Source organism: Rana temporaria, chromosome 4 (assembly GCF_905171775.1).
Source record: "Rana temporaria chromosome 4, aRanTem1.1, whole genome shotgun sequence".
NCBI lineage: Eukaryota > Metazoa > Chordata > Amphibia > Anura > Ranidae > Rana > Rana temporaria.
In genome coordinates this window covers 255,646,451-255,718,539 of record NC_053492.1, presented here as the reverse complement: position 1 = coordinate 255,718,539, position 72,089 = coordinate 255,646,451, and the positions used below count along the sequence as shown (strand labels likewise).

The 72,089-nt window shown below is 47.2% G+C and overlaps 2 long non-coding RNA genes across 2 annotated transcripts; both read right to left on the bottom strand.

Annotated features, from left to right (window-relative positions):
- Window positions 1-21,644: 21,644 nt before the first annotated feature.
- LOC120937156 lies at window positions 21,645-41,705 on the bottom strand. Its single transcript, XR_005748681.1, has 3 exons — window positions 41,690-41,705; window positions 25,841-25,904; window positions 21,645-21,666 (listed from the first exon to the last, which is right to left on the bottom strand). It is a non-coding gene; the product is annotated as an uncharacterized LOC120937156 (long non-coding RNA).
- Window positions 41,706-63,406: 21,701 nt separating this feature from the next.
- LOC120935378 lies at window positions 63,407-65,094 on the bottom strand. The gene is made up of 3 exons (XR_005748444.1): window positions 64,832-65,094; window positions 64,579-64,581; window positions 63,407-63,677 (listed from the first exon to the last, which is right to left on the bottom strand). It is a non-coding gene; the product is annotated as an uncharacterized LOC120935378 (long non-coding RNA).
- Between the last annotated feature and the right edge of the window lie 6,995 nt (window positions 65,095-72,089).

Here is a 72,089-nt window from a genome sequence, read left to right as displayed (position 1 = left end):
CTAGTGCTGGTGACATTATGGGTGCATGCAGGGGAAGGCTGGCACTATTGGTTATAGAGAGCTGAGCCCCCAGCTGGTCACCTAGCAGCAGTAATGATGTATAACCTAATCTGTTGACATGCTGATCGGGATGTGATCCAGGTAATGCTCCCAGTCAGATCTAATAAATACAGTATTTATTAGCATCAAGAGTACAACCACAATGAAATATATATATATATATATATATATATATATATATATATATATATATATATATATATATATATATATATAATCAAACGTATGATCCGCATCCTCAGGCGGGTAATTAAGATGATAAAGAGAGGAGGGTAGTTTTCCTATTTTGATCCCCAAGTATGTAATGTGTGATTTCGCAACAGTGAATATGGACGATTGGGTCCAGGAAGGGACAGAGAGGGAGCCTATGGGGAGAATTTCACTTTTGCTGTAGTTTATGCGAAGCCCCGAACACCGTCTGAATTTGTCAAAAGTTTCTTTTATTGTAGTCATGTCATGGGAGGGGTTAGCTGTAAAGATAAGGACATCGTCAGCAAAGAGGGATGTACGTAATTCGTGGTCCCCTATTCTAATACCATGGAGAGGGGCTACTTGGGTAAGATATCTAGACAAAGGTTCTAGGGCAATGTTAAAAAGGAGAGGGGATAGGGGGCAGCCCTGTCTCGTTCCTTTGTGGAGGCGGAATTCACCAATCTTGCGGCCGGAGCGTTGTACATGGACTTTATGAGATGGGCGAAGGGGCCGGAAAAGCCCATTTTAGTCATGACAATGGAAAGCCATTCGAAACTCACGTTATCGAAGGCTTTTTCTGCATCCAAAGTAATGATGGCATGATCTCCCTTCGGATTGCATTTTGCATGTTCCAGAGCCATCATCACCTTCCTGATATTCATGGTGGCCGTCCTGCCTTTCACGAACCCTGATTGGGCAGGGTGTATCAGGGAGGGTATGATGACAGCCAACCTAGTGGCAACAATTTTAGAGAGAATCTTGACATCAATATTCAAGAGTGAGATGGGCCTGTAAGAGCCGGGCTCTAGAGGGTCTTTCCCTTTTTTTTCCAAAAGTTTAATAATAGCTTGGTTGCCTGTGGGCAGGTAGGGGCCACCAGACCAAATGTGCTGGTAAACGTCATGGAGGGTGGGAGTCAGCGGCGAATGGAATGATTTATAAAATTCACCCGTAAAACCGTCTGGGCCAGGGGCTTTAGATGGGGCAAGATTCTTAACAACGGTGTGCATCTCCAGGGTGGATATAGGAGCATTTAGAGCTTCGAGTTGGGAGGGAGAGATGTGGTCTAGGGCCATTTTCTGGAGGAAGTCGAGAGCAGTCGGAACATCTATGGGATCAGGGGCGTAAAGGGAAGTATAGAAACTAAGCATTGCCTCATTTATGCCTTTGAGTGTTGTGTACAGTTCCCGTCGAGTCCCTAAGGGAGGTAATATGAGTTGGGCGATTTGGGCCCTTGCACAGTCTGGAGAGGAGCTTGCCTGCTTTGTTGCCAAATTTATGAAGGGAGGCATCCATATGTGCCTTTTTGGTCCGTTCGAGGGTAGCCGCCCACGTGTTGAAAGACTGCTTGGCCGTAAGCCAGGCCGTCCTGTTGGCCGGGGAGTCAGTGTATAGGGAGCGTTGGGCGCAATGTGGTCGCGTGCTGGCCAATTTATAATGCCTGAGGGTGTTTATTTTAAAAGAGGTGGAGTATGCCATTATAAAGCCTCTAAGGAAAGCTGTGCCCGCTTCCCAGAAAAGGTTGGGATTTTCGGAGTGTATCGCGTTGGTCGAGGTGTAGTCAGACCATGTCTTTTCCATATGTTGCTGGAAGTCAAAGTTGTCGTGGAGGTAGGACGGGAAGCGCCATATTTTGGGATATCACAATGTCATGGATGTCAGCGTCAGATAACAGTGGGAGGAGGGCGTCAGAGCAAAACAGATAATCCAGTCTTGTAAAGACATTATGGGGGTTAGAGTAAAAAGTGAAGTCCATGTCCGCCGGATGATGAAGTCGCCATTTATCGTGGAGGGAGTCTATCGTTGATGCCAATAATGTCTGGCCATTGGCGACTGAGGAGGGTCCCACAAAATCCAAGTTGTTAGATAACCATAAAACTGACTTGTGGGGGTATTGGGTGCATAAATGGTTTGTGAGCATCAAGACCCTAGACCCTAGTTGGACCCGGGCAGACACAAAGCGGCCCTCAGAGTCTGAGTCCGTAGATAGGACCGTGCAGGGGAGGTTTTTATTAATAAGTATCATAAACACCCGCTCTGCGTCCGTTAGAGTCAGAGCCGAGAACCGCGCCCACCCAGAGTTTTCTCATGCGTGGAAAGTCAGGGGCGGATAGGTGGGTTTCCTGGAGAAGGGCAATATCAGTTTTAAGTCACTTAAGATGGCGCAGGATTTTCATTCTCTTATTGGGGGAGCGAAGCCCTTTAACGTTCCAAGAGATTACTTTCATGTTGGTGGAGCTGCTAAGGGGATGTGTGCCGGCATTACACCGGTAGTGTGTGATAGTGGCAGATGGTGTACGGACAGCAAGCGCAAATGGAGTGTTGAGCTAGAGCTATCTAAGTAGGAGAGTTGAGGAGAAGCTGGTGCACGTGTGGTAGGGAGCATAGACAAATGCAAGGGAGGAGGAGAAAAAAAGGGGGGAGTTGAGAACAAACTGAAAAACACAATCAAGGAACTTCTTTTTTCCGCATGGAGTCGCTGAGTAGGCCAACTCCCAACACAGGACTCGTTACGCCGTTATTTACCCACGATGCTGGTGAGAGGTAAAGGCAGCGGGAGTAATGTGCGGGGAGTGAGGACCAGACAGGGACACCAGAGGGAAATAAACCAAATAAATGTTGCAACCGTTAACAGTGAACAGTGTGGGACCCAACATAAAACAGTGGCGTATAAAGTAAAAAAACGTTCAGCCTACCGGGAGCCATGACGAGCGATGGGGAAGAGGAGGCAAGGCCGGGGTAGGGGAACGTCCTGGGGATAACCAGATGGGTTTAGTTGAGGTGGCATAGGGGCCACGTAGAGCCGATGCTTACTTGAGAGATAAAAAAAACTGAAAGAAAAATAAAAGTTAATAAGGAGAAAGACGTTGTTGGTCCGGTCCAGAGGCTCTGAATCTTTTTGGAGAATCTTTACGCGGGCTTCTGTGTTCCAGGGCACGATTGGTGGGGGTTGATCTGGGTGATGGATTAGGATGAGAGCCCGATTGTTGCGATCTCAGGAAGGCCTCCGCAGCAGACGGTTCGTGGAAAGAGTTGTTCGCCGTTGGGAGCTTTAAGCCGAAGAATGGCAGGGAATGCCAGGGTGAACTTGACTTGTAGTCGGTGAAGTTCTGAGCAGATCTGTTGGAAAGCTTTCCTTTTCTTGGATACTTCAATGGAGTAGTCCGCAAAAATCAGGATTTTTTTTATGCCGTCAATCTGGAGACATCTGGACTGCCTGAATTTTTGCAGGATGAGAGCTTTGTCCGAGTAGTTGAGGTACTTGGCAATGATGGGACGAGGTGATTTGCAATCAGAACTGAAGAGTCCCATACGGTGGGCACGTTCGACTGTGCAGGGGCCTGAGAGGCCTAAGACTTCAGGGATGCGATTCAAGCATAGATCTGATAGTGCCGAGGGTTGTAGCGATTCAGGGATGCCCACGAAGCGCAAGTTGCTCCTCCTGGACCGATTCTCTAAATCGTCCAGCTTGTCGAGGATGTACCTGTTCGTCTTGTCTTGGGCCTGCTCTGTCGACTGGGCCTGGTACAATTCTTCCTCTATATTGGAGATGCAGTGCTCAGCCTCATTTAATCTGGATGCATGTTCCCCCAGCTGGGCCTGAAGCTTCTGCATGCCTGTGTGTATGGCTTTCTCCACAGAGGCTGTAATCATGGGGGATAAGAGAGCTGCCACTGCCTGGGCAATAAGCTTGGTGCTGGAGTCCCCAGTATGTGGACGGGCCGGGGCAGCATGTGGAGGGTCGGGGCAGCCTGTATAGAGGAGGGGGGGCCGAATCGCCGCTCACCTCCATCGCGGGAGCCATTTCCGCGGGTACGTCCGTGTAGGCCGAAGCCGGGGCCTCAATTTGCATACGCGGGCCTGTTTTTTCGACAAATTTGTCCATCTCCTGCCGGGGTGATGGGCGATGATGCCGCCGGTGGTCTGTGGTGGGTCCGCTGGCTTTATAGGCCGGTTTTAGGAGTCTGGCTGCGGGAGCTGAGGTGAGGGGCAGCTACTCCATGCGGTGCCGTAACCGGAAGTCAGCATACTGGTGTTTTTAAAGTGGATGTAAAACTAAATTTTTTTTTAAGTCACAATGTACAGTATATGATTCCCTATAATCTGTGCCCAGGCTTTCCACACAGAGTTAATCCAGCTCTGAGCAATCCTTTTTTATTGTTCAGTGCAATAAAACGAACTTACAAAGAAAACCCTTAGTCAGTTCCGCCCCCTTGCTGTGAGTGACAGGTTATTTACATAGCTCAGGCACTAGCCTGGAGACAGGCAATATTTTTTAATTCCCACACTCCTTTTCTGAAGTCATGTGGTTACTCTTCTGGATTTTGACTGGATGTTAGTGATCATAGCAGAATTTAGTGTAAGGAATACACAAGAGAAAATGCATGTTGGCAAGGAGAGTGTAGAGGAGAGCGGGGAGCCTACTGACATCACGACTCCACCCACCAAGCTCCAGACAACAGACCCACCCACAGAATCTGCAGTTTTTTGGGTCTCGTAACAGACAGAGGGGAGACATGCAGGAGACATGTATATTCTTATAGATCAGTACTATGGCAGTAGTTTAGAAAGGATGAGAGTGGGTTTACATCCACTTTAAGGAGTACGGAATGCTGAACATCCAGGTGTGTGTGCTGACTGCATGTGAAATCACCTGGTACCATTTTTGGTTGATGACTGTGCTTGCATCCTAAGGCATTATTTTCACTTTTGCTTATTTCAACTTTAGCGCATGTGTGATTTTTTGTATGTTGGTTGCACCTGTGTTCTTTTTTTGTACAGTTTTGGTTCTCCTCTGTCTTGTGTATCCCTATCTTGATGAACTTTCCTTTGATTTTATTCACAGTTTGTCTAGTACATATTCTGCCTGGCATTTTGCACCCTTATGCAGTCTTTGTATTTGGATAAAGTCACAGAGAATGTCATCAGACAGAGGAGTAAACCCACAAAGAACATCATTAGTTACAGGTTAAAGTCACAGAATGCCACAGTCACAGGGATAAAAGTCACAGAGAATGTCATCAATTACAGGGGTAAAGTAACACAGAATGTCATTATTTGCAGGCATAAATCCCCATTGAAAGCAATAAGTCACTTAATTGCTCATTTATTTATTTAATTGGGTTTCTACAAGAGATATCCATCAGATTTTCTTCAGCGATAGGAGGTGTTGCAGAAGCATTTAAAAGGCTAATGCTATGTACACACAACCGTTTTTCGAGTTGAAAAAAATTACGTTTTTAATGGTCTAGAAAAAACAAAGTTTTTTTCAACCCGATCGTTAAAACGGCCTTGCCTACACACGATCGTGAAACAAAAAAATGCTCTAGCAAAGCGCGGTGTCGTACAACACGTACGACGGCACTATAAAGGGGAAGTTCCATTCGGATGGCGCCACCCTTGGGGCTGCTTTTGCTGATTTTGTGTTAGTAAAAGACGGTTCACGCTTTTCAGTCTGTTACAGCGTGATGAGTGTGCTTACTCCATTACGAACGCTAGTTTTACCAGAAAGAGAGCTGCCGCCTTATAACTTGCTTCTGAGCATGCACGTTTTTTCACGTCGTTTAAGCCCACACACGACCATTTTTTACGACGTTAAAAACGTCGTTTTTTTACAACCTGAAAAACGGGTATGACACCCAAGGCAACAGGAAGAAGATGTAATGCACATGTCCCTAGGGTCCAGGCCTAGTGAAATCCCCTGTCCAGAACATTGTACTAATTAGAGTGAGGTAAACTAAATATTAGTCTGATAAATAAGTGTCAGTTATTGGTTAAGATAGTGGTTTAGGTGACAGTTTGGTTTTTGGAGTTAAACGTTAAATTGTAGTTTGGCTTAGGGGATGTAGGTTAGTTCTAAGGGTTAGGCTGAATTTAAGGCTAAGGGAAAAATTGTGTTATGCAGTGTACACACGGCCGTTTTTTGTCTTGTAAAAAAAAACTCTCTTTTTCTTTCTCATGAAAAAAAACAGTTTTTCAAACTTCATTTTAAAAAACTACGTTGCCTACACACCAGCGTTTTTTCAAAATGCTCTAGCAAAGCGCGGTTACGTTCAGCACGTACGACCGCACTCTGTTCCATTCAAGCTTGCGTCACAACTTGCTTCTGAGCATGCGCGGGTTTAAAAACGTTGTTTTAAACGTCGTTTTACCCACACACTATCATTTTAAATGACACCAAAAAAACAACGTTTTGAAAAACGACATAAAAAATTGAAGCATGTTAGAAAAAAAATTTGGGCGTTTTTCAGAAGACATAAAACAACGTTTTGCCCACACACGATCATTATAAATGAAGTTTTTAAAAACGTCATTTTATTTCATCCCAAAATAGACCGTATGTACGCGGCATTAGAGATTGGTAATGCCAGGAAAATATATTTGCTCTGCTTGCTGTGTCCACCTGTTGCCATTTCTGCTGTTCCTTCTGTCCTCCTTGGATCCTGCGGTTTGCCTGTTTCTGCTTCTGAATTTATTCACTTTCCTGCAATCCTGTCTGTCTGGCTTTCACGGTTTATATATAGAGACAGAGGGTTTTTGGGTTTCATTTAAAGGGCTAGAAGTTTGTTTTATTCACCAGGTAAATCAATCAAGCAATAAGTTATATTGATTGGCTGTTTTCAGCTTTCCAGGTTCTTGCTGAAGTAGCCATCCTCGCATTTGAGGCTCACATATGGAAGCAGACAAGGCGGCTAAGGATGCTGCATTACAGCCCCGGACACTTGATGGGTCTGTGCAACTCACAGATTCCACCTAGTTCTGGCCCAGTATAGCTGAAAAAAATAAAGGGATTTTTAATACAGCTTACCTGTAAAATCCTTTTCTTGGAGTACATCACGGGACACAGAGCAGCATATTCATTACTATGTGTGTGGGTTATATGGAGTACCTTCAGGTGATGGACACTGGCAATCTCAAACAGGAAATGCCCCTCCCTATATAACCCCCTCCCATAGGAGTACCTCAGTTTTGTAGCAAGCAGTATGCCTCCCAAAATGGTCCGCAAAAGAGGGGTGGGAGCCCTGTGTCCCGTGATGTACTCCAAGAAAAGGATTTTACAGGTAAGCTGTATTAAAAATCCCTTTTTCTTTATCGTACATCACGGGACACAGAGCAGCATATTCATTACTATGTGGGATGTCCCAAAGCAATGCTTACAATGAGGGGAGGGAGAACATCTCCAAGACAAAAGGATTTAATTTAGAGGTATACTCAAATCATAATAAATCCAACTTAGTTGAGAAAAATAATTTTAAATATTAAATTTAACTCAAAAGGGAGCCCCCGGAATCCGAGGGTCTCAAACTGCAGCCTGCAGTACTGCCTGCCCAAAGGCTGTATCAGTATTCCTTCTTACGTCCAACTGGTAGAATTTTGTAAACGTGTGGACAGAAGACCAGGTTGCCGCCTTGCAAACTTGAGCCATAGGGATCTGGTGGTGTGCTGCCCAGGAGGCGCCCATGGCCCTAGTAGAATGAGCCTTTAATGATAACGGAGGAGGCAACCCTTTCAAGCAGTAAGCCTGAGTGATTAACTGCTTAATCCATCTAGAGATGGTGGACTTTGCAGCTGCCTGCCCCTTCTTGGGCCCATCCGGTAAAATGAACAACACATCTGTTTTCCGGATCTTCTCTGTAGCTTTAAGATAGGCCTTCATGGCCCTGACAATATCCAAGGTATGCAGCAACCCTTCCTTTCTGGAAGTAGGTTTAGGAAAGAAGGATGGTAATACCAAATCCTGGTTTAGATGAAAACTGGATATAACCTTTGGTAGGAAGGAAGGATGAGGGCGGAGAACGACCTTGTCCTTATGAAAAATAAGATATGGTTCCTTACAGGATAAGGCGGCCAGTTCCGACACTCTTCTGGCGGAAACCATGGCGACCAAAAATACTAACTTCCTTGTCAGTAAAACCAAAGGAATTTCAGCCAACGGCTCAAAAGGTTGTTTCTGTAAACTTGACAGAACAAGATTTAAATCCCACGGACAAAGCAGGGATTTAACTGGAGGATTAATACGTAAGACCCCCAGCATGAAGGTCTTAACTAGCGAGTGGGTGGCCAGCGGCCGCTGAAACCACACTGACAAAGCCGAAATCTGTCCTTTGATTGTGCTTAATGCCAGTCCTTTATCCACTCCTAGCTGGAGAAAACTTAATACTCTATCGATGGTAAATTTGCGAGAAAGCCATCGCTTGGACTCACACCAGACTACATAGGCCTTCCAGACCCTGTAATAAATCACCCTAGAGACCGGTTTCCTGGCTCTGATTAGGGTAGAGATTACTTTCTGAGACAGACCTCTACCCCTGAGAATCAGGGATTCAGCTTCCAGGCCGTCAAATTTAGATGCCGTAAGGCAGGGTGGAGGATCGGACCTTGCGATAGCAGGTCTGGCCGTAGAGGAAGAGTCCAAGGGTCTCCCACTACCATCTTTAGGATTAGTGAATACCATGCCCTTCTGGGCCATGCTGGAGCTACCAGGATGACTGGTATGTGCTCCACCCTGATCCTGCGCAGCAGGCGAGGTAGTAACTGGATCGGGGGAAAAGCATAAAGAAGTTTGAACTGATGCCAAGGGCAAACCAGCGCATCGGTTCCGCAGGCCATCGGATCCCTTGAGCGGGATATGAACCTGTCTAGCTTCTTGTTGAGTCTCGATGCCATGACATCCACGTCCGGCACTCCCCATCTTTGGCAGAGTGCTTGAAAGATCTGTGGATGTAGAGACCATTCCCCCGGCAACAGAGTCTGGCGACTTAAGAAGTCCGCCTGAAGATTGTCCACTCCTGGAATGAATATTGCCGATATGCAGGGCACATGAGCCTCTGCCCATAGGAGAATCAAGCTCACCTCTCTCTGATCGGCTTGACTCTTGGTTCCCCCTTGGTGATTTATGTATGCCACGGCCGTGGCATTGTCTGATTGAATTCTCACCGGGAACCCCTGCAATTTGGACGTCCAAGCCCTGAGGGCTAGTCGAGCAGCTCTGAGCTCCAAGATGTTGATGGGCAACTGCCTCTCTGGCTTTGCCCAAGTACCTTGGCGAGTGCAACCATCCAAAATTGCTCCCCAGCCCGTCAGGCTGGCGTCTGTGGTTACTATCTTCCAAGCCACTGGGCTGAAAGACTTCCCCTTCACTAGATTCTGAGGGTCTAACCACCAACACAGACTTTGTCGGACTCTTGATGAGAGCGGCAAAGGGATATCCAAGGCCTGTGGCCTCCTGCTCCATGCTGACAGGATGGCTGCCTGCAGGATGCGAGTGTGGCTCTGGGCGTACGGTACCGCCTCGAATGTGGCCACCATCTTGCCTAGTAACCGCATACATAGGCGAATAGTTGGTTCCCTTTTGCTTAGAACCAGTAGGATTAATTCCTTGATGGCTTTGACCTTCATCAGAGGTAGAAACACTCTTTGTTGTTCTGTGTCTAACCTCATGCCGCGATATTCCAACTGCCTTGTGGGCTGGAATGCTGACTTGTCTCGATTTAGGACCCAGCCGAACCTCTCGAGGTATTGGACCGTGAGGGCCACTGCTCGTTCCAAGCCAGGAGACGAGTGATCTATGACTAGGAGGTCGTCCAGGTACGCTAGGATCGTGACCCCTTGGATCCTTAGCTTGGCTAGGACCTTCGTGAACACCCGGGGGGCCGTAGCCAACCCGAAGGGAAGCGCCACGAACTGGAAATGACGCAAAGCCACCATAAAGCGTAGATATCTTTGATGTGGCTGATAAATTGGGACATGAAGGTAGGCATCCTTTATGTCTATGGAAGCCATGAAGTCGTCCTTTTGGAGTGTGGCAGCTGCTGCCCGCACGGATTCCATCCGAAATGAGCGGACCTTTAGGTATGCATTTACCATCTTTAGGTCCAAAATTGGCCTGACATCTCCATTGGACTTTGGGACGATGAATAGGTTGGAGTAGAAACCCAGCCCTTGTGGGCTGGAATGCTCTAGGACTGGTACCTCTATTATTACTTCCTGGGAGAGTAGGTGATTTAATGCCGTCATTAATGCGGCTCCCTTCTCCGGATCGTTTGGAATCCTTGACTCCTGGAAATGAGGAGGAGGAAACCTTAGGAAGTCTAATTTGTAGCCCGTGGCCACGGAAGACCGTACCCACTTGTCAGGAATGCTGGCTTCCCAAATCTCTGAAAAGAGACGCAGCCTTCCCCCCACCTTCGTGGGTGGGGGCGCCCCTTCATAAGGTCGGCTTGGGGGCTGGCTTTTCTGGTTTGCGAAACCACTGCCTCTTGCCTCTAGCAGCCTGGCCCTGCGATCTGCTATTGAAGTTAAAGTTTGATCTTGCAGGAGGCCGTCGATACTGTTTGGCATTAGAGGGCCCCTGCCCAGGGGAGTGCTGTCGTTTAAACGCAGGCCCCTGAAACTTCTTCTTGGTTGGCAAAAGAGTACTTTTGCCGCTTGAAATAGTCTGAATGTATTTATCCAGGTCTTCTCCGAAGAGTCGTCCTCCATGGAAGGGAAACCCTACCAGGAGCTTCTTGCATGGGGGCTCTGCCTCCCAGCTCTTCTCATATGGATAAGGGATAACGATAAACGTGACGCTTGCTGGATAGAATCCTTAATCGCATCTACCGTAAAGCGTATGGCCCTAGGGACATCCGAAAATTCTTCTGCCTGCTGGGCAGGAATAAGTTTAAGCATCTGCTTAGCTTGATCCGATAATGCTTGTGCAACCCCAATCGCAGCCACAGCTGGCTGCACTACTGCCCCTGCAGTAGTGAAGGAGTTTTTAAGTAGTGCTTCCAAACGTTTATCAACCGGATCCTTGAACACCTGTATGTTTTCTACAGGGCATGTTAAAGACTTGTTAACACATGAGATGGCTGCGTCCACCGAAGGGGTTGCCCATTTCTTGGAAAATTTATCTTCCATAGGATACAAGGCAGAGAATCTTTTAGGTGGTAAAAAGACTCTGTCTGGTTTGATCCAATCTTGGAACAAAACTTCCTCTAGCAGAGGATGGATCGGAAAAACTGCGTTGTTTTGAGGCGCCCTTAGTGAGCCCAAAGCTGAAACAGTAGATACCTGGAGATCTGGTGTTGGCAGTTGAAAGCACTATGGACCAAGTCCGTTAAGGCTTGAACCCAACAGCTCTCCTTTTGGGAGACTGCCCCAGACTCCTCTGTATGAATGAATGAAAAAAACTTATATAGCGCGGCACATGCGAACTGAATCGCCTCTGGGCGCTTGATGTTTCGTGTCTCATGACATCAAAAGAGCAGAGTTTTAATCTGTCTTCTGAAAGTCAGGTGGTTTTCCTCCAATCGAATGCTGGTTGGTAAAGCGTTCCATAGTCTCGGACCTTGAAAAGCAAACCTTCTTTCTCCTTTGGACTTGTATTTGGTTTTTGGCACCTTGACCAGATTTTGGTCAGTGGATCGCAGAACGCGATTAGAATTGTGAGGTTCTATCTTGTCGCAAAGATATTGCGGCGCCTTCCCATGGATGCACTTATGTGTCAGGCAGAGTGCTTTAAATACAATTCTGTCTTTTACTGGCAACCAGTGAAGGGTTCTCAGCGAAGGTGAGATTGATTTCCATGTTTTTTTCCCAGTCACCAGTCTGGCGGCCGTATTCTGTACGACTTGCAGACGAGCGATTTGGTACTTTGGGAGCCCGAGGTACAGGGCGTTAGCATAGTCCAGTCTGGAATTCACGATTGTTCCCACCACGACTGCTACGTCTTCTTTGGGGATAAATGGAATAAGTCTGCGTAGTAGGCGCAACAAATGGTGCGATCCGCTGACTACTGACCCTATTTGTGCGTCCATTGTCATGTAGGTGTCAAAAATGACTCCTAGACTTTTGACTTTGGAGCTAGGGGTGATGCTTTGGCCCAGAATGGGCGGCGGTGTCCAGGTTGTTGCCAGTTGACTCTTTCGGCTGGCGTGAAACATAAGAAGTTCTGTTTTGGAACTGTTGAGTTTAAGATAACTCTTTGTCATCCAGTTTTCTATCAAAGAGAGACATTTCTCTAAACTGAGATGATGATCCTTTTTGTTGCAGATGCGAAAATACAATTGCGTATCGTCTGCATAAGAGTGATAAAGTAGTTCTTGGCTACTGATAATATCAAAGAGAGGGCGAAGATAGATGTTGAACAGTACCGGTGACAGGGGGGATCCTTGGGGGACTCCACATGGCACCGTGCGTTTTTCCGACGTGAAAGATCCCAGTTTCACTGTTTGCGATCGGTTTTCAAGAAAGGAGGAAAACCATGGTAAATCACCTTCTGCGATTCTGGCTACCTCGGCCAGTCGCATCAGTAACAGTTTGTGGTCTACCGTGTCAAAGGCTGCGCTTAGGTCCAGCAGAACCAGGAGACAGGATTCTCCCTCGTCTGCGGCCTCGAGGGCATCGTCCCATATTTTGAGTAAGGCCGTTTCTGTCCCGTGTCCAGGACGGAAACCTGATTGAAATGGATCGAGTAGATTGTGGGTATCCAGATGCTGTTGCAGCTGTTGTACCACTATTTTCTCCATTATCTTGGAGAGAATATTTAGGCCTGTTATGGGGCGGCGGTGAGTTGGGTCCTTGGGATCCAAGTTAGGTTTTTTCAAGATGGGCTGGATTGTGCCCTCTTTCAGCAGGGATGGCACTATGCCTTCCTTAAATGACTGATTTATAAGCTGTGTGATGGGAGGCGCCAGAATGTCGGCGCATTCCTTCAGCAGCTTGGTGGGAATGATGTCATTGGGTGCTGTGCTGTTCCGCAACGCACCAATGATATTTTTGGTGGTATCGATGGAGATGGGTTCCAGAGTGAACTTAGTTGATTGTAGAAGGTTTCTGTTGGTGTTTTGTAGTTGATTGAAGAGGGGGCTGAGGGGGGTATTATTTTGCAGAATACTTACCCGGATTCTTTCGATTTTGTCGATGAAGAAATCCGATAGTTCATTACAGAACTCTTGGGTGTCTGAATTGGGGACTTCAAGACATCCCGGATTCATGGTCTGGGTGACCATCTTGAAGAGTTCTCGGGGGCGGTTCATGGCGCTGTTAATCGTCATAGAAAAATGATGTTTCTTGGCTTTGAAGATTTCTTTATGATATTGTGTTGTTATTGCCTTGTAGATGATGAGGCGATCTTCTGAAGGGCTTCTTTTCCAGGCGGCTTCCGCCCTTCTGCACTCTTGCTTCAGTAGGGACAGCTGGTTGTTGAACCAGCCGGACTTTTTTTTCCGGATGCGGACTTTGCGTTTCGGTGCTACTAAGTCGGCTGATTGTAGCAGAGCTGCATTTATGGCATCCAGTGTATCTGAGGCTGTTAACTGAGGATGAATAGTTTCGATTTGGTTTCCCAAGGTAGATTTGAAGAGTTCCGAATGGAGCTTCTTCTGAGATCTAGCCCAGTGTATTGTCACCGGCTTGGGTGCTTTTATCACTGGTGAAATTTTGGAAATTATGAAACTAATTGCGTGGTGGTCTGTCCATGGCAAGGGTTCATTTCCCAAAATGTTTATTTTCAGATTTTGTCTGAAAATTAGGTCGAGTGTGTGACCTGAAGCATGCGTGGGTCCGCATATAAGTTGCTGTAGTCCTAATCCTTCCAGGTGATCGATGCAGGCATCCGCAATGGGATCCTGTGCGGAGTTGGCCCACAGATTGAAGTCCCCGAGCAGCAAAAGATGTTTGCTGTTAAGGGTATAAGTGGATATGAACTCCGTTAATGATGGTAGAAGCTGCGATTTTGGCCCAGGTGGCCTATAGCAGAGGAGAATGTGAACAGTCTCCTGGGGGGAAGTTTGAAGTTGAAGAGTAAGGGTTTCCATAAATGGAAGAGGATTTTGAAGGACCGGCTTAGTGATTGTAATGGGATTCTTGTGGATCACCGCCAGGCCTCCTCCTCTTTGCCCTATTCTGTTTTCCGTTATAATTCGATAATTTTCTGGCACCAATTCTCCAAGAATGGTGTTGCAGTCGTCTGAAAGCCAGCTTTCTGTGATAAAGAGGCAGTCTAGATCGTTTTGTAGTAAGAAATCGTGGATTTCTGATCGGTGTTTTACTGCCGATCTTGTGTTGATCAAAGCACATGATATGTGCTTGAGCTGGGTTAAATGCTTGAAATTTTTGATGGTCGATCGAATCTCAAAAGTTGGTCTATTTTTAAAGGCCTTTTTGGTGACGGCTGGTAATACTGTTGCGAATTGTCTCAGACCCCAAATCGTTTCTGCAGAGTATCGCAGTTTAACCATTGTTGCCAGTCACCGGGGGGGATTAATTGCAATAGAGGGAAGATTCGCTGAATCCTCTCGCTTGGCCTTGGTCCAGAGGAAGGCAAAAAAACCCTGGCAGTGCTAAGCCAATTTGCTGCCGCAGGGAAAAAAATTCCTTCCTGATCCCTGAAAGGCGATCGGACGAAACCCTGGATCAAGTACTGTTTGGAATGTGGGGGGGGAAGGGGGGGAAGAAGGGTGTCACTGTAGCTGAGGAGTACCAAGCTGGCCGCCGACCGGGCCACAGGCCTCAGGTTTGGGGGCCGTTTGGCTTGGTGGGTATGAGCTGGTTGTTAATCCAGGGGAGGATTGGATCCTCCAGGGATAGGGGGATGATCCCTGACAATTCCAGGAAAATTTCCAGGCTGTCAGTGCTCCTTTTTGCGGCGCGCCGCTAGGCCGCGGCTGAAGCCGCGGTCTTTCCTAATTGCGGCGGCCGCGAATAAGGCCTGGTCTGGCGCGGATGCGGGTAAGAGCCGCAGATCGCCAGAAAAAAGCGCTGCTATGCGCGGCGGGTGGCCGGGGTGATTATGGGTGACTGATTTGGGTGCATGCGGCTCTAAGATTAGGTAAACAGCCGCAATTTGGATCGCTGGAGTGGCTGTCCTGAAAAGGACGGTCACTAGCGATTCCTGGGGGTGGAAAGATGGCCCTGAAAGACAGGGTCTTACCTGAAGAGAGGGGCCCACGAAGGGAAGGAAGGAGCCGGTCCTATGGGCTGCAAGTTGATTCATGCAGCAAAGATTGTTGGAGCCTGCCTGCCTGTCTGTGGTGTCTAGCTGGCTATCTGTCTGGTCCCTGGAGAGAGCAGACTCGTCGGGAAGCGTCCTACTCCCTCACTGAACTGACACTGACTGATTATCCAGCTAAGCCTTGTCAGCTGTGATGAGCTCGGGTGTGTTCAGGGTGTGTGGCGGCAACTGTATCCGAATCCTCGATCCCCGAACCTGCTTGGTCCTTGTCCAAGAGGTTTTCCAATTCTCCTGCGGAAAGGACCTCCTCCTCAGAGGGTCCATGCTCGGGCGACGGAGATCTATTCCGTTTCTTGCCCCGCAGAGCCATGGTTATCTTTTCCATTCTTTTTTCCATCTCCTTTAATGAGGTGGACAATACCTCGTCCGTGAACATCCTAGGGTTGGACTGACCCGAGCCAGCTCCAGCCCCAGATCCCGATGGCCCCAAGGCTCCCTCTCGGGAAAGCAGCGGCATAATTTTTTCCGAGACCTCAGACTCTCTGGGGGAATCCCCACCTCTTGTACCCTCTGACCCGGATGCCATGGTACAATACCGAGGTACGCCCGTTAACTTGTCGGTGTTTGGAACTATAACAATTATTGTCCAAAAACCAGTTTGGGGGAAAAAATGCCTTCTCTCCCTTTGATGGATTTTCTCTTTTTCTTTCTTTTTTTTTTTTTTAAACCCAAGAAAGAAAAAACATTCTGTCCCCCTTAGTAGTATTGCCAAAAAACTGCTGAGATAGAAAAGAACAGCCTATTTCTAGGCTAGACAGTCTTATGAAGACTGTAATATCTTTTTTGGCCACTGTGTGTCCTCGGCGCCCCGTGCTGCCGCTCTGGTCTCTTCCTCCTCAGTTCCAGCAGAAACTGAGCTGATGGAACGAAAGGAAGGGCCGCCCCTTCCTTAAACCAACTGACCCGCCCTTCCCCCCTCAGCTAACGGCGCCCGCCGACGGGGGGGGGGGGGGGCAAAGGGAGCCCAAGAGGAGGCCAGCGTTTGCCTGTCATCCAGGCTAGGAGGAAGAAACCCATGCAGCATCGCCTGGAGGCTTGCAGGTAAGCACAGCTCTCTTAACACACACACACACAGCCACTCAATGCTTCAATACTACTAGGGAGGTCACCTCTTATGGGGAAATAACACATAAAGCCATCCTATCATTAAGATATGTGACTTGCTTTGCCAGATGCAGCGCATAACTTTAGGCATGTCCCCTGTGACCCCCCAGAAAAACCTGCTAAGAACCAAGTTCCGCAAGTTTCCCCTCACTTACCTGCTCCATGCCGCAGGACTTTGCCAAGCAAGAGGCCCAATCTTCCCCCATCTCCGTGGGGCTGTCTAGACCTTCAGGCCCTGGGTTCCTATGAAGGATCCACTGTCCTGGGCCCATATAGCACTCTGGCAACAGAAACATTAGGCCCCCAAAGGTTTCTAAGTTCTGGGCCCAGGGTCCAGCTCTCTAAAAAGAGAAGCATTATGGGCTATACCCCAAGGGTTTGGGGTCCGGTTACTGACCACTTTAGCGCTGAGGCCTTTGGTTCAGGTGATTGCCAGTGTCCATCACCTGAAGGTACTCCATATAACCCACACACATAGTAATGAATATGCTGCTCTGTGTCCCGTGATGTACGATAAAGAAAATTCAACTTTAAGGACCCCAGAACGAGAAGAACAAGTGGTCCACAGGGGGCAACTTTGGCATCAATGTGATCTTTTATGTCTGCCAGCCATTCTGACCCCTCCACAGCCCTGCATCCTGACACATGGAACATGTCTTCAGTCACAAGCAGTTATGGCTGCCCTAGTAAATGAACATGGGATAGAGACAGGGTTCACCACAGTTGGTTTTTTAATATACCACTTCTTGTTTTACCTGTTACCAAAGGTGTTACACCAAGGGCTGAACCTCCCTTTCCAGAAATATAAAAGATGTATCCGGGTGCCCAAGTAAAGGTATCTGAAAAGTGCTGTGGTTGTAGCACCCAGACTTGGCCTCCTCGCTATGTTTGTATGCAGTGGGCAATTGTAAGATTATGACAGGTGTCCTCGCAAAAAAAAAAAAAAAAAAACATGGTGGAGAGCTTTGCCCTGTATTTTTTATCCCAAAGGTGGTCCCAGTTCAGGTTCAGGGTATGCCTCCTAAGCAATGGTGGTAGGGCATGGCAAAATCATTTACCCTGGGCAGCACAACTACAATGTAACTTAAAATATTCACACCCAACACATGTCTGCTCAAAGATTGGGGAGTTATTCCAAAAGCTAGGATTTTAATGCCTTTTTGGGATTAAATAGGAGAACGGCGTGAGGTAGTGCCACAGCATGACTGTATAACCATTGCTCAACGGGACACTTCTCCCAGGTCATTTATGACTTCCACTGTTTTATCTGATGTACACAAGGGTTTTGTAGATTCTGCTGTTATTAGAGTGCATTTGCAGAGTTAGCTACTAGAGCAGCCAGCACATACCAAAATGCCAGTACTAACACCTGAAATAGCACTGCTAGATCATTTATTATTAGATCTCCAGACACATGCAACAGAGAAAGATTTGAAGGTTTGGCCGAGGGATGACTCGGAAAAGACCATAAATGGACTTTCCTCAAAGAGGGTAAGACAGGACATGATGCATCCCCGCAGCTAGTGCATCTTTGTTTATGGCCCAATACCATGGGGTAAGGTCATAGAGGTTGGCAGAACACATTTTACTGAAGGATTTCTTTATCGCAAATCTACCCAAGCTTGTTAAAGCATATGTGTCACGGTGCATCACATGTATCAGGAATAATCCAAACATACCACACAAGGTGAAACATGAACACCTCCCGTATCCTACTACACCTTTCACTCATCTGCAAATAGATTTCACCCACATGCCATAGAAAGGAACAGAGCAAGAATACCTTTTGGTCATCGTGGGTGTATTCTCACGATGGGTGGAAGCATTCAATACCACAAGAGAAGACACACAGACAGTAGTGCGCATACTCACGCAGGGAATCATTCCTAGGTGGGGATGTCCATTGCAAATAGGAAAGCCATGAACTTTAAAAGATTGGCTAGTACACTTACCATTGATACTATACCAAATCAGAAACACCCCTAGTTCAAGAAATGGACTTTCTCCTTTCACTTCCAACTCCGGAGGCACCGACAGAAGAGCAGAAAAGGAGGGATCAACAAGCTGCACAACTGGAGGACTTGATCCAAGGATTGGAACAGGTCAAAGTGCAACTACCTTGAACATTGTCAAAGACTGGCCTCAATTTGTGACCCCGTTTCGGTCCCAAACCACTTACCAGTTTCAAATCCCCCATCCGACCACAGACAATATAGCAATAATCACAACATGCCTGATTCTCCTTATACATTTTTTTTGTTGTTGTTGGCTCACAAATTGATGCAGAGTAAGTCTAATAGAGAGAGTCTAATAAAATGTTGTTACTGAAATTTAAGTATGCTTATGCTAAGAAATCAGGATATGACAGACAAATGTTGGATATGTACTAAACTCCATCCTAGCACTGCTAGAATTCCCCGAATGGCACACCTTCTGTGATCCTTAAAAATATCACAAGAACGTTTCCAAATAACACCCTTACTTTCCAAACTATTGGTAGGAGTCATTCCCCAGACTGGTGTTTTAGGCTAGGAAACTCCACAAAGGCGGCTGAAGTCTGCCACAAAGCCAAAGTTAACTTCTCAATGACTTCAAATACAAGCTCTCCTTTCCACACTTCAGAATCTCTTCTTAACACCACTCTGATTAATTTTCTTAACTCCAGTTCCACTTCCCCAGTAGGAAAGTTATTATTGAGTCCAATTTTCTCCAGTTTTTCTGATGAAATGATGACAATATTTAACAAACGACCGACCCTTAGCCTTAGGAAAAAGTATCTACATCTGTTGTGGGAAAACCTGTCACCCCTGGATTCCCACTGAGCCTCAGGGATGGTGTTATTTTGCATCTTTTAGTTCCCATCATGGGCGTAGTAGGTGGTAACAAGGGAAGACATCTCCTTGAAGCTAGTATGCATCCTAGGTACCCCCTCAAACATTGCAATAAAAGGGAATTCTTTTTTGAAAAGGATATGGCATGGGCATGGTTTTCCTCATGGAGCGGGTGGGGAATTGACGTGATGAAAAGGTTAAATAATTACACTGGAATCATTGATGAAATAATGGAAAATAATTCTGATATTACTGAATTAAATGAAGAAGTTAGAGCAATTAGGAAACAATTAGAATTACATGAGTTAGCCATAGAATCCATGAGTGCTGCACTCACGGGCCTGTGTGAGGTCACTGAGGACTATGAGTGCTGCACATGGATCCATAACACATCTGTTGAGGTGCCTGATTATTATGATATAATCGTGCAACATAGAAAGGAAGTAAATAAATTACAACAGGATGCAAGGGATATTGCTAAAACACGGAGCCCATTTGGTGGAGGAGATTTTGGTTTGAAAGGAATCTTCTCCAGGTTAAAAGATATTGTGATGATTATTATAATATTGATTTGCGCTTTTGTTATATATCTGATTGCTAAAATAACCCTTTGCGCTATTGGAAAAATGACTAACCCCCATGTGAAAAGGGGTGAGGTCAGCATGGCAATGTTGACCATAGAGCAGAAATGGAATAATGAGTGACCGGCGTAGGCTAGGGCCTACACGATCAAAGGAGGGATTGTAAGGCCGGCTAGAGTTCCCCCATAATATCAATGCATTGTAAGGCTTGCTAGAGTTCCCCCATAATATAAATGCCTGTATGAGATGTATCCTTTAACCCAGAACCGTTAGGACTAGGAGTAATTACACAGAAGTCAGGAACAACCTTGCAAAATGTTATTATGTACTGAGCAGAGAACAATAACATAGATAAGGCGCGGTAGAAACAAGGTTTAGTTGGTCACACAGAAAATAGACTGCTATGTTTTACACACGTTGTATAACCTAATTACTTAAATACGATTGGCTGAGCTAAGGGCGTTCCTTTCCCTGTATGTTTTGATTAGGTACAGGGCGCACAAAAAATAAAGTCTAGTCGTTGATTCACCATATTGCTGTGTGTGTCTTGACTTCCCGATGCATCAGAGAGCTCCATACATCCAGAAGTCCTAAAAGCGCAGGTCCAGTTGAACCACCAACCTTACAACAGGCAGCTTTCCCTCTAGTGTGTGCTATTAGAAGTGAGTGAGTAGGTAAAAGCATTTTTCAGGCTCTAGGATAAACTTGAGTAACTGAATCTGGGTAAGGGTTATTGGAGTTCAGGGCTGGGTGACTCATCCTGGCAGCTGTCTGGTTCCACCCATTTCTAGAGTGTTGGAGAATACACTAGAAAATAGTGGACGGAGGGTAGGAGGGGCCACCTTAAATATATGGGCCCTCATCCAGTGCTCAGGAGTGGGCCTGGCAAGGGACCTAAAAAACAATAAATAGACATGGGCCATGCCAGCAAGGGAGTTGGGTGGAATATGAAGAAGCAATGCTGAGGGAGGCTGTCAGTGGTGCTTGAGGGATCCCCTACCAGGAGGGTTTAGCTCAGGCTGGAGCTCGGGAGGCTGGCCTGGAAGGATTTCCCCACAGGAGGTAGTGGAGAGAGCAAGGAGAGATCAGCATGGGGCGGGGACAGACAAGGGGAGAGACTACCAGCTGTAGCAGTGCTCTCTTGAAGCCAGCAGTGTGCCAAGTCTTCATCAAACCTTGCCCTGGAGAATCTCCATGTGCATGTCATTCAGGAGGACTGGAAACGGGAAGACAGCCAGGTGCAGCTGTTGAAAGCAAGGTGGGCTAGCATCTTCTGCAAGCAGTGGAACTGACATCAGTGGCTACAGGGAAGCAGAATGAGAGGTTATATGCTGTTTCACTTCATATGTGCTACTTTCAAGGGACCGAGAGTTCCTGCCTGCAATGGGCTGTTGCTGAACTGACAATAAGCCTGTCAGTTCCCTCAGGAGTGAACACCCAGAAGCTGTGCAAAAGAGGAACAAAGTTTGTGCAGGTGGAAGGCTGAAAAGGAGTTTGAAAATAGCGAGGAAGTGTCCCTGAAGTTAAAGTTGTTGTCACACTGTACATCATCTTAAATTAATTTGTGGGTCCACACAATGTGTGGCTACTAACCCAAGCCAAGAGTTAGAATAAAAGCTCATAACTCTGGTGAAACCCATCATCTTAAATTAATTTGTGGGTCCACACAATATGTGGCTATCCCAAGCAAAAAGTTAGAATAAAAGCTCATAACTTTGGTGAAACCTAGCAAACCAAACTGGACTATCATTCTAATATGTTTTCTTGGTACCCACCATCCACGAATGCTGCCGGACAAGAGAAGGGATTCCATCATGCTTGGAGTGTTCTGCCTTCAACTTGCTTGAAGTGGTCAAGGCTTCCAATAATGGAAAAGAGAACATTTTCAATTGCAACTTGTCTACAAGAGATAGAATTTGAGGTGGAGGTTAAAAATACAAAGATTAAACATATCATGAAAAAGACTCACTGCCGACTAGGGTTGAGCGAACCCGAACTGTAAAGTTCGGGTTCGGTACGGACTTTGGGTTTTTCGCAAACCCGGACCCGAACCCGAATAGTTGGAAAAAGTCCGGGTTCGGGTATGTTTTGGCGCGCTGCACGGCAGCCAATCGCCATTCGTTTTACTACTGTGACTGGGAACTGATCACAGCCATGCCTACTTATTTTTCTATAGGGGCAGTCAGCATTCTATAGGTGACTCTGAATATTTTAACAGCACTGCACCTACCACCACCTGTTCACCTGTGATATACTGTGTTTTTCTGTCAAATACATAGTTCAGGGACAGGTTCCTGAAATGTTCCTATAGGGGCAGTCAGCAATCTATAGGTGACTGAATATTTCAACAGCTCTGCACCTGTCCCCTGTGATATACTGTCTGTGCAGTACATAGTTTAGGGCTGGCTTCCTGCTTATTGCTATAGGTAGAGAAATATATAGGTGAATCTCTGCCTATTTCACCATATTAAACTATTTTTGTATTTAAAATTTCTCAAGATTAGGGCAGTCAGCATTCTATAGGTGACTCTGAATATTTTAACAGCACTGCACCTACCACCACCTGTTCACCTGTGATATACTGTGTTTTTCTGTCAAGTACATAGTTCAGGGACAGGTTCCAGATATTTTCCTATAGGGGCAGTCAGCAATCTATAGGTGACTCTGAATATTTCAACAGCTCTGCACCTGTCCCCTGTGATATACTGTCTGTGCAGTACATTGTTTAGGGCTGGCTTCCTGCTTTTTGCTATAGGTAGAGAAATATATAGGTGAATCTCTGCCTATTTCACCAGCACTCTACCTGTCCCCTGTGATATACTGTCTGCGCAGTACATTTAGGGCTGGGTTCCTGCTTCTTGCTATAGGTAGAGAAATCTATAGGTGACTCTGTATATTTCAACAGCACTCCACCTGACCCCTGTGATATACTGTCTGTGCAGTACATTGTTTAGGGCTGGGTTCCTGCTTCTTGCTATAGGTAGAGAAATCTATAGGTGACTCTGTATATTTCAACAGTACTCCACCTGACCCCTGTGATATACTGTCTGTGCAGTAAATTGTTTAGGGCTGGCTTCCTGCTTATTGCTATAGGTAGAGAAATATATAGGTGAATCTCTGCCTATTTCACCATATTACACTATTTTTGTATTTAAAATTTCTCAAAATTAGGGCAAGACCTCAATTAGAGGACCGGCAAGCAACACTACCACCTGGGTCACCAAACATCTCCACAATGTCCCATGGAAGCATTCAGCTCTCCATCTCCCAAACACTGGAGCGTAAGAGGAAGTACCCCTCTACCCACCCGCGATCCCTGGCCCTGAATGCCAGCATTTCAAAATTACTGGCCTTTGAAATGCTGTCATTCCGTCTGGTGGAGATGCAGAGTTTTAAAAGCCTGATGGCATTGGGTGTCCCACGGTGCGCCTGGGAGTTCTGGCATGGAGGCCTTCATTACGCAGTGTGCGCCGTATTGTCTGAGCAGAAACTTCAGTACCCACATCTGACAAATATTTTCTCAGTTCCTCAGCAGTCACACGGGGACTTTTCTCCACTCTACGCTTCAGGTAGCGCACAGCAGTCACAGTCAGCATCTTTCTGCGACGACCAGGTAGCGTTTCAACAGTGCCCTTTGCCTTGAATTTTGCATTTACTACAGTATTACAAAACCAATTGATGTCATATTAGTTGCATATGGTTCTTTATGAAGTCCTTGTAGGATTTCATTCTGAATACAATTACAAATGTATACTAAATTCCCTAAAACCCTTTACAGCATTGGGGGGTTGAATAATTTTGAACAAAACTGTATGGACCTCGTCCTCCAGGGTCAAAATCATTATATTTTTTTTTTTTTTTTTTTTATGTTATTTAAAGTTATTTCCCTATCCACATTTATTTCCAGAGTACTTGCCATGCTCTTCCCGACATTTTGCTGCCATTTGCAGCCCTCCAGCCCTTTCCCTTAGTTTTTTTAGAGACATTTTTGTAGTCAAAAGTCCAGGTCCCCATTGACTTCAATGGGGTTCGAGTTCGGGTCAAACCCGACATCCAGGTGTCCGCTCAACTCTACCGCCGACCCAAAATGATTGACCTGCTGTTATGCTCAACACTTGGCTTCATGTGTTCCAGATCAAGAAAGTCTAGAAGTCTTTCTGCATACTTGTCCTGGTTAAGAGTATCGGTATGACAGCCAAGTAACTGAAACTTCCAGGAGAAACCCATAATAGAAGCCTTTATGGCAGGGATATGCAATTAGTGGACTGCCAACTGTTGCAGAACTACAAGTCCCATGAGGCATAGCAAGACTCACAGCCACAAGCATGACACCCAGAGGTAGAGGCATTTGTAGTTTTGCAACAGCTGGAGGTCCGCTAATTGCATATCCCTGCTCCATGGTTTCCAATGCTTAAAAAATAATAAATAATAATAATAAAATAAAAACCATCCTAGATAATTCCTTACTGGGAACATATTGAAGATGTTTTTTGCTTCACTTCCACTTTGCAATGGCATATTGAACAGTAACGGAACTAATGGACTTGTTGCCTGGCTAATTTGGCTTTAAAAAGTTAGTCTGAAAACAAGCATTCTATGATTGTTGGAATTTTATATTTCTCAGGACACTCAAAGTGTTGAGGCAAAAGCACCAGATGGCCAGAACAAACCTTCTCAAAATCAGACTTCAGCAATGGCGGCCTCTGTACTTTCCTCATGTTTAAGGGCTCGACAAACCCCAGGTGTCAGGTCGCCAAGGCCAACAAAACACACCCCCACACAATGCTTGAGCTGCCACAAAATGCTCCACACCCCGTACACCTACCCCAAGTATCCCAAGCTCAGCTTGCTGATCTGCAGGTTTGAGACTGGCATAGGTGCACATCTGCTCTCCCCCTCCTCCCTGCTGCTGACCGAGAAATGACATGAGACATCACTTCCGGGTCCCTGTTGATAGTTTCCCGTTTTCCAAATGTGACATGTCAAGGGGCTCACGGTCACTTAAAGCAGAATTTACATTTTTGGGTGGAACTCCGCTTAAAAGCTTGATACCCATAAATAAAATAAAAACCATCCTCAATAATTCCATACTGGGAACATATTGAAGATGTTTTTTGCTTCACTTCCACTTTGCAATGGCATACTGAACAGTAAAGTAACTAATGGACTTGTTGCCTGGCTAATTTGGCTTTAAAAAAATGAGTCTGAAAACAAGCATTCTGTGATTGAGTGTCGGACCACCAACTGTTGCAGAACTACAAGTCCCATGAGGCATAGCAAGACTCTCAGCCACATGCATGACACCCAGAGGCATGATGGGACTTGTAGTTTTGCAACAGCTGGAGGTCTGCTAATTGCATATCCCTGGTCTATGGTTTCCTATGCTTAATATAAAAAAACACACCCTAGATAATGCCATACTGGGAGCATATTGATGTTTTTTGCTTCACTTCCACTTTGCAATGGCATATTTAACAGTAAAGGAACTAATGGACTTGTTGCCTGGCTAATTTGGCTTTAAAAAGTTAGTCTGAAAACAAGCATTCTGTGATTGTTGGAATTTTATATTTCTCAGGACACTCAATGTGTTGAGGCAAAAGCATCAGATGGCCAGAACAAACCTTCTTAATAAAATCAGACTTCAGCAATGGTGGCCTCTGTACCTTCCTCATGTTTAAGGGCTCGACAAACCCCAGGCGTCAGGTCACCAAGGCCAACAAAACACACCCCCACACACTGCTTGAGCTGCCACAAAATGCTCCACCCCCAGTACACCTACCCCAAGTATCCCGCGCTCAGCTTGCTGATCTGCAGGTTTGAGACTGGCATAGGTGCACATCTGCTCTCCCCCTCCTCCCTGCTGCTGACCCAGAAATGACATTAGACATCACTTCCAGGCCCCTGTTGACAGTTACCCCGTTTTCCAAATGTGGCATATCAAGGGGCTCACGGTCACTTAAAGCAGAAGTTCCATTTTTGGGTGGAACTCCTCTTAAAAGCTTGATACACAAAAAAAGTTTCAGTTAAAAATGTCGCACAGATTACAGCATTTATAGACTGAATTTGATACATACCTCTCCGTTTACTCTCAAACAGCACAGTGTTGCCATACTTCAGCCTTGATGGTCATCTCGCCAGCTACAATATAAAGATAAGCTTTGGAATCACATGAGAACATAAGCGGCAAAACTGAGGAATTTGGCGTTGTCGTAACAAACAGATATTGACAAGTGAAACCGTGTGAAGTTAGCTAATGCGTTGAAGTATTGCCATTTTGTGGGAGCGGCAAGTACTAAGACCCTTTTCCCCCCTAAGGAGAGAAGGATTCTGACCCAATACCTAAAGTCTGACCCAAGAATAGAGAGTATTGATTTTGGCCTGGCCAAAGAGTTTGTTGACTGTAATATGGTGCCCTCATACGCCAAACAAGAAAAACTAAAAACCATTCCAAAAGCAAGTCTGTATTCCCAGGAAGAAAGAATGAACAGTTATAAGAAAATCGACCATTCCCACTGTAAGCCATAATTAAGCTTCTAGACCAACTGCCAGGAAGAACCGGAGCAGTGAGCAAGGAGACTGAATCAGATCTAGCCCCGGCCTTCTCGGAGGAGTGGGCACTTCTTCCCAAGTCCAGCAAGGACTGAGATTGACCCAGTCTCTAAACCCACTACTACAGAACAGCCTAGCAACCAGTCCAGATGCTCAACTACAGCTCACAATAGAAATTTTAGACAGTCTTGCAACAGCCGACCCTTTACTTCCAGAGAGCGAGAGCATTGCCCAAGCACTCCGTAGACTTCCCCAAGAGGGATCAAAGAGTGAAATCCACAGCCCTGCCTGCATCTCTTCACAGAGAAAGAGCTCCTAGAAACCGGTAACATTCAAGGTAAGCTGAAGACTGATGTGAATGTAGGAGCCAACCACATTTTCCAGCATGACAGGGCAGGGCAAGCAACACTGTCGACACTGAATTACATGGAAGGCTCGCCCACCCCACTCACACCCCCAGGGGCTCAATCCATGCTAGACACTTCCAACCGAACCATAACACCTCACTCCTAGACCCCAGAACTTGGTCACCACCAAATCTGATGGTTAAACCCAAGCCCATGAGTCATGATAAAAGCTCAAAACTCTGGTGAAACCTATCATCTTAAATTAATTTGTGGGTCCTCACAATGTGTGGGTAACCCAAGCCAAGATGCCTCATTAAGCAACCCTGCAAAATCTAGGCCAACAAGCAACCTTAAAGCAAATATGCATCCTTATGCGATTCAGCATCTTTCATGCGATCAAACATCTTATTCATCTTAAGCACTACTGTGCGGACAAGTACCCTTGTGAGACCACGGACTCTTGTGTGATCAAGCACCCCTGTGCGATCCAGCATCTTTATGCAACCAAGCATCAAGATGCTACCTTAGGCATTTCTGTGAAAACAAGCCTCTATGTGATCAAGTATCCTTGGGTAATCAAGGACTTGGTTGATCAGACAACCATGTGTGATGCAGCTTTTATATGCATTCAAGCAACTTTATGCAATTTTTGGCATTTCTGTGGAAACAAGCCTCTCTGTGTGCCCAAATATCCCTGGGCAATCCAGGACTCAGGTGATCAGGTAACCCTGTGTGATCCAGCTTCTTTATGCGACCTTTGGCATTTCTGTGGGAACAAGCCTCTCTGTGTGCCCAAATATCCTTGGGTAATCAAGGACTCGGGTGATCAGGTAACCCTGTGTGATCTAGAATCTTCATGCACTCATGCATCTTTATGCGATTCTAGGCATTCCTGTGGAAACAAAAAAAGGGATTTTTAATACAGCTTACCTGTAAAATCCTTTTCTTGGAGTACATCACGGGACACAGAGCGGCATATTCATTACTATGTGGGTTATATGGAGTACCTTCAGGTGATGGACACTGGCAATCTCAAACAGGAAGTGCCCCTCCCTATATAACCCCCTCCCATGGGAGGAGTACCTCAGTTTTGTAGCAAGCAGTATGCCTCCCAAAATGGTCCCCATAAGAGGGGTGGGAGCTCTGTGTCCCGTGATGTACTCCAAGAAAAGGATTTTACAGGTAAGCTGTATTAAAAATCCCTTTTTCTTTCTCGTACATCACAGGACACAGAGCGGCATATTCATTACTATGTGGGATGTCCCAAAGCAATGCTTACAATGAGGGGAGGGAGACATCTTCCCAAGACAAAAGGATTTAATTTAGAGATATACTTAAATCATAATAAATCCAACTTGGTTGAGAAAAAATAATTTTAAATTTTACTCAAAAGGGAGCCCCCGGAATCCGAGGGTCTCAAACTGCAGCCCGCAGCACTGCCTGCCCAAAGGCTGTATCAGTATTCCTTCTTACGTCCAACTGGTAGAACTTTGTAAACGTGTGGACAAGAAGACCAGGTTGCCGCCTTGCAAACTTGAGCCATAGAGATCTGGTGGTGTGCTGCCCAGGAGGCGCCCATGGCCCTAGTAGAATGAGCCTTTAATGATAACGGAGGAGGCAACCCCTTCAAGCCGTAGGCCTGAGTGATTAACTATTTAATCCACCTCGAGATGGTGGATTTTGCAGCTGCCTGCCCCTTTTTGGGCCCATCCGGTAAAATGAACAACACGTCTGTTTTCCGGATCTTCTCTGTAGCTTTAAGATAGGCCTTCATGGCCCTGACAATATCCAAGGTATGCAGCAACCCTTCCTTTCTGGAAGTAGGTTTAGGAAAGAAGGATGGTAATACCAAATCCTGGTTTAGATGAAAACTGGATATAACCTTTGGTAGGAAGGAAGGATGAGGGCGGAGAACGACATTGTCCTTATGAAAAATAAGATATGGTTCCTTACAGGATAAGGCTGCCAGTTCCGCTACTCTTCTGGCGGAAACTATGGCGACCAAAAATACTAACTTCCTTGTCAGTAAAACCAAAGGAATTTCAGCCAACGGCTCAAAAGGTTGTTTCTGTAAACTTGACAGAACAAGATTTAAATCCCACGGACAAAGCAGGGATTTAACTGGAGGATTAATACGTAAGACCCCCAGCATGAAGGTCTTAACCAGCGAGTGGGTGGCCAGCGGCCGCTGAAACCACACTGACAAAGCTGAAATCTGTCCCTTGATTGTGCTTAATGCCAGTCCTTTATCCACTCCTAGCTGGAGAAAACTTAATACTCTATCGATGGTAAATTTGCGAGAAAGCCATCGCTTGGACTCACACCAGCCTACATAGGCCTTCCAGACCCTGTAATAAATCACCCTAGAGACCGGTTTCCTGGCTCTGATTAGGGTAGAGATTACTTTCTGAGACAGACCTCTACCCCTGAGAATCAGGGATTCAGCTTCCAGGCCGTCAAATTTAGATGCCGTAAGGCAGGGTGGAGGATCGGACCTTGCGATAGCAGGTCTGGCCGTAGAGGAAGAGTCCAAGGGTCTCCCACTACCATCTTTAGGATTAGTGAATACCATGCCCTTCTGGGCCATGCTGGAGCTACCAGGATAACTGGTATGTGCTCCACCCTGATCCTGCGCAGCAGGCGGGGTAGTAACTGGAGCGGGGGAAATGCATAAAGAAGTTTGAACTGATGCCAAGGGCAAACTAACGCATCGGTTCCGCAGGCCCTGGGATCCCTTGTGCGGGACATGAACCTGTCTAGCTTCTTGTTCAGTCTCGATGCCATGATATCCACGTCCGGCACTCCCCATTTCTGGCAGAGTGTCTGAAAGACCTGTGGATGCAGAGACCACTCCCCCGGCAAAAGAGTCTGGCGACTTAAGAAGTCCACCTGTAGGTTGTCCACTCCGGGAATGAATATAGCCGATATGCAGGGCACATGGGCTTCTGCCCACAAGAAAATCAAGCTCACTTCTCTCTGAGCGGCTTGACTCTTGGTTCCCCCTTGGTGATTTATATATGCCACCGCCGTGGCATTGTCCGATTGTATTCTCACCGGGAACCCCTGTAGTTTGGACGTCCAAGCCCTGAGGGCTAGTCGAGCAGCTCTGAGCTCCAAGATATTGATGGGCAACTGCTTCCCTGCCGCTGCCCAAGTGCCCTGGCGAGTGCAACCATCCAAAATTTCTCCCCAGCCCATCAGGCTGGCGTCTGTGGTTACTATCTTCCAGGTCACAGGACTGAAAGTCTTTCCCTTCAGGAGATGCTGAGGGTTTAACCACCAAGATAGACTTTGCCGCACTCTTGGTGAGAGTGGCAAAGGAATTTCTACGGCCTGAGGCCTCTTGCTCCATGCTGACAGGATGGCTGCCTGCAGGATGCGAGTGTGGCTCTGGGCGTACGGTACCGCCTCGAATGTGGCCACCATCTTGCCTAGTAGTCGCATACATAGGCGAACAGTTGGCCTTTTCTTTCTTAGAACTACTTGTATTAGCTCCTTGATGGCCTTGACCTTTAATAGGGGTAGGAACACCTTCTGTTGTTCTGTATCCAATCTCATGCCGAGATATTCCAGCTGCCTTGTGGGCAGGAATGCCGACTTGTCTCGATTTAGGACCCAGCTGAACCTCTCGAGGTACTGAACCGTGAGGGCCACTGCTCGTTCCAGGCCAGGAGACGAGTGGTCTACGACCAAGAGGTCGTCCAGGTAAGCCAGGACCGTGACCCCTTGGGTCCTTAGATTGGCTAGGATTGGGGCTAGGACCTTCGTGAATACCCGGGGGGCCGTAGCCAACCCGAAGGGGAGCGCCACAAATTGGAAATGACGCTGAGCCACCGCGAAGCGTAGAAATACTTGATGTGGCTGAAAAATTGGCACATGAAGGTAAGCATCCTTTATGTCTATGGACGCCATGAAGTCGTCCTTCTGGAGCACGGCGACAGCTGATCGAATAGTTTCCATCCGGAATGAGCGGACCTTTAGGTACGCATTTACTCCCTTTAAGTCCAAGATTGGCCCGACATCGCCGTTGGGCTTTGGGATGATAAACAGGTTGGAGTAGAACCCCAATCCCTGTTCCCGGACTGGTACCTCTACTATCACCTTCTGGCATAGCAGATGATTCAATGCCGCCATCAATGCGGCTCTTTTCACAGGGTCGCCTGGTACTCTTGACTCCTGGTAATGAGGAGGAGGGAATTTTAGAAATTCTACTTTGCAGCCCGTGGTCACGGAAGACCGTACCCAGCAGTCGGGAATGCTTGCCTCCCAAACCTCTGCAAAGAGACGCAGCCTTCCCCCCACCATCGTGGGTGGGGGCGCCCCTTCATAAGGCCGACTTGGGGGCTGGCTTCGCAGGTTTGCGGTACCACTGCTTCTTGCCCCCCGTGGCTTGGCCCTGCGGCTTATTGTTAAATCCTGATCTTGCAGGAGGCCGTCGATACTGTTTGGTATTAGAGGGCCCCTGCCCCGGGGAGGGCTGGCGCTTAAATGCGGAGCCTCTGGCTTTCTTCTTGACTGGCAAGAGAGTGCTTTTGCTGCTTGATATAGTCTGAATATATCTATCCAGATCTTCTCCGAAGAGACGTCCTCCATGGAAGGGAAACCCTACCAGGAGTTTTTTGCACGGGGGCTCAGCCTCCCAATTCTTCAACCATAAGAGCCTTCTCATATGGATTAGAAATAAGGATAAACGTGACGCCTGCTGGATGGAGTCTTTGATAGCATCCACCGTAAAGCGTATAGCCCTGGGTATATCCGAAAATTCCTCTGCCTGTTGGGCAGGGATAAGTTTAAGCATTTGCTTAGTTTTATCGGATAATGCTTGGGCAACTCCAATAGCAGCCACAGCGGGCTGAACTATCGCTCCTGCTGAAGTAAAGGAGGCCTTAAGTAATGTTTCCAAGCGTTTATCAACCGGATCCTTAAACACCTGTACGTTTTCTACAGGGCAAGTTAAAGATCTGTTCACACAGGAGATGGCTGCGTCCACCGCCGGGGGCGCCCACCTTTTGGAGAATTTCTCCTCCATAGGATATAAAACAGAGAATTTTTTAGGTGGTAAAAAGACTATCTGGCTTGATCCAATCCTGAAATATGACATCCTCGAGTAGAGGATGGACCGGAAAAACTGCGTTGCTTTGAGGCGCTCTTAATGAGCCTAAAGCTGAAACCGCCGATACTTGAGGTTCTGGTATGGGTAACTTAAATGCCTCATGGACCATGTCCGTTAAAGCTTGAACCCACAAACTTTCCCCTTGGGAGGTTGAACTAGACTCCTCAGTATCCGGATCCTCGATCTCTGAACCACCCTGGTCCAAAACGTCAGGATTATCCAATTCCCCTAGGGAAAGGATCTCTGAGTCTGAGGGTTCCTGCTCGGGTGACGGAGACCTAGTCCGCTTTCTACCCGATATAGCCTTAGCTATCCTTTTTGCCATTCTTTTCTCTAGTTCTCCTAAATAAACAGCAAGCACCCTCTCAGTGACAAAGCCGGGGTTGGACTGAACTGGACCAGCCCCAGCACCAGATCCCCAGGTCCCATCAGGGCGTGCCCTGATATGTCCTGTGGGGAGAGCAGCGGCATAGCCGTGTCTGAGCCCTCGGATTTTGCGGGGGAATCCCCACCCTTTGTACCCTCTGACCCAGAAGCCATGGTACAATACCGAGGTACACCTGCTATCACCCAGCCACAGACGTAGCTAAGGGGATCTGCCGGTTTGGGAACGATAGAGACTAACGCCCAAACTGAGAAGGGAGATCAGAAGTTCTTTCCTTTTTTCTTCTTTTTTTTTTCTTGAAGAGGAAAAGAAAAATACTCTGTCTCCTAATAAGTATTGCCAATAGCCATCTGCTGAAAAAAAGGAAAAAGAAACCTATCTGTAGGTTTGACAGTCTATTCTTTAGAAAAAGACTGTAATCTTTCCTTCCGCCACTGGGTGTCCTCGGCGAGCTCCGCTCTGCGTCCTCCTCCTCTCTAACTCAGGAAGACACTGAGCTTTTGGCAGCTAATAGAAGGGCCTCCCCTTCCTTTATGTAAATCGCCGCCCACAGGGATGCGCCCCCACCCCAGCCAATGGCGCGAAAAAACGTTCATATCTCGGGCACGCGCCCGTCGGCGGGGGCCATCGCACATGGAGGAGGACGGAGTGGCGCAGCACCCAGGCAGGTAAGCCCTCAGGTAGGTCACAGACCTCCTCTTAGCATGGGAAACACGGCTCCTGTATTTCACAGAGATCCCACACCTAGCGCAGCAGACCCAGCTAAACAACACTTACCAGGGAGGACACCTATCACTGGGGGAAAAAGATTTGAATCATCCTGTCTCTGACCATAGACATAGTGATTCCTTGCCAATGCAGAGCATACCCAGGCATGACCCCCTGTGCACCCCGCTCCAGGGAATCTGCTAAGAACCAAGTTCCGCAGGCTCCCCAATACTTACCTGCTCCATGCCGCAGGACTTTTGCACAGCAAGAGGTCCAATCTTCCCCCATCTCCGTGGGTGGCGTCTAGACCTTCAGGCCCTGGGTTCCTATGAAGGAGCCACTGTCCTGGGCCCATATAGCACCCTGGCAAACAGGAGCTTTAGATACCCAAGGTTCTAAGTCCTGGGCCCAGGGTCCAGCTCTCTAAAAAGAAAAGCGTTATGGGCAAACCCCATGGCTTTGGGGTCCGGATACTGTCCACTTTAGCACTGAGGCCGTTGGACAGATCCGGTTAGCCTGCCTTGATCCCAAGGATGTGGCGGCAAAGCTAAACCATGACCAACACCTAAGACACTGGCGAAAAAACTGAGGTACTCCTCCTATGGGAGGGGGTTATATAGGGAGGGGCACTTCCTGTTTGAGATTGCCAGTGTCCATCACCTGAAGGTACTCCATATAACCCACATAGTAATGAATATGCCGCTCTGTGTCCCGTGATGTACGAGAAATCAAGGGTAATCAAGGACTCGGGTGATCAGGTAACCCTGTGTGATCTAGAATCTTTATGCACTCAAGCATCTTTATGCGATTCTAGGCATTCCTGTGGAAACAAAAAAACATGTTCTGTTACTTGTTTTACCCCACATGCATTTTTATGCGATTTTAGGCACTTTAATGTGACCAAGCATCCTTATGCGACTTTGTGAAAAACAAAACATGTAAAACGGATACTTCTCCTCGTTAGGCTGCAGCTGTACCCTGTCCTCTGACAGTGAACCTTCATCCTCAGGTCTTTTAATCCATTTGATTTAGGAATTAGAGCAGGGAAAGGGGCACACCCTGTTTTTTCTGCTTTTGTGTGAGGATGCTGCGAATATAGCAGTTAACCTCATATAGATCCAAAATGCAATGCACACAAACATATGCAGAGTGGCTGCAATATTGGGGGAGGCAACAATGCCTGACAGGGCTGATGGCTCAATCTGTGAGCCGCCTCAAGTCTCTACAGGGGAGGATGGTATCATGCAAGCATGATAAGGGCCCCCAGGTTCAGGAGGCGATACCCCTTTTATATTCCTACCGCGACCCTTTCTATGGAGAGACACATTCCTAAGCTAAAAGCAGAGGAACTTAACCCAGGTGCATCAACAGCTGAATTTAGTCTAGCAAAAAACCATGCCTAATCGGCACAGCTAGATGCTGAGTAGGTGTCTTAGATGAATCTGTATCCAACACACACGAGGTGCTTACGTGCCCCAAGCTACTGTGTCCCCCTGCTTTACAGAGCTCTGACGTCTGGGCCTTTTTGAAGAGCCCGCCTTGCGACTGCACCATGAGCCGGCAAGCACGTGCGCCAACCACATCGTCCCCCCCGCCTACAAAACCCACCCACGCGCGCATAGGGAAATGGTGTAGGCGTGGAGAGAGATCCCCCAAGGAGCGCCGTGGACCCAGACTACGAGGGACCCCCTCCCCACACTGTGGCAGAATCTGAAGCGGAGGAAGTGGGTTGCACAATATACCAGCTTCCATCTTTGGAAAGCATGGTAAGCAAAACACCAGGTATGTCTTCTTACTGCCCTTAGTGGCGGAAACAGATAAGACATGCAGCTACTCATGGAAGACAGTCCTTTGCATAGGATTTAGGGGTACAAACTCACTCGAGAGGAGATATATGGTACTACAGTCATCCCGTCCTAACATAGTGGTTTCTTTGCCCAGGCACACGCCAGTTAGGGGAGGTATATGGGTGTCCAGAGCCATCCTGTCTCAGAAGACATAGTGGTTTACAATGCCCATGCATAGAAGCATAATTTAGGCTAGACCCATAATCCCCAGAGGAAGACCTACTGTCGAACCAAGTTCTGTAGGTACCTCCTCTTTCCTTTCCACGCCGCAGGGTATTGCCAAGCAAGAGGCCCAATCTTCACCCTTCACCGTGGGTATTGTCCTAGACATTCAGGGACCGGGATCCATGGACAGGAACACCACTCCCCTGGACCTACAAAAGCACCCTGGCAGCAGAAAACATTTGGTTCCTTGGTAAGGCACAAAGTACTGGAACCCAGGGTCCAGCCCTCCGAAGAGAGGCATTATAGGCAAAACCTTGTTCTTCGTACTGAGGCCCGGGTACCGTCCACTTTGGCTATGAAGCACTTTGGACGGATCCGGATTTATGGAGGCTTTTTACATCCAGCATGGATCCCTCCAGTGGAGCTCCTAAGAGCACATGTTCATTCGTGACCAACAGCTTCAGACACTGATGAAAAAAACTGAGGTACTCCCAGTATGGGAGGGGTTATATAGGGAGGGAACTTCCTGTTTGATTACATCAGTGTCCAGCACCTGAAGGTGGAACATATAACCCACATAGTTATTACTATGCAGCTCTGTGTCCCGTGATGTATGATAAAGAAAAGCACTTTAAAGCGGAGTTCCGGACACAATTTAACTTTTTAAATATAAATACCCCTGTAATACACAAGCTTAATGTATTCTAGTAAAGTTAGTCTGTAAACTAAGGTCAGTTTTGTTAGGTTGTTACAGCATTTAGACACTTTATAAAATAGAAATTGACTGGGGCCATCTTAAGTGTGGGCATCATGAAGCCAGACTGTATGACTTCCTGGATTTCAGCCTTGCAGATCTCGCACATGCTCAGTGCTGCACAAGCAGTGTAATAGGTTTCAGATCAGGTTTCAGCACCTGTACTGTCCAAGTCACATGATTCTTCGAGACTTGGGGGGTGCACAGACTCCTGGAAAGTTACACCCACTACATTCCCAGGAGTCTGTGCGGTGTAGGTTAGGAAGCTTAAGCACCTAGGTGCAGGAAGAGGGAAGATTAACTATTCTGCCTAGCAACAACACTTTGAAGGCATCTAAAAAAAAAATCATTTTCTTAAAGGACTAATGACATTTTTTTTAAAACTACTGATGTAATGTTATATTTATGGGTGGAACTCCACTTTAAGTGTTAACAACACTTTCCTCAGTGCAGCTCCTCCCAGGGGGCGTGGTTCCCCAGGTATAGCCCACACCCTGCTCTAGCAGCTCCAGTTCGTAACAAGCAGTACAAACAAAAGGAGGGGTGGGTGCTGTGTCAGTCCATGAACTCAGAGAAATGGATTTTACGGTGAGTACAAAAATCCTATTTTCTCTTCCGTTCATGGACAAACAGCAGCCTTTGACCTTAGGGACGTCCCCAAGCAGTGTCAAAAAATTTGAGAGGTGGGAAAAACACAGCAAACCAAGCTACACCCCAAACAAAACCGGAGTTACTCAACGGAGGAACTCCAACTTTAAACTGCCGCCTGTAACACCTTGCGGCCGAAGGAGGCATCAGAAGATGCACTCACATCCACCTTGTAAAACTTTGTAAAAGTGTGAACCGACGACCCGGTCGCTGCCTTACACACCTGTAACACAGAGGCTTGATACCGGAAAACCCAAGAGGCACCGATCGCCCTGGTCGAATGCGCCGTAACCCGAAAGGGAGGCGCCCGCCCCTTTAGGGCATAGGCCTGAAGCACAACCTGTCGTATCCACCTAGAAATGGTGGCCGACGAGACTGCCAGACCTTTTCTGGGACCAGTCACCGACACGAACAGTGAGTCCGACTTCCGGAACGGAGCCGTAGCAGATAAGTACACTCGTAGTGCCCGAATCACATCCAGGGAATGTAAAGTGGCCTCCTTCTGGTTTTTAGGCCAAGGACATAAGGATGGAAGAACAATGTCCTCATTAATGAGGAAAGCCAAAACCACTTTCGGGAGAAAAGACGGCTGCGGCCGCAGCACCACCTTATCCTTATGGATGACCAAATAGGGAATCATGCAAGACAAGGCCGCCAGTTCAGATACTCGTCTGATCGAGGTAATTTCTACCAGAAAAAAACACCTTTTGTGACAGAGTCAACAAAGGGATCTTTCGGATGTCCTCAAAGGGAGCATCCTGAAGCACCGAAAGGACTAGATTCAAGTTCCATGGGGGCAGTGGATGGCACACCGGAGGAGCCACATGCCAGACCCCCTGTACAAACATACGCACCAAGGAGTGCGCCGCCAAGGGTCGATGAAAGTAAACGGCCAGAGCCGAAATCTGACTCTTAACCGTACTCAAGGCGAGAGCCTGATCCACTTCCCCACTGTAAAAAACAGCAGAATCCTAGACACCATGTATGAACGAGGGTGCCACTTCATCTCCTCACACAGAGATGTAGGCCTTCCACGAACGATGGTAAATCCTACGTGAGGTAGACTTCCGTGCACGCAGCATGGTAGAGACTACCGAGCCTGACAGGCCTCGGTCCTTCAGTACCTGGCTCTCAACAGCCACACCGTTAAAGATAGCGACTGTAAAGCAGGGTGGAAGATCGGACCCTGCGACAGAAGATCTTTTCTCAGAGGTAGACGCCAGGGGGCGTCTGCCACCAGACGCACCAGGTCCACGTACCAGGAGCGGCGCGGCCAGTCTGGGGCGATCAGGATTGTTGGAATCCCTTCGGCTTCCACTCTGCGCAGCAGGCGAGGAAGAAGCTTCAGAGGAGGGAAGGCGTAAATCAGTCGACAGTGACCCCAAGGAGCCACGAACGCGTCTGACGCGTCCACCCACGGGATCTTCGACCCGGCCACGAACCGTGGCACCTTCCGGTTGAGACGGGACGCTAGAAGGTCCACGTCTGGAGTGCCCCACTTTTGGCACAGACGTCAAAACACCTCCGGGTGAAGTGACCATTCTCCTGGGTCCAGTGTTTGGCGACTTAGGTAGTCGGCTTGCCAATTCTGAACACCCGGAATGTACACGGCCGATAGAGCCGGAACGGACCTTTCGGCCCACCGAAGAATGTTCGCTACTTCAAGCGCTGCAGCCAAGCTTTGTGTGCCTCCCTGATGAATGACATATGCCACCGCCGTGGCGTTGTCAGACTGGATTCTGATCGGTCGGCCCTGAAGACCCAGAGACCACGTGGAAAGACACAACTTGATCGCTCGGAACTCCAGCACATTGATTGGAAGGCGGGACTCCACCTGAGTCCAGCACCTCAGGGCTGACTGGGTACCCCAAACACCACCCCCCAGCGGGAGAGGCTGGCAGCTGTCGTGATCACTGTCTGGTGACACGGCAGGAACAAATTATCAGTCCGTAGTACCAGAGATGTGAGCCATCCATCAGACCCAGCACTGATATGCAAAAGCGAAGCGACGCCCATATTGGGTCGCCAACCGCAGCACTGCCGAGTCTGCAGTTTTTCTGCTGGGAGGAAAAACTCTCGCCTCCGAGGAATCCAGGACCAACCCCAGACCTTCCAGCCGCTGAGACGGTACCAGTACCGACTTCTGGATATTCAGCAGTCAACCGAATTCTCGGAGGGTCTGACAGGTGATAGACACATCGTCTACCAATTCAAAGCTTGAGGAAGCTCTCAGAAGAAGTTCCAGGTATCCCGCAATAGCGATCCCACGCTGCCGCAGCAGGGCCAGAATCGGGGCGAGCACCTCGGTGAAAAAACCTGTGGTGCCGAAGCTAGGCCGAACGGGACGGTCACAATAGAAACTGGTCCTCCCCGACCGCAAAGCGCAGAAACCTCTGGTGTTATGCGCAAATGGGGATATGCAGGAACGCGTCCTTGATATCCAGGGATGCTAAAAAAAAAAAAACAAGATGGAGCGCTGCTGTTACTGAGCGTATCAACTCCATTCTGAATTTTTTGCGCTTTCACAAAGCAGTTAAGGGCCTTGAGGTCCAGGACCGGACAGACCCCGTCCCCCTTGGGGACTTACAAACAGATTGGAGTAAAAACCCCTGAAACCGTTCCGTTGAGGGGACCGGCACAACCACCCCCCTGTCCAGCAAATCCTGGACAGCTCCTGACAGGTCCTTCAGGCAAACCGGAAGAAGCCGGAGATTGGAGGGAAAAAATCTGTTTGGTGGACAAGAGAGAAACTCCATCTCGTACCGTCAGTCCCGGTACGTCTTAGTACGCCGTCGGATCTTAGGTGCATATTTATGCTGGCCGCTAGGTGGCGCTTCCGTTGATTTCCGCGTAAAGTATGCAAATTAGCTAGATACGCCGATTCTCAAACATACGTCCGCCGCAATTTTTTAGCGTTGTTTACGTAAGGCTTTGTCGGCGTAACGTTACCCCTGGCTCTATGAGGCGTACGCAATGTTAAGTATGGACGTCGGGACAGCGTCGAATTTTCCATCGTTTGCGCAAGTCGTTCGCGAATAGGGCTTTGTGTAAGTTACGTTTACGTCGAAAGCATCGACTATTTGCGACGTGATTTTGCGCATGCACACTGGGATACGTCCACGGACGGCGCATGCGCCGTTCGTAAAAAGCGTCAATTACGTGGGGTCATACTAGATTAACATACAACACACCCACTCCAAGCCTACTTTGAATTAGGCAGGCTTACGCCGGCAGATTTACGTTACGCCGGCCCACATATGGGAGCAAGTTCTTTGTGGAAACTCTACGAGCCACTCTGATTTGCGGTGGCGTAGCGCATATGAGATGCGCTACGCCCGCCTAAATATACGCCCGTTTTTGTGGATCTGGCCCATAGTGGTTAAGTTGCCCATGCATGGAAGCATAAAAAATAGGCGAGACCCATAGTCCCTTACATGGAAGACCTACCGACGGACCAAGTCCTGTAGGTACCTCCGCTTACCTTTCCACGCTGCAGGGTATTGCAAAGCAACAGGCCCAGCCTTCACCCCTCACCGTGGGCTTCGTCTCAGACCTTCAGGGACTGGGGTCCATAGCAGGTCACCTCTCGCCTGGACCTATAGCACCCTGGCAACAGGAAAACATTTGGTCTTTGGTATCGACCAATGTTCTAGAACCCAGGGTCCAGCTCTCAGAGAGAAGCATTATAGGCAAAATCTCATTCTTTGTACAGAGGCCCAGGTACCGTCCACTTTGGCTATGAAGCACCTTGGACGGATCCAGATTTTATGGAGGCTTTTTAAATCCAGCATGGATCCCTCCAGTGGTGCTCCTTAGAGCACATGTTCACTTGTGACAAACACCTTAGACACACTCAATGTGTTGTGGCAAAAGCACCAGATGTGGCCAGAACAAACCTTCTCAAAATCAGACTTCAGCAATGGCGGCCTCTGTACATTCCTCATGTTTAGGGCTCGACAAAGCCCAGGCAATAGGTCACCAAGGTAAACAAAACACACCCCCACACAATGCTTGAGCTGCCACAAAATGCCCCACACACCTACCCCAAGTAACCCAGGCTCCGCTTGATGATGTGCAGGCCTGAGACTGGCATAGGTGCACTTCCCCCTCCTTGCTGATGACCCAGAAATGACATGCGACATCACTTCCGGGTCAGTGTTGACAGTTTCCCCAGTTTAATTGTGGCATGTCAAGGGGGTCACGTTCACTTAAAGCAGAAGTTCCATTTTTGGGTGGAACTCTGCTTAAAAGCTTGACAAACAAAAAAGTTTCACTTAAATGTGCCACAGGATACAGCATTTATAGACTGAATACCCAGGAATAGGAGTATTGATGATGGCCTGGTCCAAAGAATTTGTTGACTCTAGTATGGTGCCCTTATACTCTAACCAAGAAACACAAAGGAGCATTCCAAATCAACACTCTGTATCCCCAGGAAGAAAGGATGTGCAGTCAAAGATAATCCTCCCATTCCCATCATGAGCCATGATTGAGCCCCTAGTCCAACTTCAAAGCCGCACTGCAGCAGAGGGCAAAAAGACTGAATCCACCCTAGTCCCGACCTTCCTGAAGGACTGGGCACTCGCCCCCCAATCCAGCAAGGACTGAGAGTGACCTAGTCTCCAAGTTCTCCGCTACAGAGAAGCCCATCAACCAGCCCAGTTTCCCAATCACAGCTCATAATAGGAAAGGCAAGACCGTCTCAGAACAGCAGACACTTTACTTGCAGAGAGCGGGGGCTCTCTGTAGACTTTCCCAACAGGTTTCAGAGTAAAATATATGCTCTGCCACCCATCCCTGTACATGGCAGAAAAAAGCTCCTAGAAACCGGTAACCTGCAAGGGAAGCGCAAAATGTGGATTAAAGAGGCCAACTGAGTCTGAAGTAGCAGTGCTGCAGTGCCCTGCCCTGCTCCAACAAAGCTTAACCCACAACATAGGAGCAAATTTCTACCCAGGGACTTCCAACAGAACAAGAACTTTGCTCTTAGAACCCAAAATCTAAGGATTATGATAGAGTTATGATTAAAAGTTCATAACTCTGGTGAAACCTAGCAAACCATGCTGGACTATCATCCTAGATTTATTTGTGGGTCCACACAATGTGCGGCCAAGAGTTAGAATTAAAGCTCATAACTCTGGTGAAACCTAGCAAACCAAGCTGGACCATCATCCTAAATTCATTTGTGGGTCCACACCAATGTTTGGCTAACCCAAGCCAAGAGTTAGAATAAAAGTTCATAACTCTGGTAAAACCTAGCAAACCAAGCTGGATGATCATCCTAGATTTATTTGTGGGTCCACACAGTGTGTGGCCAAGCCAAGAGTTAGAATTAAAGCTCATAACTCTGGTGAAACCTAGCAAGTCAAGCTAGACCATCATCCTAATGCATTTTCTTGGTACCCACCATCCACTAATGTGGCAGGCAAGAGAATGGATTCCATCACGCTTGGAGTGTTCAGCCTTCAACTTGCTTGAAGTGGTCAAGGCTTCCAATAATGCAAAAGATAACATTTTTAATGACATGTCTACAAGAGATAAAATTTGAGGTAGAGATTTAAAATACAAAGTTTAAACATGTCATAAAAAAGGCTCACTGCCGACCGAAAATTATTCACCTGCTGTTATGCTCAACAACTGGCTTCATGTGTTCCAAGTCACCCCTAAGTGTGCAGATCATGAAAGTCTAGAAGTCTTTCTGCATACTTGTCCTGGTTAAGAGTATTGGTATGACAGCCTAGCAATTGAAACTTCCAGGAGAAACCCATAATAGAAGCCTCTATGGCAGGGATATGCAATTAGTGGACAGCCAACTGTTGCAGAACTACAAGTCGCATAGGCATAACAAGACTCACAGCCACAAGCATGACACCCAGAGGAAAAGGCATGATGGGACTTGTAGTTTTGCAGCAGCTGGAGATCCGCTAATTGTATATCCCTGCGCTATGGTTTCATATGCTTAAATATATAAAATAAAAACCACCTTAGATAATTCCATACTGGGAACATATTGATGTTTTTTGTGTCACTTCCACGTTGCTATGGCATACTGAACAGAACAGGAACTAATGGACGTGTTGCATTGGCTAATTTGGCTTTAAAAAGATAGTCTGAAAAACCTACGTTAGACTTACCGGTAACGGTATTTCTATGAACCTTCCAGGATGGCACCCGAGAGATGATGGCTCCTCCCTGCAGGAAACACAATCACATGACAGTTTAAAAAGCCCCACCCTTCCCCTTGCTCCCCAGTATGTAATAGAGTAATCCTGAACTGGTTCACAAGGGACGTAGTCCTTATAGGTACTTGCCTTTTCCCTCCACATAGGGCGGGAAGTAGGCCTGCCGTCCTGGAAGGTTCATAGAAATACCGTTACCGGTAGGTCCAACGTAGGTTTTCTCTTATCACCTTCCAGGACGGCACCCGAGAGGATAATCAAGTATACACAGGCCTTCCTTCAGGGTGGGACCACAGCTTCTAGAACCTTTCGACCAAAGGCTAAGTCTTGCTGTGACAACATTTCCACACGATAGTGCTTCAGGAATGTATGATGGCTGGACCAGGTAGCCGCGCTGCGGATTTGTTCCCAGGAGGCCCCTGCTTTCTCAGCCCAGGAAGTTGCTAAGTATCTAGTAGAGTGAGCCTTGATATTAATGGGAGCTGTCGCTCCGGTGTATACATAGGCTTTGGATATAGCTTCTCTAATCCATCTTGAGACTGAAGCTTTTGATGCCTGCAGTCCCTTCCTGGGCCCAGCATGTAGAACTAATAGGCGATTGGATCTCCTAAACCTCTTAGTTCTCTCGCCCCCGCTCTCTGCAAGTAAAGTGTCTGCTGTTCTGAGACGGTCTTGCCTTTCCTATTATGAGCTGTGATTGGGAAACTGGGCTAGTTGATGGGCTTCTCTGTATCGGAGGACTTGGAGACTGGGTCAGTCTCAGTCCTTGCTGGATTGGGGGGGCGAGTGCCCAGTCCTTCTTGCATCTAAAAAATGAAATATCTTTTCTTTTTCGTTCTTTGGTTCAGAACAAAAGGACGGCAATATTATGTCTTTTGTCCTATGAAATAAGGATGCCACTTTAGGTAGGTACAAGGGGTCTGCTCTAAGAGTGATCCTATCTGCTTGTACTGTCAGGAAGGGTTCTTTCATGGAAGCGCCTGCAAATCCCCTACCCTCCTGGCTGAAGTAATGGCTAACAAAAAGGTAAACTTTAAGGTTAGAAATTTTAGGGAAGCCTCTTCAAGAGGTTCGAATGGGTGTATAGATAACGCCTCTAACACCCTAGATAGGTCCCATGGTGGGCAACTATATTTCTGGACTGGAGAAACTCTTTCTCTAGCTAACAATAAACGCTTAATCAGGTCCTCTTTAGCCAATCTTTTGTCAAGATAGACAGAGAGTCGCTATCTGGACCCGAAGGGTACTAACTTTTAATCCCACGTCTACCCTGTCCTGGAGGAAGTCCAGGATAACCGGGATAGAAGTTGAAGATACCGGTCTTTCCTTACCCCAGGAACAGAAGGTCTTCCATACTTTTAGATAAATCTTTTGAGTTACAGGTTTCGTGAGGAGAGTACCTATGACCTTCTCTGAGCAGCCTTTGCGTTCCAAGATCTGGCGCTCACTAACCAGGCCGCTAGCTGAAAGAATTCCGGCTTTGGGTGAAGTACTGGGCCCTGCCTGAGGAGATCTGCCCTGTATGGGAGTTTTAGTGGTTCCGCTATCGCCATGGATCTTAGGTTTGCAAACCAAGTTCTTCTTGGCCACCATGGTGCTATCAGAAGAATCTGGCCGGGAGACCTGCTGAGTTTCTTAAGAACTCGCGGAATAAGCGCCACCGGCGGGTAGGCATAGGCCAGTCCGAAGCGCCAGGTCTGGGATAGTGCATCCAGACCTTCCGACTGTAGTTCCTGGGAAATCGAGAAATACCTTTCTACCTTCCTGTTTTGTCGGTTGGCAAACAAGTCTATTTCCGGATTTCCAAAGTACTGGACCAGTGTTTGAAAAACCTCTGGGTTCAGTTCCCATTCCTCCTGTCTCAACTGGCGACGGCTGAGGAAGTCTGCTTCTATATTGCTTGTCCCCTTTATGTGTATGGCTGAGATAGAGAGTACTCTTCCTTCTGCCCATTCCAAGATCTCCTTGGAAAGTTCTAGTAGGGGACTGGATCTGGTCCCTCCCTGGTGACCTAGGTACACTACCACTGTAGAGTTGTCGGAGCTTACTTGGACTTCTCTTCCCCTGATGTCTTCCTGGAAGGCTACTAGGGCTTCCCCCACTGCTCTGAGTGCCCTGTAGTTGATGACCTGCGAGCTAGTGAGCTGTCCCATTGCCCCTGGGCTTTTTTCTTTCCTAGGTGGGCGCCTCACCCCCAGGAACTGGCATCCGTGGTAACCTTCACCGGGTTCCACTGTGCCCATGGTCGCCCTTCCTTCACGTTTTGGTGAAACATCCACCACTCCAGGGAGGTCAGGACCTGAGGGGTGAGCAGTATTTCTTGATCTAAGGACTCTCTCTTTCTGTCCCACGAAGACAGGAAGAAGAAATGTAGTGTCCTGGCATGAAGCTGAGCCCAGACTACCACTGGAATGCTTGCTGACATCAGGCCTAAGACTCTCAGAACATTTCTTCTGGAGAGTCTGGGGTTCCTTATTAGGTCCCCTGCTGCTGAGGCTAGTTTTAAAACCTTGTCTTCTGGCAAGAAGAGCCTCTGCTGCCTGGTGTCCACTATGTATCCCAGAAAGGTCTTGACCTGTTCTGGCTTGAGGGAGGATTTTTCTTTGTTGACTATCCACCCTAGGCTCTCCAGGACTGCTATAGCCTTGTTGGCATTCAGCGTGACTTGGACGGCTGACTTCCCTGAAATCAGTAAGTCGTCTAAATAGGGTATAAGGGATATGCCCTGGAGGTGCAAGAATGCCACCGCTTCTGCTAGGATTTTTGTAAATATCCTTGGGCTGGAGGTTAGCCCAAATGGTAGTGCCCTGGATTTCCCCTTCCACTACGACCGCAAACCTCAGGTACACCTGGTGATCCACGTGAATTGGCATGTGAAGGTAGGCATCTTTGAGGTCTAAGGTCACCATGAAGGCTTCCTTCATGAGGTTCTTCCTTACCGAAAAGATACTTTCCATGGTAAATCTTTTGTATTCCAGAAACTTGTTCAGGTTTCTCAGATTAGTATTACTATTAGACGGTATTTTCCGGATGGTTTGCGAACTACGAAAACATGGGAATAAAATCCCTGGTACTGCTGATCTTTTGGTACCGGTACTACCACTAATTGCTTGGCTAACTCCTGTATGCCCTCTAGGAGGGCAGACCTCTTCAGGGCATCCCTGGGAAGGTGAGTAAGGGTGACCATGGAGGGGGGGGTTGCCAAGAATTCCAGGCGATAGCCTTTTTGAATTATTTGGTGGATGTAAGGACTGTTCGAAATTTTCTCCCATTGGGGAAAGAATTGGGACAGTCGACCCCCCACTCTGACCTCGGCGTCACTTAGACCGTTTGTCGCTGGCTTTGGGAGGAGGGAAAAGGAGGTTGTTCTTATTCCCTTTACCAAATTTCCAATGCCTGTAGGGTTCCTTTTTGGCTTTTTGTTTACCCTGCCCCTGGGGGCCTCGAAAAGTTTTTTTGAAACCTTCTTTTTTGGGTTTAACTGGAAATTTTTTGCCTTTCTCTGATGACCTAGCCAGGACATCATCTAGGTCTTTGCCAAATAACAGGGAACCCTGGAAGGGGATGCCACAAAGTTTACCTTTGGACGTTGTATCTCCCTCCCAAGCCTTGATCCAAACCACCCTCCTAGCTGAGTTAACGAGGGCTGCTGTTTTGGCTGATGCTCTTGCAGATTCCGTAGCTGCATCTGCCAGGTAAGCAATCGCCTTCCTTATCACTGTAAGTGACTCAACCACCTCCTCTGCCTCAGAATTCTGAGCCAGGTGCTCGGTGAGTGTCTCCACCCATATATCAGTATTCCTGGCTACACATGCTGCTGCTAAAGCTGGACTCAGTGCTGCCGAGTTGGCCTCCCAAGCTTTTCTAAGGAGAGATTCTGCTCTACGGTCCATCACATCCTTGATGTTACCCGCATCCTCAAAGGACAGATCAGACAGTTTAGTGACTTGTGACAGAGCCCCATCAAGTCTAGGAAGCTTAAAAAAGACTTCCTCCTCCTGGGAGAAAGGAAACCTTCTTTTCCAGGTTTTTTGTTTGATTATTCTCCTTTCAGGGTCTCTCCATTCCTTAAGGACTAACTCCTTAAGGGACCTGTGTAGAGGGAATACCTTAGAGTGAGTGTCACCCAAGCCCCTATAAACTTTATCCTGTGCTGATGTATATTTAGGTGTCTCAGGAATCTCCTCCGTTGCGTAAATTGCCTGGAGAAGACTCTCAAGATCTTCTACAGCAAAGAGGTGTCTCTTTAGATGTATGTCTTCCTGAGACGGACTAATGGAGTCTCCATCTACCTCTCCTGAGCTGTGCCTAGATCTGTGTAGACTTGCTACCTCACTTTCTTCACCCTCTGCCTCACCCAGAGGGTTTGGAATCTGAAGGTGTAAAGAAAGCACTTGGGCCCCTAGAAAAGGGGCTTTCTTGAGAGGAAGTGCCTTCCCTGGGGGTAAGTTCCTCTGTCTCGGTCTGTGCTGACTGCCCAGCTGCCTCCCGGAAAGCTTTAACTGTTGCTAACATTTCCGTTTGCATGGATGCAAGAAAACTCTTCATCATTGCAGCAGCCTCCTTTCCTGCAAGAATATTAATACATTTATAGCAGAAGGGTTTTGAGTAGGATTTGGGGAGCTTCTCTTTACAATTCCCACACTTTTTAGAGGAACTATGCCCTGTAGCGGCAGGAGACTGAACTGAGGCCTCCTGGGCTCCGCTGGGGGGTTCTGAAAGACATGAGATATACAAACATTAAAAGTGTCTTTCCCTAAGACTGCTGGCTGTACCGGGGAGGAGAGACAGCAGACGAGAAGGGATCCAGATCCTGCTCTGGTCGTTCCCTAAAAGTTTGGGAACTCTCACTGCTTCCCTCCTCCCTTTCCAGGGGGATTAGTACTTACCGACCCCCGACCTGGATCTGCCAGCGGTCGTGTGTCTTTCCGTCCTCTTCCATGAGGAGGGTGACTCGGTCCTGGCTGCCGGTACTCCTGAACGACCTGTCTGCAAGCCGACCTGTCCAACGCCCAATGCTGTTCCACGTTGCCGACAGGAACTTCCGGGTTATGCCGCCAGGAACCGCCCACTTCCTGTGATGCAGTTCCTATTCTCAGAGTGAGGCCTGGAGCGCGGCGTTTGAATCTAGGAGACCTGGGAAACGGTGATTCGAATGGCGGTGGTTTCGACAGCACTCCGTGATGGCTCGCCTCCCCGCAGATCAGAGCACTGGTGCGTACTTGGGGCGACCTGTGAGTTTGGACCGAAGTCTACAGGTTAGTTCAGCCCTCCCCGGCCTCCCTAAGACCTGTCTCACAGGGGTACCTTCGACCCTCCCCGGTCTCTAGGTTTTCCTTTAACAAAACAAACGTGTCGCTGTGTTCGGAGAAACACAATCAATACTGGGGAGCAAGGGGAAGGGTGGGGCTTTTTAAACGGTCATGTGATTGTGTTTCCTGCAGGGAGGAGCCATCATCTCTTGGGTGCCGTCCTGGAAGGTGATAAGAGAAACAAGCATTCTGTGATTGTTGGAATTTTAAATTTCTCAGGTCAGACACTCAAATCCATGAGGCCAATGCACCAGACAGCCAGAACAAACCTTCTCAAAATCAGGCTTCAGCAATGACGGCCTCTGTACTTTCCTCATATTTAAGGGCTTGACAAACCACAGTCATTAGGGTTACCAAGGCCAAAAAAAACACCCCCACACAAAGCTTGAGCTGCCACAAAATGCCCCACGCACCTACGCCAAGTAACCCAGGCTCTGCTTGCTGATCTGCAGGCCTGAGACTGGCATAGGTGCACTTCCCCCTCCTTGCTGCTGACCCAGAAATGACATGAGACATCACTTCCGGGCCCCTGTTGACAGTTTCCCCATTTTCCAAATGTGTCATGTCAAGGGGCTCACGGTCACTTAAAGCAGAAGTTCCATTTTTGGGTGGAACTCCGCTTAAAAGCTTGATACACAAAAAAGATTCACTTAAAATGTCCCACAGATTACAGCATTTAGAGACTGAATTTGATACATACCTCTCCGTTTACTCTCAAACAGCACAGTGTTGCCATACTTCAGCCTTGGTCATCTCACCAGCTACAATATAAAGATAAGTTTTGGGGTCACATGAAAACATAAGCGGCAAAACTAAAGAATTTGGCATTGTCGCAACTAACAGATATTGACAAGTGAAACCGTGTGAAATTAGCCAATGCTTTCAAGTATTGCCATTTTGTGGGAGCGGCAAGTATCAAGACCCTTTTCCCCCTAAGGAGTGAAGGATTCTGACCTAATACCTAAAGTCTGACCCAAGAATAGAGAGTATTGATTTTGGCCTGGCCAAAGAGTTTGTTGACTGTAATATGGTGCCCTCATACGCCAACCATGAAAAACTAAAAACCATTCCAAAAGCAAGTCTGTATTCCCAGGAAGAATGAACAGTTATAAGAAAATCGACCATTCCCACTGTAAGCCATAATTAAGCTTCTAGACCAACTGCCAGGAAGAACCGGAGCAGTGAGGAAGGAGACTGAATCAGATATAGCCCCGGCCTTCTCAGAGGAGTGGGCACTTCTCCCCAGTCCAGCAAGGACTGAGATTGACCCAGTCTCTAAACCCACTACTACAGAACAGCCTAGCAACCAGTCCAGATGCCCAACTACAGCTCACAATAGAAATTTTAGACAGTCTTGTAACAGCGAACCCTTTACTTCCAGAGAGCGAGAGCATTGCCCAAGCTCTCCGTAGACTTCCCCAAGAGGGATCAGAGAGTGAAAGCCTAGGCACAATCATCAATCCCCTTTGCAAAAAGACCCCAGAGGAGAGTGAAAGAGACCAACCGGGTTCCTGGTTCGACAGGGCAAGGCATTTAACAATGTCTAAACCGATCTTCAAGGAAGGCTCAGTCAGCCAGCCTAGGACTGCAATGTCCTCTAGAGATTTCAAACTGAACTAGGACTTTTCACTCTTAGACCCCCAGAACCTGGGGACCACCAAACAAGTGGTTAAACCCAAGCCTGTAAATTATGATAACAGTTCATAACTCTGGTGAAACCTATCCACCCAAGCTCGACTATCATCTTAAATTAATTTGTGGGTCCACACAATGTGTGGCCAACCCAAGCCAAGAGTTAGAATAAAAGCTCATAACTCTGGTGAAACCTAGCAAACCAAACTGGACTATCATCCTAATATGTTTTCTTGGTACCCACCATTCACGAATGCTGGCGGACAAGAGAAGGGATTCCATCATGCTTGGAGTGCTCTGCCTTCAACTTGCTTGAAGTGGTCAAGGCTTCCAATAATGGAAAAGATATAATTTTCAATTGCAACAGGTCTACAAGAGATAAAATTTGAGGTGGAGGTTAAAAATACAAAGATTAAACATATCATGAAAAAGACTCACTGCCGACCCACAATGATTGACCTGCTGTTATGCTCAACAACTGGCTTCATGTGTTCCAGATCAAGAAAGTCTAGAAGTCTTTCTGCATACTTGTCCTGGTTAAGAGTATCGGTATGACAGCCAAGTAACTGAAACTTCCAGGAGAAACCCATAATAGAAGCCTCTATGGCAGGGATATGCAATTAGTGGACTGCCAACTGTTGCAGAACTACAAGTCCCATGAGGCATAGCAAGACTCACAGCCACAAGCATGACACCCAGAGGTAGAGGCATTTGTAGTTTTGCAACAGCTGGAGGTCCGCTAATTGCATATCCATGCTCCATGGTTTCCAATGCTTAAAAAAATAAAATAAAAACCATCCTAGATAATTCCATACTGGGAACATATTGAAGATGTTTTTTGCTTCACTTCCACTTTGCAATGGCATATTGAACAGTAAATGAACTAATGGACTTGTTGCCTGGCTAATTTGGCTTTAAAAAGTTAGTCTGAAAACAAGCATTCTATGATTGTTGGAATTTTATAATCAGGACACTCAAAGTGTTGAGGCAAAAAGCACCAGATGGCCAGAACAAACCTTCTCAAAATCAGACTTCAGTAATGGCGGCCTCTGTACTTTCCTCATGTTTAAGGGCTCGACAAACCCCAGGCGTCAGGTCTCCAAGGCCAACAAAACACAACCCCACACACTGCTTGAGCTGCCACGAAATGCTCCACACCCCGTACACCTACCCCAAGTATCCCGGGCTCAGCTTGCTGACCTGCAGGTTTGAGACTGGCATAGGTGCACATCTTCTCTCCCCCTCCTACCTGCTGCTGACCCAGAAATGACACGAGACATCACTTCCGGGCCCCTGTTGACAGTTTCCCCATTTTCCAAATGTGTCATGTCAAGGGGCTCACGGTCACTTAAAGCAGAAGTTCCATTTTTGGGTGGAACTCCGCTTAAAAGCTTGATACCCATAAATAAAATAACCATCATAGATAATTCCATACTGGGAACATATTGAAGATGTTTTTTGCTTCACTTCCACTTTGCAATGGCATACTGAACAGTAAAGTAACTAATGGACTTGTTGCATGGCTAATTTGGCTTGAAAAAATTAGTCTGAAAACAAGCATTCTGTGATTGAGTGTCTGACCTGAGAAATATAAAATTCCAACAAAGATCGCCAAGGCCAAAAAGACCCCCCCACACTGCTTGAGCTGCCACAAAATGCTCCACACCCCATACACCTACCCCAAGTATCCAAAGCTCCGCTTTCTGATCTGCAGGCCTCAGACTGGCATGGGTGCACATCTGCTCTCCCCCTTGCTGGTGAGGGCTGACCCAGAAAAGACATGCAACATCACTTCTGGGCCTCTGTTGACAGTTTCAGTGCGATGTGCATTACTTTACATTCAGTAGAGCACAAGGGAGACATGCAGGGTCTTTCAGACCATGGGTGCCTCATTAAAGAGTACCTGTCACGATTTTTTTTTTCTTTGTGTCCCTAAATAAAAAAATTAGGTAATTTATTGCACGTTTCCCCCTAAAACTAACTTCTGTGTTTTTTTATTTTTAAACTGAAATATATGTATTTCATAGTCCCCTGCGGAAATATCGTGCGACAAATTGGAACTACCACAATTGTATTTCGCTAGGGTGTCTGCTTTCAGAAAATCTTATGTTTGACTGGGGTTATGTAATATTCGCTCGCCCCCGACTCCCGTGCGTGTGCCCAGCTGGCTCGATCGCCGCCGGGCACCCGCGATTGCTCGTTACAGAGCGGGGACCGGGAGCTGTGTGTGTAAACACACAGCTCTCGGTCCTGTCAGCAAGGGAAATGCTGATCTTCTGTTCATACAATGTATGAACAGAGGATCAGTGTTTCCCCTAGTGAGGCCACCCCCCCCCCCCACAGTAAAATAACACACAGGGACATACTTAACCCCTTCCCCGCCCCCTAGTGTTCAGCCCTTCAGTGGCATTTTTATAGTAATCCAATGCATTTTTATAGCACTGATCGCTATAAAAATGCCAATGGTCCCAAAAATGTGTCAAAAGTGTCCGAAGTGTCCGCCATAATGTCGCAGTACCGAAAAAAAATCGCTGATAGCCGCCATTACTAGTAAAAAAATATATATTAATAAAAATGCCATAAAAATACCCCCTATATTGTAAACGCTATAACTTTTGCGCAAACCAATCAATAAACGCTTATTGCGATTTTTTTTAACGAAAAATATGTAGAATACGTATCGGCCTAAACTAAGGAAAAAAAATGTTCTTTATATATTTTTGGGGGATATTTATTACAGCAAAAAGTAAAACATTAATTTTTTTCAAAATTGTCGCTCTATTTTTGTTTATAGCGCAAAAAAACGCAGAGGTGATCAAATACCACCAAAAGAAAGCTCTATTTGTGGGGAAAAAAGGACGCCAATTTTGTTTGGGAGCCACGTCGCACGACCGCGCAATTGTCAGTTAAAGCGTCGCAGTCCCGAATCGCAAAAAGTGCTCTGGTCTTTGACCAGCAATATGGTCCGGCTTCAGAAAAGGTTCCTGTACTACTTCAATCCGACTTGTAGGCAACTTGTACCCATTGATTTCAATGGAAGTCGCCTCAGAAGTCTGATCACTGTCTTAACTGAAGCAACAATACAGGAAGATAACATACATTTCTCAGGCAAACCCCTCCCTCCCACAGAGGTGATTGTTGGTTGATTGGCCACTGGAAAGGCTCCTGTCCTGGAGGCGACTTGAAGTTGCCTTGTAAGTTGCCTGATGATTCATACTCAAGCCGTGTCCAAGTTTCATCCCAGTCGCACTGGAAGTCGTGTTGCCCCTGTGTGAACCGGCTCTATTCCTATACAGATTAGTTTTACCAAGACTGACGTCATAGCTGACCATTGTAGCGATATAGGTTAATGCATATCAATTAGTGTGGTGTTTCACAGTGACAGCAATTAGAAAAATTGCAGCAACTTTTCATAACCAAGCAATAAAAGCTCTACTGCAGGGGTCTCCAAACTTTCTAAAAAGTCTATTTACTGTCTGAGAATGTAGGGGGGCAGGAATGTGCCCAACTGAGCGTAAGTGGAAGGAATACTGCCTTGTTTGTCAGTGGCAAGAATTCTACCTCAAGGCCCAGATAAGGCCAGCAAAGGCTCAAATCGGGCCGCAGTGAGACCACTGGTCTATTGTAACCCAACTAGTTTGAGGAACCGCTTTCAGGATAGACTTTCTAGTAGTGTTAATCATGAGAAGAGGGGAAAAAATAAAGGGGAAGAGAAACGAACACCAGGTGGTACCTAAAATCTGTTTAAAAAATCTTTTTTTTAAATGACATTCAAACTACTTGCCAAGCATGTGGCAGGCAGCCTTGATTTTTTTCATCTGAACAGCAAAGGGGAGACATGTGCTCAGGTGAGGGGCTTTATGGGAAAACCTAAAGGTCAGCTGACTTGTACAGTCCCCTCCTTAACTTTAACCCCTTATTTCCCAGTTTGTGTTTTTTTGCATTACCCTAATGAAACAGGTCTAAATGTTTTAATTCAAGCCTGGGTTCACACTGGTGCATGCTAAACACTGCAGGTGATTCGCACAGCATGCCTATGCACATCACATGCGATGTCTGTGCAATTTGAGGCAACATATGGCTCAAATCGCATCCGCGCCAAAATGTTGCAGGACCCGTTTTTTCTGAATCGCATTGCATAGGTGTTCACATGCACCCATGCAATTATGGGAATCGCACTCCGTTTTGCAATCTGTTTCAGGAGTTAATCTAACATTGACACCCACAGCAGATTGCATGGACACCGTGCAATTGCTATGTAGTGTGATGTGATGCTGAAAAATGCAGCACATCTTGTGCATTTACTGCATCACATCAGTGTGAGCCGGAGCTCATGGTTTACAGAATAAGGGTTTGTCAAAAGGTACAGTTAGTGCCGGTTAACATTAGTGCACTCTGCAAGATTGCATGCGATTTGCACTGCAAATCAAATGTGATGTCTGTGCGATGCGATTTCAGCCTTACTGATAGTATGGCTCAAAGTCACATCGCATTCAGACCAAAGTCACACAGGACCCTTTTTTGATAAGCAACAGAATTGGATCCACCCATGCAATCCAAATCATGTTCACAATAGAGGGGGGAACCATGCTTTCCACCAATTCACAATGGGGGGGGGGGGTGAAAGCATGCCCCCTACAATTCATATTAGGGGAGGGTGAAAGCATGCTTCCACCAATTCACAATAGGGGGAGGGTGAAAGCATGCTCCCACCAATTCACAATAGGGGAGGGTGAAAGCATGCTCCCATCAATTCACAATAGGGGAGGGTGAAAGCATGCTCCCACCAATTCACAATAAGGGGGAGGGTGAAAGCATGCTCCCACCAATTCACAATGGGGGGGGCGGGTGAAGCACCACCTTATCCTTATGGATGACCAAATAGGGAGCCTTGCAAAACAAGGCCGCCAGTTCAGATACTCGTCTGATCGAGGTAATTTCTACCAGAAAAAAAAACCTTTTGTGACAGAGTCAACAAAGGGTTCTTCCGTATGCCCTCAAAGGGAGCATCCTGAAGCACCGAAAGGACTAAATTCAAGTCCCATGGGGGTAGTGGATGGCACACCGGAGGAGCCACATGCCGGATCCCCTGTACAAACATACGCACCAAGGAGGTGTGCGCCGCCAAGGGTCGCTGAAAGTAAACGGCCAGAGCCGAAATGTGACTCTTAACCGTACTCAAGGCGAGAGCCTGATCCACTCCCCGCTGTAAAAAACAGCAGAATCCTAGGCACCACGTATGAACGAGGGTGCCACTTCATCTCCTCACACATAGAGATGTAGGCCTTCCACGTATGATGGTAAATCCTACGTGAGGTAGACTTCCGTGCACGCAGCATGGTAGAGACCACCGAGCCTGACAGGCCTCGGTCCTTCAGTACCTGGCTCTCAACAGCCACACCGTTAAAGCCAGCGACTGTAAAGCAGGGTGGAAAGATCGGACCCTGCGACAGAAGATCTTTTCTCAGAGGTAGACGCCAGGGGGCGTCTGCCACCAGACGTACCAGGTCCGCGTACCAGGAGCGGCGCGGCAAGTCTGGGGCGATCAGGATTGTTGGAATACCTTCGGCTTCCACTCTGCGCAGCAGGCGAGGAAGAAGCTTCAGAGGAGGGAAGGCGTAAATCAGTCGATAGTGACCCCAAGGAGCCACCAACGCGTCCGACGCGTCCGCCCATGGGACCTTTGACCCGGCCACGAACCGTGGCACCTTCCGGTTGAGACGGGACGCTAGAAGGTCCACGTCTAGAGTGCCCCACTTTTGGCACAGACTCCATAACACCTCCGGGTGAAGTGACCATTCTCCTGGGTCCAATGTTTGGCGACTTAGGTAGTCGGCCTGCCAATTCTGAACACCCGGAATGTACACGGCCGATAGAGCCGGAACGGACCTTTCGACCCACCGAAGGATGTGCGCTACTTCCAGCGCTGCAGCCGAGCTTCGTGTGCCTCCCTGATGAATGACGTATGCCACCGCCGTGGTGTTGTCAGACTGGATTCTGATCGGTCGGCCCTGCAGACCCAGAGACCAGGTGCAGACACACAACTTGATCGCTCGGAACTCCAGCACATTGATTGGAAGGCGGGACTCCCCCCCCAGCCGGAGAGGTTGGCAGCCGTCGTGATCACTGTCCAGTGACACGGCAGGAACACATTATCGGTCCGTAGTACCAGAGATGTGAGCCATCCATCAGACCCAGCACTGATATGCAGAAGCGACGGCCATATTGGGTCGCCAACCGCAGCACCGCAGAGTCTGCAGTTTTTCTGCTGGGAGGAAAAACTCTCGCTTCTGAGGAATCCAGGACCAACCCCAGACCTTCCAGCTGCTGAGACGGTACCAGTACCGACTTCTGGATATTCAGCAGTCAACCGAATTCTCGGAGGGTCTGACAGGTTATAGACACATCGTCTACCAATTCCAAGCTTGAGGAAGCTCTCAGAAGAAGTTCCAGGTATCCCATGATAGCGATCCCACGCTGCCGCAGCAGGGCCAGAATCGGGGCGAGCACCTCAGTGAAAAAACCTGTGGTGCCGAAGCTAGGCCGAACGGGACGGTCACAATAGAAACTGGTCCTCCCCGACCGCAAAGCGCAGAAACCTCAGGTGTTATGCACAAATGGGGATATGCAGGAACGCGTCCTTGATATCCAGGGATGCTAAGAAACCCCCCAGATGGAGCGCTGCTGTTACTGAGCGTATCAACTCCATTCTGAATTTTTTGCGCTTTGACAAAGCAATTAAGGGTCTTGAGGTCCAGGACCGGATGGCCCCCGTCCACCTTGGGGACTTACAGATTGGAGTAAAAAAAACCTGAAACCGTTCCGTTGAGGGGACCGGCACAACCACCCCCCTGTCCAGCAAATCCTGGACAGCTCCTGACAGGTCCTTCAGGCGATCCGGAAGAAGCCGGAGGTTGGAGGGAAAAAAGTCAGCACTATTGCCAATTGACCCCCTTGGCGCCCAGATACCTCCTGGAATCCCTCAGTTAAAAGTAGTAGTTATGTTGAAATATCTCGGGATTTGGATCACGAGGGACATCAATAACTTTGTCCAAAATAACTTAATCCCTCTTTTATCCAAATGGGAACATAAAAGAGACGCCTGGTGTAGACTACCATTATCCATAGCGGGGCGATGTAATCTAATAAAGATGATATGGTTACCCCAGTTACTTTATATCCTCCAGAACTCCCCAGTTTGGATAGATCAAAAATGGTTCAAAAGGATAGAATCCCTCTTCAGAGAGTTAATCTGGAAGAAGGGACAAGCCAGGATTTGTCTCCAGACCATGCAGTTACCAGCGAAAGAGGGGGAATGGCAATACCTCACCCGAAAACATACTTTCTAGCCTCGCAGTTACAACATCTTGCGAACTGCGGACGGGAGGGAGGTGGGAATTCCGGTAGATTGATGCCAACAGGGGCACCACATAGGACAATAGTGGAGGCACTTGAGGCTGGTTCGTTTGTCCATAAATGTCCAACTATAAAACTTAGCCTTAAAGTGTGGCAAACAACAAAAGTATTGATGGGCTGTAAGGGAATAACAATTTTTACCCCTCTCTGGTGCAATCAAAACTTAAAAGAATTAAAGAACATTGAGAGATGTAAAGAATGGGAGAGACAAGGGATAACCCGTTTAAACCAATTGTACAAGGGAGAACAGATGAAATCCTTTGCAGACTTGCGACAGGATTTCAACATAACAAACAAAACATTTTACAGATATCTCCAGATCCGACACGCCATCCAAGCTCAGTTTGGGCTACAACCCATCGTATGGTCCCCAGCCCCAACCCTCCTGAAGATAACCTCTTCAAAAACAACTAAAGGCCTGATATCCGAGTTGTACTCAAGAATAGGAGCTAAATACATAAGTAGGGCAGGCCTTATTAAGAGCAGGACAGGATGGGAGAAAGACTTAGGTCAAATGACCACGGAACAGTGGAGTGCGATCTTGAGTAAGGGGGTATTGGTCTCGATCTCCCCATCTCAGAAAGTATCACACTTGTTCCTCTTGCATAGAGTATACTATACCCCCAGGAGAATGTTTAATCTCGGGTGGAGAAGTACTGATGAATGCCCAAGGTGCAGAGCGACAGGTAATCTTATCCACATGCTGTGGAAATGTCCTAAGCTATTTAGATACTGGGAGGAGGTGGTTGCCAAAATAAATACAACTTTTAAAACCAAGCTTGAAGCTGAGTCTAAGACATGCTTGCTAGGCAGCATAGAGGAAAATAGAGTGCCAGCCATCTCCCTTGAAGTGGTACTGAGATGCCTCTTCCAGGCAAGGAAGTTAATTGCATTGAGGTGGCAGGCCCAGATACCACCCACTGTTAAATCCTGGGTCGAAACCATTAACACAATGATTTGGAGTGAGAGAGTGACACTCACTAGGCAGGGCAATTATAGAAAGTTTGTGAGGATGTGGAAACCTTGGTTAGACGAAACAGGATGCTCTATATAAAAAGTGGACAGCTGTCATTCAAATTCAATAAATACCTTAACCCGCTATCAGGCATTCCTGTATGGGGAAGATTCACCCAATAAAGTACATTAATTTTAAAAATTGGCTCACGGTGTGATGGGAGGGTGGGGGGGGGGGGGTGAGGTAAGACCGTATAGAATAGAGAGATTTTTCACTTATTGAAAATGGTACAAAGAAAGAGGAGAGGACAAGATAGGGGGAAAACGGGGATAAATGTATGGTTGTGTATTTTTTTTACTATGCACGAGGATGTAACATTTCTTGTATCTCTTTGTATGCAAACAATAAAAAAAGTATTGAATCTAAAAAGAAGTGGAATCCCAGGTCTTCTTTAGGAGGGAATCAGCTCTCTTATCCATTGGGTCTTTTAGGACCCCCATATCCTCAAAAGCCAGGTCTGTACGACGAGACACTTGCGAGAAAGCAGCGTCTACTTTAGGTTTTTTGTTCCACACCTCTGTGTCACGGTCTTCAAATGGAAACCTTCTTTAAAGGGTTTTGGAAAAAAAAAGGAGCCCGTTCAGGGTCTTTCCATTCCTTTTTGATTTTGTCCGAAAGGACCTTGTGGACCGGGAAAACCTGGCGTTTGGATTCATCCAATCCTTGATACATTTTATCATGTATGGATAACTGAATTTTCTCTTCCTGGATATCCAGGGTAGTGTAAATTGCCTTAAGTACCTCATCCACATCTTCTAGGGACAATTTAAATTTAGAGATTTTGCTACCATCTTCTTTCTCTTGCTCCTCCTCATCTGAATCCCTGAGGGAGGGGAGAGTACTAGTCCCTTCATCTGCCGAATCCCCATCTGTTTGTCTAGAAACCGGGACTTTCGGGCTAGGTGGTGGCTGCTGAAGCTCCCCCTGATTTGCGGAGCCTTGTGTGATCAGATCCTCAACTGAGCCTAAAGAGCTTGCCAGTTCTTGAACTGATGAAAAAAGGTCTTTATACTGTTGCAAAGTTTCCTCTTCCACCAGATTTTTAATGCAGGACCTGCACATCCCTTAAATGATTCTTGCAAGATGGGCATTTCCTGGGTGCATCCAAGTGCCTAGTTTTGCCTGCAGATTTTTCCTGCAATGAGATGAGAAAAAATTACCAATTTTTTTTTTTTTAACCACTTCCAGACCTTAGGTGTTTTTCAGATTTGGTGTTTGCAAGACTAAAACCATTTTTTCTGCTAGAAAATTACTTAAAACCCCCAAACATTATATATATTTTTTTCTAACACCCTAGAGAATAAAATAGTGGTCATTCCAATACTTTTTGTCACACCGTATTTGCGCAGCGGTCTTACAAGCGCACTTTTTTAGGAAAAAATTCACTTTTTTGAATAAAAAAATAAGACAATAAATTTGGCCCAATTTTTTTATATATTGTGAAAGATAATGTTACGCCGAGTAAAATGATACCCAACATGTCATGCTTAAAAATTGCGCCCGCTCGTGGCATGGCGTCAAACTTTTACCCTTAAAAATTTCGATAGGCGATGTTTAAAAAATGCTATAGGTTGCATTTTTTGAGCTACAGAGTAGGCCTAGGGCTAGAATTATTGCTCTCGCTCTAACGATCGCGGCAATACCTCACATGTGTGATGATTTGAACACCGTTTTCATATGCGGGCGCTACTCGCGTATGCTTTCGCTTCTGCGCGCGAGCTCGTCAGGACGGGGCGCTTTAAAAAATTTTTTTTTGTTTTCTTATTTTATTACTTTTTACACTGAAAAAAAAATTGATCACTTTTATTCCTATTATAAGGAATGTAAACATCCCTTGTAATAGAAAAAAGCATGACAGGTCCTCTTAAATATGAGATCTGGGGTCAAAAAGACCTCGGATCTCATATTTAGACTAAAATGCAAAAAAAAAAAATTCTAAACTGTCATTTTTTAAAATGACAAAAAAAAAAATGGTCTCTTTAAGAGGCTGGGCGGGACTGACGTTTTGACGTCACTTCCGCCCAGCAGAGCTATGGGGACGGGCGAAGGAGATTTTTCCTTCAGTCTCATCCCCGCTCAGCTGCTGAACAGTCCCCGATCTCCTCCGCCGCTACCGACGGCTCCGGTAAGCGGCGGAGGGCGCGGGAGAGCGGCGGGAGGGGGGGCCCCACTCCCGCCACCGATAACGGCGATCTCGCGGCGAATCCGCCGCGGAGCCGCCGTTATCGTGTACCAGACCGCACACACTAAAGATCGATACCTCGGTTGTGGCAGCAGCTGCTGCTGCTGTTACCGAGATATCAATCTTTAAAAAAAGGACGTACAACGTCGTGCGCAGGTCTGGAAGTGGTTAAACACCCAGTGCTGCCACCACCAGAAAATAAAGGGGCCTGAAACTAAGTGTCACCACCCCTTACAGCTACGCAGACCAAGAGCATTAACTTGGTCTGGTAACCACAGGCTCCCTCAGGGAGGAACAACAATAAACAAACATAAACCCACAAAAGGTAAGAATAAAGGCACCGCTGTACCCCTCTTACCTGGGCCTGACCGGTGCTTGCAGCGCCTGTATACGCTGGTGCTGTCTGTCTCTCCTCCATTGTAAAGCGCAGCAACGATAGTAGCTGGAAAACTCTTTTTTTAAATTATCCCGGCCTCCCGCGTCATCATCGGGTGCCGGAAACGGAAGTACCGGTCACCTGACCTGCCCCACAGACGTTGCGTTCCAGGCGTCGGGAACCAACTGCGCCACGCCCCCCCAGGAAGCAGCATCACCGTGCATGACGCACTCGCCAGCCGGGACCCGGAACTGAAAACACGGAACACCGCCGACCCGCGCCGGTTACCGCTCGGCCACCAGGCCATACCGCAGTTCCTGGGCACAAGGACCCCACCACCTGGAGGCCGAATGCTCCACTGAGCCGGAGCGCCTGGGGACTCCTGAACGCCCCCTCACCGTAGAGGGGGGCCGGGATGGTCACCGCACCAATGCACAAACAAAAGGTAAGCCTTAAACCCTCCGCCCTGGAGAGAGAACAGCTCCCTGGTTCCCTATGATGCTTCCACCATGGTGGAGGAAACACAATAACTGAGGCCATGGTGGAAGAGGAGGGATCTTAAAGGATCACGTGTTTCCTAAGAATTGGGCGGAGCTTGCGCTCTCTCCAGGGTAGTCCTGAAAGGCGATTTGAGAAAATACAAAGTTTAAACATATCATGAAAAAGACTCACTGCCGACCCAAAATGATTGATGTGCTCTGTTATGCTCCACACCTGGCTTCATGTTTTCCAGATCAAGAAAGTCTAGAAGTCTTTTTGCACACTTGTCCTGGTTAAGAGTATCGGTATGACAGCCAAGTAACTGAAACTTTCAGGAGAAACCCATAATAGAAGCCTCTATGGCAGGGATATGCAATTAGTGGACCGCCAACTGTTGCAGAACTACAAGCCCCATGAGGCATAGCAAGACTCACAGCCATAAGCATGACACCCAGAGGTAGAGGCATGATGGGACTTGTAGTTTTGCAACAGCTGGAGGTCCGCTAATTCCATATCCCTGCTCCATGGTTTCCAATGCTTAAAAAAAAAAAAAAAAAAAAAAACATCCTAGATAATTCCATACTGGGAACATATTGAAGATGTTTTTTGCTTCACTTCCACTTTGCAATGGCATACTAAACAGTAAAGTAACTAATACACTTGTTGCCTGGCTAATTTGGCTTTAAAAAATGACCAGTTACACTTACCGGTAGCTGTATTTCTGGTAAGTCTTACAGGACGGCACCCTGAGAGATGACTGGCTTCTCCTGACAGGAAACACAATCAAAAAGAGGTTAAAAACCCCGCCCCTTCCCGTGCTCCTCAGTTTGAGATAAGTATGAACCCACCAGTGCACGGAAAAAAACACCACAAAAAAATATAATACAAACCAATAATGTAACACAAGGGTGGGAAGTAGGCCTGCCGTCCTGTAAGACTTACCAGAAATACAGCTACCGGTAAGTGTAACTGGTCATTTCTCTAGTCGTCTTCCAGGACGGCACCCTGAGAGAGAAGCAAGTAGCTTCAGGCCTACCTTAGGGCGGGACCACTGCTTGCAGGACCTTACTCCCGAAAACAAAGTCCTGAGGTGACAGTAGGTAGGTGTTCTGACTTGACCACGTCGCTGCTCTGCAAATCTGCTCCACCGAAGCTCCGGCGCTTTCTGCCCAGGAGGTTGCTAGTGATCGTGTGGAGTGTGCTTTAACATTAGGAGCTACCTTACCGGCTTGTACATAAGCTGAGGAAATTGTCTGCCTAATCCATCTTGAAATAGAGGCTTTGGACGCTTGAAGGCCTCTTTTCTGACCCGAAAAACAAATTAATAGATGAGTAGAACGTCTAAAGCCTCTAACTCTTTCTAAGTAAGCTAATAGACATCGTCTAACATCCAGACAATGAAAGGAAGCTTCTCTTTCATTCTGGGGATTTGAACAAAAAGAAGGTAGGATTACCTCCTGTGACCTATGAAACTTTGTCACTACTTTAGGAAGGTAAAGGGGGTCCTGACTTAGAACGACCCTGTCCTCAAATAAGCGGAAAAATGGCTCTTTAATGGAGAGCGCCTGCATATCACCTATCCTCTTGGCTGTCGTGATTGCCAAGAGGAAGGCGAATTTAAAGGTGAGTAACCTGATGGGGATAGTGTCAATTGGCTCAAACGGAGCCTTGGTAAGTTGGTTTAACACTAACGAAAGATCCCAGGGTGGAACCCTAGAGATCTGAACTGGGGGACAACCTGTCTCTGGCTATAAGAAACCTCTTAACCAGGGGGTCCAGGGATAAACGTCTATCCAAAAAATATGACAAGGCTGCTACCTGAACCCTTAGTGTTCTTGTGGCTAACCCCTTGTCTACTCTATCTTGGAGAAACTCCAAGATGACCGAGGTCTCCTGCTGGGAAACCTGTCTCTCTGAGCACCAGCGAGAGAAGATACCCCAGGTCTTAGCATATATACGCCTGGTGACTATCTTCCTACTGGCTAGAAGTGTGTCGATAACTCTCTCGGAGCAGCCCTTCTCCCTCAGGCTCCGCCTCTCAAGCACCAGGCCGTCAGCTTGAAGAAGTTGGGCTCTGGGTGATAAATCGGACCCTGACGAAGAAGGTCCGCCCGGACAGGGAGAAGTAGGGGAGGCGACACTGACACTCGCTTTAGAGCGGGAAACCAGGCCCTCTTGGGCCACCAGGGTGTGACGAGAATGAACTTCCCTACTGCTAGATTTATCTTCTGCAGGACTCTCGGAATCAGGCTCAAAGGAGGGAAGGCATAGGCTAGCTGAAACCTCCATATCTGTGCCAATGCATCCACCCCCTCCGAGCCGCTTTCTCTGGAGAGAGAGAAGAACCTCTTCACCTTCCGGTTTGCCCTGCGGGCGAAGAGATCTATCTCTGGGCTGCCAAAGTGCTGGCATATTAGACTGAAAATCTCTGTATTTAGTTCCCATTCCCCCTGGAGAATGGGATGGCGACTTAAATAGTCTGCCTCCAGATTGAGGGTCCCTTTCAGGTGTACCGCCGAGAGCGAGAAAACACTCTGCTCGGCCCAGCCCAGGATCTCTAGGGACAAGTCTAGAAGGGTGCGAGATCTGGTGCCCCCCTGATGGTTGAGGAAGGCCACCGCGGTTGCATTGTCGGAAACGATCTGGACCTCTTGGTCCAAGACTCTGTCCTCGAATGCCTTCAGAGCCTCTCCGACCGCTAATAGCTTGCGGTAATTTGAAGAGGCCCCCTTCTGTCGTTGTCCCCAGGTACCCTGGGCACGGAGATCGTCCAGATGTGCGCCCCATCCCCATGAGCTGGCGTCTGTGGTGATCCTGACCGGATTGGTCTGGCCCCACGACAGACCTTGATGTAGGTTCTGTGGGATGAGCCACCAGCCCAGTGAGAGCTTCACTGGTTCTGGGAGACTGACGCTGAGCTCTAGGGATTCCCTTCTTCCGTCCCAGGCGGAAAGAAGGAAAAATTGGAGGGGTCTGGAGTGGAGCTGAGCCCATGGAACTGCTGGAATACATGAAGTCATTAGGCCTAGAACTCTCATGATGTCCCTGAAGGAGGACTCTGTTCCTTCTAACGTTGATCTGACCACTGACATGAGACCCCGGATCTTGTCGTTGGGTAAAAAGAGCTTCCTCTCCAAGGAATCTATCAGAAACCCTAGATAGAGTTTTTTCTGCTCTGGAAGGAGTGAGGATTTCTCCTTGTTGATGATCCAACCCAAGGACTCGAGGGTAGTCATCACAGTGGCCAGATCCGAAAGGAGATCTCGACTTTGATTGTATAGTATCAAGTCGTCGAGATAGGGAACTATCGCTATCCCTTGTAGGTGCAGGAAAGCGATCGCCTCCGCCAGGACCTTGGTAAAGACCCTTGGACTGGAGGCCAGTCCAAAAGGAAGGGCAGCAAATTGCCAATGCTGTACTCCCTGGGCGGAGGCGATCGCAAACCTGAGGAACCTCTGATGACCCAAGAAGATTGGGACATGGAGGTACGCGTCTCTTAAATCGATGGTGACCATGAATACCTCTCTTAGTAGGAGCCTCCTGAGGCTGTAAATACTCTCCATTCGAAACCTCTTGTAGAGGAGGGAGGTATTCAGGGGTTTCAGATTGATAATCAATCGAAATTTGCCTGAAGGCTTGGGGACCACAAAAATGTGGGAGTACGCTCCCAACCCTCTCTGGTACACAGGGACTGGAACTATGACCCCCTGTTGTGCCAGTTCTGCGACATTTTGCAGAAGGCCTAATGACGAGAGGGTCATTGGGTAAGTGAGTCAAAATAAAGTTTGGAGGGGGAAGCTGACGGAACTCTAGTTTGTACCCCTCCCTTACGATCTGGAGAATATGGGGACTTTGAGTAATACTCTCCCACCTGGGAAGGAACTGGGAGAGTCTTCCCCCGACCTTCCCGTCATTTGGAGTCCTTGTCGCTGGTTTTGGGATTGGAAAAAAGGATACCCCCTTTTTGTTTTTCCTTCCCAGCACCCCAACGTCTGTTGTAAGGGGGCTTTTTCTCCGAGGAACGGTTCTTACCTCCAAACCCCCCATGGGGGCCTCGAAAAAACTTTTTCTTGTTTTGTCTAGGCTTAGTAGGAAAACGCAACCCTTTTTCTGAGGACCTAGTCAGGGCCTGATCCAGGCCTGTACCGAAGAGAAGGGAGCCCTCGAAGGGAAGACCACAAAGGCGGTTCTTAGACGCAAGGTCCCCATTCCACATCTTGACCCACACTGCCCTTCTGGCAGAGTTGAGGAGGGCTCCTGTCTTTGCGGTAGAACGCACCGGCTCTACTGAGGCGTCTGCTAAATAAGCTACTGCGCTCCCTATGAGCTGAAGGGATTCTAGAATCTCCTTAGAGTCTGAACCCCGGGACACATGTTCCATCAACTTGGAGATCCACGAATTAGCATTCCTAGCAATACAGGCCGAAGCTAAGGCGGGGCTCAAGGCAGCCGCATTAGCTTCCCAGGCCCTACGCAAGGAGGTCTCTGCCCGCCGATCCATAGGATCCTTCAAGTTGCCTGTGTCCTCAAAGGAGAGGTCCGACTGTTTGGAAACTTGCGCGAGGGGAGCATCTAATCTAGGTATTTTAAAAAATTTAGATTCCTCCTCCTCCTTAAAGGGGCAACGTCGTTTCCAGGTCATGTATCTTAAAAGCTTTTTCTCTGGTTCTGCCCACTCCCTGAGGATGATATCCTTAAGGGACTGGTGTACCGGAATAGCTTTGGCCTGAGGTTTAGACAGGCCTTGGTATAACCTATCCAGTGTGGAAATTTCTTCCGCAGGCTGTGGAATCTCCTCGGAGGCGTACACTGCCTCAAGGAGACCTTCCATGTCGTCGGCAGCAAAGACATATCTGCCTGCCCTAGTATCCTCATTTTCTTCCTCCGCCTGACCAACAGAACCTTCCTCCTGAGGAGGAATCTCTGAATCTTCAGAGTCAGATACTAAGGAACCAAGGGATTCCTGGCGGACTCTAAAAATCTGAGAAGAGGAACTTTCTTGAGAAGAGGGCCCTGCGATGGGGGTTTCAGGCTCTTTGCTCTTTAAAGACACATGAAATTCTTTGAGAGTAGAGAGCATCTCAGACTGGACCTCAAGAAATCCTTTCAGAATTTCAGAGGTCTCCTTCCCTGCTAATTTAACAATACATTTAGCACAAAAAGGTTTGGAATAATCTGAAGGTAACTTGCAACTACAATAGCCACATTTTTTGGAGCGACTAGTGTCCTTCGCTGAACGACTAGCACCCCCCTGGGCAACGTAATCCTCTCCTAGAAGGGAAAGGATACACAGGCATGTATGTAAATACTAGGGAACAACTACTAGGTCCCAGCCCACCATACCTGTATCCAGGAAGACTCACCCCCTGTGGTCTCCTCCGCAGCCGGGGCCGTAGACGACCGGACCTCTCGCTCCATCGCGTGAGGATGAAGGCGCCGCTCTCTCTCGGCTGCTGCTGTCTTTGCGTGTGTCTCCGGTGTAGTGGAAAGCCGAGACTGGCGTGTTGGAGCTGCAGCGCGCCATCTTTACTGAGCCGACCCGGAAGTGACACGCGCCGCACGTGTGACGTCATTGCCCTGCGCCGCCGGCTCTGAGAGACGCCGGTTTTGGCGCCAAATTCGAAAACGGCAATGAACGCTCCAGGGAATCCAGGACGACCCAGTCGCAGCCCCAGACCGCACAGAAGGCCCCTACCACCGGAGAGAGCCTGACCCACAAACCTCCAAGGTAAGGGGAAAGCAGAGAGAGAGAGAGAGAGAGAGAGAGAGAGAGAGAGAGAGAGAGAGAGAGAGAGAGAGAGAGAGAGAGAGAGAGAGAGAGAGAGAGAGAGAGAGAGAGAGAGAGAGAGAGAGAGAGAGAGAGAGGATCAGCCCCTGGAGCTCCAGAATAGCCACCTATCCCCAGGAGACTCCAGCACTCAGGGGGGGTTCTTCAACCCACATAGTGAGGCCCCCCTGAGCAAGAAGGGACCCCCTAGGAATGGAAATCTTCGCTAAACCCAAAGGCTACCCAGTGGGGGACCACCAGCCCCAGGCCTTAGGTCAGAAAAAAATAAACGTTTCGCTGTGGGGAAACACAATCAAGAACTGAGGAGCACGGGAAGGGGCAGGGTTTTTAACCACTTTTTGATTGTGTTTCCTGTCAGGAGAAGCCAGTCATCTCTCAGGGTGCCGTCCTGGAAGACGACTAGAGAAATTAGTCTGAAAACAAGCATTCTGTGATTGAGTGTCGGACCACCAACTGTTGCAGAACTAAAAGTCCAATGAGGCATAGCAAGACTCACAGCCACAAGCATGACACCCAGAGGCATGATGGGACTTGTAGTTTTGCAACAGCTGGAGGTCTGCTAATTGCATATCCCTGCTCTATAGCTTCCTATTCTTAATATAAAGAAATACACCCTACATAATGCCATACTGGGAGCATATTGAAGATGTTTTTTGCTTTACTTCCACTTTGCTATGGCATATTGAACAGTAAAGGAACTAATGGACTTGTTGCCTGGCTAATTTGACTTTAAAAAGTTAGTCTGAAAACAAGCATTCTGTGATTGTTGGAATTTTATATTTCTCAGGAGGCAAAAGCACCAGATGGCCAGAACAAACCTTCTTAAAATCCGACTTCAGCAATGGCGGTCTCTGTACTTTCCTCATGTTTAAGGGCTCGACAAACCCCAGGCGTTAGGTCGCCAAGGCCAACAAAACACACCCCCACACACTGCTTGAGCTCCCACGAAATGTTCCACACCCCGTACACCTACCCCAAGTATCCCAGGCTCAGGTTGCTGATCTGCAGGTTTGTGACGGGCATAGGTGCACATCTGCTCTCCACCTCCTCCCTGCTGCTGACCCAGAAATGACATGAGACATCACTTCCGGGCCCCTGTTGACAGTTTCCCCGTTTTCCAAATGTGTCATGTCAAGAGGCTCATGGTCACTTAAAGCAGAAGTTCCAATTTTGGGTGGAACTCCGCTTAAAAGCTTGATACACAAAAAAGTTTCACATAAAATGTCCCACAGATTACAGCATTTATAGACTTAATTTGATACATACCTCTCCGTTTACTCTCAAACAGCACAGTGTTGCCATACTTCAGCCTTGATGGTCATCTCGCCAGCTACAATATAAAGATAAGCTTTGGGATCACATGAAAACATAAGCGGCAAAACTGAGGAATTTGGCGTTGTCGTAACAAACAGATATTAACAAGTGAAACCGTGTGAACTTAGCCAATGCGTTGAAGTATTGCCATTTTGTGGGAGCGGCAAGTATCAAGACCTTTTTCCCCCTAAGGAGAGAAGGATTCTGACCCAATACCTAAAGTCTGACCCAAGAATAGAGAGTATTGAATTTGGCCTGGCCAAAGATTTTGTTGACTGTAATATGGTGCCCTCATATGCCAACCAAGAAAAACTAAAAAAACATTCCAAAAGCAAGTCTGTATTCCCAGGAAGAAAGAATGAACAATTATAAGAAAATCTACCATTCCGACTGTAAGCCATAATTAAAGGGTCACTAAAGGAATTTTTTTTTTTTGCTGAAATGACTGTTTACAGGGTATAGAGACATAAAAGTTAACTGATTACTTTTAAAAATGATTAAAATAGATTAAATTCTATCATATAATGTGCCTCTAGTTTCACTTTCGGTTTTAAACTGGGTTCATGTTTATGTAAAGTAAAGAGACCCACAGAACAAAAACAAACAAATCCAGGGCAGTGTTTTGTTTTTAAAATGAATCTGATTGGTTCTGAGGAGTTTTAGACACACAGCTTAGACCACAGTGAGAAGCTCCCATAAGTTTTTTCATAATGAGCCCGACAAGCAGGATGTGTGGAGATCACAGTAGAATTACAGCTACTTCAAAGCAAAAACGAACAATGAGGACATGAAACCACTACTGCAGTAAGGTAAAGGAAGCTATTTAGCTAAAAAAAAAAAATTCCTTTAGGGATCCTTTAAGCTTCTAGACCAACTGCCAGGAAGAAACGGAGCAGTGAGCAAGGAGACTGAATCAGATCTAGCCCCGGCCTTCTCGGAGGAGTGGGCACTTCTCCCCCAGTCCAGCAAGGACTGAGATTGACCCAGTCTCCGAACCCACTACTACAGAACAGTATAGCAACCAGTCAGGATGCTTACAATAGAAATTTTAGACAGTCTTGCAACAGCCGACCCTTTACTTCCATAGAGCGAGGAGCATTGCCCAAGCTCTCCGTAGACTTCCCCAAGAGGGATGATCAAAGAGTAAAATCCACAGCCCTGCCTGCATCTCTTCACAGAGAAAGAGCTCCTAGAAACCGGTAACCTTCAAGGTAAGCTGAAGACTGATGTGAATGAAGGAGCCAACCACATTTTCCAGCATGACAGGGCAGGGCAAGCAACACTGTCGACACTGAATTACATGGAAGTCTCGCCCACCCCACTCACACCACCAGGGGCTCAATCAATGCTAGACACTTCCAACCGAACCATAACATCTCACTCCAAGACCCCAGAACTTGGTCACCACCAAATGTGGTGGTTAAATTCAAGCCCATGAGTCATGATAAAAGCTCAAAACTTTGGTGAAATGTATCATCTTAAATTAATTTGTGGGTCCACACAATGTGTGGCTAACTCACTCAAGCCAATAGTTAGGTTTCACCAGAGTTATGAGCTTTCATTCTATCATCTTAAACTAATTTTTGGGTCAACACAATGTGTGGCCATGCCAATAGTTAGAATAAAAGCTCATAACTCTGGTGAAACCTATCATTGTAAATGAATTTGTGGGTTCACACAATGTGTGGCAAACCCAAGCCAAGAGTTAGAATAAAAGCTCATAACTCTGGTGAAACCTAGCAAACCAAACTGGACTATCATCCTAATATGTTTTCTTGGTACCCACCTTCCACTAATGCTGCCGGACAAGAGAGGGGATTCCATCATGCTTGGTGTGTTCTGCCTTCAACTTGCTTGAAGTGGTCAAGGCTTCTAATAATGGAAAAGATAAAATGTTCAGTTGCAACTTGTCTACAAGAGATAACATTTGAGGTGGAGGTTAAAAATACAAAGATTAAACATATCATGAAAAAGACTCACTGCCGACCCAAAATGATTGTTCTGCTGTTATGCTCAACACCTGGCTTCATGTGTTCCAGATCAAGAAAGTCTAGAAGTCTTTCTGCATACTTGTCCTGGTTAAGAGTATCGGTATGACAGCCAAGTAACTGAAACTTCCAGGAGAAACCCATAATAGAAGCCTCTATGGCAGGGATATGCAATTAGTGGACCGCCAACTGTTGCAGAACTACAAGTCCCATGAGGCATAGCAAGACTCACAGCCATAAGCATGACACCCAGAGGTAGAGGCATGATGGGACTTGTAGTTTTGCAACAGCTGGAGGTCCGCTAATAGCATATCCCTGCTCCATGGTTTCCAATGTTTAAAAAAATAAAATAAAAAACCATCCTAGATAATTCCATACTGGGAACATATTGAAGATGTTTTTTGCTTCACTTCCACTTTGCAATGGCATACTAAACAGTAAATTAATTAATGCACTTGTTGCCTGGCTAATTTGGCTTTAAAAAATTAGTCTGAAAACAAGCATTCTGTGATTGAGTGTCGGACCGCCAACTGTTGCAGAACTACAAGTCCAATGAGGCATAGCAAGACTCACAGCCACAAGCATGACACCCAGAGGCATGATGGGACTTGTAGTTTTGCAACAGCTGGAGGTCTGCTAATTGCATATCCCTGCTCTATGGTTTCCTATTCTTAATATAAAAAAATACACCCTAGATAATGCCATACTGGGAGCATATTGATGTTTTTTGCTTCACTTCCACTTTGCAATGACATATTAAACAGTAAAGGAACTAATGGACTTGTTGCCTGGCTAATTTGACTTTAAAAAGTTAGTCTGAAAACAAGCATTCTGTGATTGTTGGAATTTTATATTTCTCAGGAGGCAAAAGCACCAGATGGCCAGAACAAACCTTCTTAAAATCCGACTTCAGCAATGGCAGTCTCTGTACTTTCCTCATGTTTAAGGGCTTGACAAACCCCAGGCGTTAGGTCGCTAAGGCCAACAAAACACACCACCACACACTGCTTGAGCTGCCACGAAATGCTCCACACCCCGTACACCTACCCCAAGTATCCTGGGCTCAGCTTGCTGATCTGCAGGTTTGAGACTGGCATAGGTGCACATCTGCTCTCCCCCTCCTCCCTGCTGCTGACCCAGAAATAACGAGACATCACTTCCGGGCCCCTGTTGACAGTTTCCCTGTTTTCCAAATGTGTCATGTCAAGGGGCTCACAGTCACTTAAAGCAGAAGTTCCAATTTTGTGTGGAACTCCACTTAAAAGCTTGATACACAAAAAAGTTTCACTTAAAACCACAGATTACAGCATTTATAGACTTAATTTGATACATACCTCTCCGTTTACTCTCAAACAGCACAGTGTTGCCATACTTCAGCCTTGATGGTCATCTTGCCAGCTACAATGTAAAGATAAGCTTCGAGATCACATGAAAACATAAGCGGAAAAACTGAGGAATTTGGCGTTGTCGTAATGAACAGATATTGACAAGTGAAACCGTGTGAAGTTAGCCAATGCGTTGAAGTATTGCCATTTTGTGGGAGCGGCAAGTATTAAGACCCTTTTCCCCCCTAATGAGTGAAGAATTCTGACCCAATACCTAAAGTCTGACCCAAGAAAAGAGAGTATTGATTTTGGCCTGGCCAAAGAGTTTGTTACTACAACCCATATGTAATGATATACAGTGATAATAAACAAAATATATCCAGTTTAAGAAATAAACACTAAACTGTGACTGTAATAATAAACACCCGTGATTGACTTAAACGTGAAGTGAACGCACTGAAAGTGCAAGAGACAGTCTTTAAAAATAATTTAGAACGTGGCCAAACAAAGCAAAGTTCATGTGTATAAGGATCCTGCGATCTTCAAATTTTTTCAAAAACTTCCACCACACCCGACAGTGCTCAGTGACTCCTCCCCCATCAAATGGACACTCACCGGATAGGTATGCCTCACACTCTCGTGTTTTGGCACAAAAAACCTTATCAGATGTAGTTGTTCCCGTCAATAAAGATGTAATCCAAATATGGCATCCAATCAGTTCCACATATATGTCAGAGAGAGACAAAAGAAGTGCAAATAGTGTGATACCATCAAAGGTTTAATAGCACACCAAAATAAAA